This window comes from Hevea brasiliensis, chromosome 14 (assembly GCF_030052815.1).
Source record: "Hevea brasiliensis isolate MT/VB/25A 57/8 chromosome 14, ASM3005281v1, whole genome shotgun sequence".
Lineage (NCBI taxonomy): Eukaryota > Viridiplantae > Streptophyta > Magnoliopsida > Malpighiales > Euphorbiaceae > Hevea > Hevea brasiliensis.
In genome coordinates this window covers 77,925,908-77,997,996 of record NC_079506.1, presented here as the reverse complement: position 1 = coordinate 77,997,996, position 72,089 = coordinate 77,925,908, and positions in this window count along the sequence as shown.

The window sequence follows — 72,089 nt, the reverse complement described above, 5'->3', positions numbered from 1 at the left end:
TTTAAATAATCTAATTTTTTTAATTATTCCACATTTTACCCTTAATTCCTTTTAATTACTCCACACATTTGACTTCAATTTTTTTATGGCATTATTAAATTTTAACACTACTAATTCTTCATGGACATTTAGGTCAAAAGTCAACTCGGGGTTCAATTAACCAAAATGCCCTTATTCAGTTTGTGTTTCGAATTTTTCAGTGCTACCGATTAAATCCTTGACTCGTCGATTTCTAAATTTTCGTTTTTATTTATACTGACTTACTAATTTTTCTGTGACATTTTCTAAGTCAATTATACCTCAATAGATGTTTATTTAGGTCCCAAAAACATTTTCCAGGGTTCCTCGCAGTCCAAGGCTAGTCAACGGTCCTTGCCGTAACTTCCCGGTGCGGTCACCCATCGCTACGGGTTTGGCTCGTTTAACTTACTTTTATTTCGTCTCTTTTATTTTCTCTTAATTTTTCTTGTATTTTCTTTTTATTTATTTCATCATTTTATGCCTTCTCACTATTACTGAAGTGTAGTTCCAGGCATTCTAGCTGTCTGGACAGACACTGATCACCAGAATAGTAGAACGCACTACCGAATGTAGGGGTGTTACAATATTAGTTGGAGCCTATAGAATGTTGGTTAGTACTTGTGGTTGGTACCTACATATATGTTGGTTGGCACCTGTGATATGTAGGTTGGTACCTACAAGTGGTACTTGCGAATGTGTAGGTCAAGACTTGTCAATTGCCTGCATTTGTTAAATATAAGTATTGTATTTAAATTTGCATGTCTACGTTTCTTACTTGACTTTTATTGCTCTGGAATGCTCTTTATATCCCTTATATTTGTAGTTATGGCATTGGACCCTTCTTCTGGTTCACAGGTACTGACTAGTAACTAGGTACCTACCCAGGAACCAGTAGCTCCGTAGGTACCATTGATGGTACCATAGGTTTCTCCCATCAGTAGTGGCATTCCTAGGTTAAGTGCTACCTCTTCTGCCTTGCTAGTATACATTCCACCAGCCTTCCCTATGCCCAATGCCAACTTATTCTCTCGCACTACTAAAGGTAATTTCTAAACTTACTACATATGTGAGCTTCTGCAGGTTGTGTCTGATCATTGAATGTGACCATTTGTTTGTATTTGAAGAATTAACTATCTATTTTATAGAGGAAACTCTACCCAATTTTCATCTCAGTAGGTAGTGACCTTTGCTTTTACAGGTGTTGGTTCGTTAAAACCTGTAGGTACTGATGCCTACGGATCTGTGGGTACCAGTTTTGGTAGGACTCGGACTATTCCATTATTTAGTCCCCTTTCAATAAGTCTTGTGCTTTTCTACTGTTTCACTTAATACAAAATTTTATCTAGGTGCTTGACATCACTTACTTCTTTTTTGTAGGGTCTTGTAGTAGGGGCTGCCACTGTTGATCCTTTTACTTTTTCTCATGACATTCCACTGCCTCTTTTCCCTTTAGGGAACTACCAAGAGTTACTGCTCGATCGTGAACTATAGTCCCTCCCCTATCTAGGTGACATCAAATCTTAGCCAAAGCATTCTTATAGCTGGGAAGCATGGATAGACCGATTCCAGCCCCATTTCTCTCAAACTTGGAAGCTCCTGGGCATATATGACTTCATCAAGTTGTCCAAATGTGGTCCACCTTTCTATCTTGGGTTGCTAGCTGGCTTTTTAAGGTTAAGGTCCAGATCTTGCAACTCTTTCATTTTGCCAATATGACCTATGTCCATCACACTGAAGGATATTAAAGTCTTAATAGCCTTACCTATCATTGGCAATGAGGTTCCTAGTTCCTTTATAGAGTTGCCCTCTAAATATAAGAAGCTGGACAAATTTACCTCCTACAATGCCCTCATTGAGCACAACACAGTTATCAGCTAGTTTGATCATACTTTATTCTTCTAGTGTTTGATCTATAGATTTATCTTCTGTCCCTCTTCTAGGTGCCCTTCTGCTGAGTACTGACCACTAGCCTACTTTCTCGCCTTAGGTTATCCCTGTGCTTAAATTACCATAATGTTGGCTTCTATTTTTTGAGCTTTATTTACCATGGTATCAGACGATGTACTTCTGAGCAAGGTGAATGGCATCTTCTGAATTGTGTAGTTATGGTTACTTTCCTACTTCCCTAAGATGGAAGACACTCTGCTAATCCCTGTCAATAGTGTCTTTGGCAAAAGGATTATTTCTCTTGCTTGTACTTGGGATGAGAACCGAGTTTTGAGTTTCCTAGTTTAGCTATCCACTCTCGACTCCTTTGGTTTCCCCCCTTCTGATGATACTGAGGCCTTTGAGTCTACTAGCCTTCTTGTCTGGCTCATCTGCTCCAAAGCCACCTTTACAGATGATGCTATTAGCCATTAGGCCTCTACCACCATTATCATACCAGTACGATTTTGGGCATTCATTTAGGTATAGTGAAGCCTGGACTAGAGTTATACATGCTTTCCTTTGGTGTAGACAGCTAAGATTTGCTCAGGGTGTTCCTTCTGGCAATTTTATTCGTGCCAACCTAGCCATCGGCAGCGGGATCAGCCTGTCCTCTCCAGCAGATATGGGTCGATATAGGTGCAGACTAAAGCAGCTGCAAGATGTGTGCCAGACCATTCCTATAAAGGCTGTTGATCCTTTTTGTCGTACCTTTCAGAGTTGGTGTGCTTCTAAGTTTCATAATGCTATTGTCAAACCTGTAGCCTCAAGTACCTACTATTTGGTTATTTTTCCTATTATACTTGTCATTTTACTAACCTTTGCTATTTTTCTCTAGGTTCTCTTTCATGCACTCATACTAATTTTTCCACTAGTATAGCCCTAAGAACAGTTCCTTTTCGATCCATTCCTCCTTCCAGGAAGTGGGATAGTACATTTTTCCACTCACAGCTTCCTCCACCCAAAAAGACTAAGGCACTAGCTAAGAGATATAAGCCCAAAATTAGGAAGTCTCTGACTTAGAAGAAGCAGCTCATCTTTTCCTTCTAATAGGCATTCTAGCCATCATGTACCTATATCTAGGAAGCCTCAAGCACAGGTTTCTGACACCAATGGCACTGACTCAGGTATTCTTGTAGGTGCTGACTCATCTTTTAATGGCAATGCTTCTTTTGAGAGATACTATGAGTAGGTACTGAGCCTAGTATCCTCTGAGAGTGACCATGCTACACAGGAGGTAGCAGACATTTGTGATGTTGATGATTCTCTAAGAGATATTCCTTTGCCCACTTCTCCTAAGATATGTATTTATTATTTATTATGTCAACTTCTCTACAATCTGAGCTAGTACTTACCTTTCTTCCTACAGGTACCTACTACCTTAGCTCCAGCCCCTATGACTTCATTTACTCTAAGCTCCTCTACTATTTTAGGCTAGAGAGCCCTCCCCTTGGCTAATACCCCTTGGCTAATATAGTTTATCCTCTTCAGGATCTCGACTTTTCATTTCTAGCTTAGTTTTCTAGTAGCTCTAATGCTTATCTTACAACCAAACCATCTAATACCACAGTCACGATGGCAAAAAACAAGCTATGCCACTTGCTGTCTATAGAGCTTAGGATTAGAGGTCAGTACTACTTTCTACTCTATCCACCCTCATTGCAGTAAGCACACTGCTCCAAGATGCACAGACATAGGTTACTGAGATCCTGCCTACTTATACTGAGAAGATTTAGTCTTTTGCAGCACTCTTTGCTTCTATTACAGACTTCTTGACTAGGCATTGTGAGTTGAGGGAGCTTGTTCAAAAGGCCTAATCTTATATGGTCCATGCCAGGGAGAGGGAAGACAGAGTGAAAGCCATTAAGGGCAAAGTGGATGACCTAGAGGAGTAGCCTGAAGGTAGAGATCAATGAGTTGAAGGCCGAGGAGGCCTTTCTCATGAGACTAGAGGATAATCTACTGGTTGAGCACATGATAGACAAGGGTGTGATCTTGTTTGAGGGTGATGCTTTGAGGGAGCTAGCTATACCTACAGAGGCTAAGATTCAAGAGCACCAGTCTTGTTCAGATTTCCTAGCTTCCTGCCAGAACTGTTGGGTTGTCCTCTGTGAATCTATTTTATCTCATCTATAGATTCCTATTACTTTGATTCCTGGTCTCATGACCTAGTGTCCTGACTATAGTTGTAGTACATTTATTTTATGATATGATTGATTTTGATAGCTATACTGAGAATAATATGCCATGTGTTGGCCTTTTTTTTATTAGTGGCCTAAGAGCCAACCTTGATTACAGAGCTTGTCTTATCTGATTACATTGAATGTCTAGCAATTTATGTTAGCTATAATTACATTGTTTACACAGGAATCCTATACTAGTTGTAGGGTTGGCTTTTAATGAGGCTGTAGGTTGTCCCTACTTATTTTCTTCTGTTTGTTTGTCTTGCATTTTCCACATAGTGGACAATTTTTTCTTTAGGTACCTGCCATTGATAGACTTCTTGTGTTACTCTCTTACAAGGCTTGCTAACTAGTAAGCATTACTTCTAAGTACCTAATGCATCTGGAAAGGACCTTCCCAATTTGGAGACCATTTTCTAAACTGCTTGTCTTTGGCACCAACAGGTAACACAGTCTTCTAGACTAGGTCTCTTTGTTGAAAATTCTACCTCTTTATCCTTTTATTATAAATCCTTGACACTTTCTTCTTTTGTTTAGCCATGTGGTTGAATGCATGCATCCAAACTTCATCCAAGTCTTTCAACTCCATGGCCATAGCTTGAGTGTATTTATCTAAAGTAAGGCCATTTTATAGAGAGACTTTGAGAGAATGAACTAGTACCTCTATTAGGAGTACTGCATGATGCCCATAAGTCAAGGCAAAAGGGCTTGTCTATGTTGCATCTCGCTTAGAAGTCCTATATGCCCACAAGGTCTTTGACAAGATTAGGTTCTAGTCTCTTGGGTTTCGATCGATCATCTTCTCTAGGATACCAATTATAATACCTACCATTTTTTGATGTCAGAATATCTTTCCTTGATGGAATATTCAGGTAAAAAGTAAAACTTCGTTGATGAGGGGGTGGCAGCAAGACATGAAGCATGTTTATGTATGCAGTTTGGAATGTTCAAAATGTTAGTAGTATGCCCTAGAGCATATCATTTAGTATGTATCTTGTACATATTTTTATTAATAAAAGGCATTTCCACTTTTCCGTTTACATAATATATTTATGTGTAATAGAAAAGGTCTATTGATATTTTGTTAGAAATTCTATTCTTAAGTTGTTAAAAATATGAGTGACAGTATTTCTGGCACAAAGTATCATAAATAGGTTCACAATCAAGGATACTTCATAATAAGGACATGACTTATCCAGAAAGATTGTATTCATGTTTGTTCCCAAGTTATTTATATGAGATATAAATAAGATGGAATGGTGATTCTCATGCCATATAACAAACATGATAGGCACTTATACATGATAAGTAGGCCGAACCAGTGACACTTATGACAAGCACATGGAGTTTACTCTTGTCAATACATTGTCATAAATCTTATCAGTGCATATAATCTTTAGACCTGAGATAGCACAGTTATCTTGTATATAGGTGGTTTGAGTTTGATACTGCTTTCATACTTATACTGTGTATGGGTATATGGGCATGTGTTGGCTCCTACTAGTTATATATGGAGGTAGGTGTTGATCAAGAAGGAATCTGTTCCTCTAAGTAAATAGAGATAAAATCCTATGTTCATTTAATTGTTCTTGATGTTTCAAGTTCCTGGCTAGGACAGATAGATTTATTCAGAAAGAGTTTCTGATGAGAAAATCTTTTTAATCCAGAACTGGAATTAAAAGAGAACATAATATTCATAGCAAATGGAGTTTGACATAAACCATGACTCCAGCTTGAGTTAGGATTTTGTAACAGAGAGATTCTAGTGCATGGTAACATATGATTATAGGTTCATTTAAGGTAAACCTTATTACTGATTGGGTGGCCATGGCATGCTATGCTAGGTGTTAAGCATGGTTTATGAGGTGCATAAAATGATTTAGAGAAATCATTTATGGTAAGAAAGAGTTCTGATGATATTAAGAGTTGATATCATATCTCATTGCCAATTAGTGATGAGCCTAGTAAGTCACACACATACACAAGTAATCACCTAATTAAATATGATTTAATTAATTAATTAAAGAGTTTAATTGATTAATTAAATAAGTTTGGTTTGCAATTAGATTGCAAAGTCCCTAGCATGACTTGAAACCAAATCTAGGTTATTGGATGTACAGTATAAGTTAAATTTATATTTAAAGTGTTTAAATATAAATTTAATTAATGAGAAATTAATTAACAAAGATTAATTAATTGATTTATATTTGATATAAATTGATTGGAAGAAGAGAAATAATTATTTTGGATTGAGAACTCAAAATTAAGACACAAGGGCATTTTGGTCATTTTATAGGGTGACATGTGGCACCATGAGATGGTGACAAATGGCACTACACATAAGCTTGCCAAATGTCTTTTAATCATGTAAGATGATTAAAATTAAGATTAAATATAGGTTTGATGTAACACCCCTATTTGTATAGCTAGGTATATTTCACTGTTCCGGTGACCGGTGTCGGTCCGGACAATTAAGAGGATTAGAACCACATCTAAGACAATTAGTTAAGCCTTGAACACAAATAATTAGAAATTTCCAAATAGTTAAGTATAAATAAGAAAAACAGAATACAAGAAGTTAAATGAGCTGAGAGTTACAGCGATGGGTGACCTCCTCGGGAAGGATTGCGAAGTCGATTTAAACTCAAATTTCGAATAGTAAAATGTGACGCTGCGGTCCTTAGGACTATTGCGAACATAGTGAAAAAGAGAAAATCACAAAAAAGAATTATTAAGCCGGTCAAATAATCAGGTCAGGGATCCAAAAGAAATATTGAATTACTTACAAACCGGATCGAACTGGCGAGGGCCAATTTGGTCAATTGACCCCTAGAGCTGATTTCTGACCTAACTGTCAAATAAAATCGGAGAAAAGAAAATTTCATAGTCGGGAATTAAATTAAAGAACTAAAGAAAAATAAATGAAAAAGAAAAAAGAAAAAGAAAAAGTGAAAAAAGTTATTACATCATGCATGACATCATGCATGATGCAATAAACTTAATAATAAAAAAATTTGAAATTTCATTGGATAATTGTGGATTAAAGTGGATTAAAAACACAAAAAAGAAAAAAAAAAGTAAGTCTTCATCTTCTTCCATATGCCGTCTCCCATTTCTCTCTTGGCTCTCTCTCAACAATCCTCCATAACCAAGCTTGCTCAAGCTTTCAAACTCCTAACCTCACCCTAAAATTATATAAATTATCCACTAAACACCTTTAACTAGACTTTGGTGAGAAGATTGGAACAAGAAAGAAGGGAAGAAAGTGAAAGAAATAGAGGATTGGAAATTCAAGAAGATGTTAGTAATCTAAACATTGAATTTCTAGTTTAATTGTTGTGTTTATAGTTGCATTAACCTAGAAATATACTTAAAATTAAAAGAAAATTATCCTTGGGGGACCAAATAGAAATTCGGCAGCAGTAGGTTAGGGCTTGAAATGAGTGAATTTGATGCATTTGAATGGTTGTTTAGGTTGAATTATGTATGTGGACTATGGATAGGTGTTTAGAGTGCGTTAGATTTGAATTTTATGGAAGTTAGGGTTTTAGACCTAGGGTTTGAGAGACAAAATTTTGAGAATTGGTCAAATTGTGTGTTTAACCTTGTTTGAGCTGAAAAATGGTCATATGTGACCAATTGTGGTATGTTGGAAGTGTGGGAATCAAGTGGAGATTCGGATTGGATATGGGCATTCTGCAGGCAACAAGACCAAGGTCCCTTTCAAAGACCAAAACTAAAAATTTACCAACCCAATTGGTGTGAGGCCAATTGGGAATAAAACTAGACACAAAATGACATATTTTTCATTTAGGAATCATGCCCAAAAAGTGACCATAGCATAGTGAACAAATTAGCCAAATCCGGACTTAGGTATTCTGTCCTGTACAAAAATGACCAAATGAATAGGCATAACTTGGGCTAGGTAGGTTCAAATGACCTGAAATTTTACCAGTAGCAAGTTGCGACATATCCCTACAACTTTCATGAAAAACACAAACCCAAATTATGCCCTTAACTAAGTCATTTGGCCACCCAAAATTAGTAACCTAAAACTGCCAGAACCAAGTTTGGTGCCCAGAAAATCTGGGTAAGTCCAATCTGGCAGCCATGTTCAAATGGCTATAACTTGAGCTAAAAAACTCCAAATGGAGTGATTCAAAAAGGAAAATAAAGTTAAGACAATAAGAAACAATTTCTATAAAGGAAACTTAGCCAAATTCTAACAGCAACATGACCAATGGAACAATATAAAATAGGACACTAAAACTGAAAATTTGCAATTTTGCCTAAAAGACTTAAGTTTTGAGAAAATGACCAAAACCAATAAGTTAGATAACCAAAATGTGATATATGGGTATAATTAGATTTCCCATACCTATTAAGCATAAGAAAGTCAATATTTTGATTTGAATAGTGTCGTGAATAGTAACTCCAAAATGAAAATTTTCAAGAACGTTAATTTAAGCATATTTGGGCTAGAATTAAGTATCTACGAATTAATTATTGGATTTATTGTGAAATAAGATACTGAAACACTATAAATTTCGTGTTTCAGCTGAAAAAGACCCATAAGATATAAGGGACTGAGTCAAGGTCTAGAGGCGACTCACGTCAGGTTTGTGCACAATAACTTTAAATTATTGTTTTCCCACTGAAAACTTGATTTGTATGTATTATGTTAATTATGGGTTTTGAGAACTACTGTGTTTCCACTTTGTGGATGGAAATTTGACTTTGAAAATTGATTGTGTTTTGTATAAAATATTTGAATAACTTGATTTAAATTGTTTTTAATTCACACTTGGCATCGCAATATTAATATGTTCCTCCTCCACTTGTGGGGTTGAAATTGATATTTGATCACTTTCCTCCCTCTCTGGCTTTCCAGTCTGAGGGGTGAGTTTGGATGAGTGCTCATTAGCTAGCTAGCCACCTCCCTCATTGATTTCGATTAGTGGGGTGAGTTTGCCTTGTCGTGATGTACACACGGCATGTTCGGAAATTTTGTGTCATGGCCTAAGTTGTGTTATTGATTGGCAACACTGTATTTATTAAATTGTTTGATTAAATTTGTGTTATATTAAGCTTTGAAAATTATGATTTGTTATAAATATGATTTGAAAAATTGTGAAATGCGATTATGAGATTTTTAATTATAATTTGTTCATAAATATTTTATGTTATGCATTTTATACTGTATTGTGCACCATTGAGTATTTTTATACTCAGCGGTAGCTTATTTTGCTATCGCAGATAAGGGCAAGGAAAAAGCAGCAGGGTGAGCTGCTGAATTGACGAGAATTTCACTGAATTTTTGTACGAGTATTATTTTATACCCAATGTAATTTAGTTTGATGTAAACAAATATTGTTCATATGTATTAATGTAAAGTTGAGCAGTTGTATTTATAAATTGTAATAATATTATTTTTGGATTTTATATCTGTAAATTAAACTTGTGAATGTTTATTGAATGCAATATTGATGGAATTATTTTGAAATGGTTTGATTTGAGAATTTTGTGTTGACTGAGTTGATTTGGGTTGGGAGTTGTGAAATGAAATTATTTGGAAGTGGTTTTCACTGGTTTTGAAGAATTGTTTTTTAAAATATAGATGGCACTCTGCCGAAATCTTTATAAAATTTACGGAAAAATAAAATGGGACAAAAATCTTACTAAATTTCAAACTTCAATTAAATGTTTTTAATTCCTACCAAAATGCTCACCACTTCCAAAATGTAAGAAAATGGTTTTAAAATCCATTGTAGTATATTTAATGAGTTACCGGTAGGCGAAGTACGGTAATTCATTAGATGTACTACGGGATCATGTTACATCTTACGGAAGGGTAGGGTGTGACATTTGACACTGGCACAATGTGATTGGGTCAATTAAACCTAGAACCAATCAGAGGGTGACATGTGGTAAGGGTGAGATGTGGCAAGGGTTTTATGTGTTGACTTACCTATATAAGTGTTGTTATGAAAAGAAAACAACACAACCAGCAACTGATATCCTTGGTGTCGCCACCCAAGAGGCTTTCCTTCTCTTCATCTTCTTCTCTCATCCATTCTAAGAGATTAGCAAACAATCTCTTGAATTTAAAATACTAGAAATCGTTTCTAGTGTTCTGTTTACATCTTTAATCTCTTAAAAGGCAGAACTTGATTTTTTAAATAATAGAAAAAGCTTTAGAAGCTGTTCAAGGGTTGCCATAGGTGAACTTGGTGTGGACAAGCTAGAGGAGTAACATCTGGTGTCCTGAAGACACATCCGAAAGGCACAAATACATTGCAGTGCATCAAGAGGTTAGTGTATTTGTTCTTAATCTAATCTAGGGTTCTAAAATTAATCTGATTAATTTTAAAATCTTAAATGGTAAATACAGATCCAAAAACATATTAAAAGTGTTTTGATATATTGTATATCATTGAAATCAAATAGATAAAAATAAATCTTGCATGATGCATGTGACCCTAGGTGAAAATTTTTGAATTCAATGGTATAAACTTTTGTTTTTCATTCTTCCGCTCCTTCAATTGGTATCAGAGCCTCTATATTTGCCATTTAGATTGTTGATTATATGATTTAATTGTGTGTTTTGATTATGAGATGATTTATCCATTGCTGGTTGCAATGGATGTGTGGCGGCATGCTTGAAGAACACCAACATGGTGCGCTTGGTTTTTTCTTCTAATGGTGGCGCAAGGTTTGGCTTTTAATTTACAATTGTTGTATAATCTAAAAGCTCATTCTATGTCTAATTAAATTGTTTAATTAGAGTTTTAATCACACAATTAAATTTTGATTCAAATATGATTTTTTAAAAATTGTTTGAATGTGATTCAAATCTGAATTTTAAAAGTTGTTTGAATGTGATTCAAATATGAATTTTTAAAGTTATTTGAATCATATTCAGATCTGAATTTTTAAAAATTGTTTGAATGTGATTCAAATATAATTTTTTAAAAATTGTTTGAATGTGATTCAAATATGAATTTTTAAGGTTGTTTGAATGTGATTCAAATCTGAATTTTTAAATTTGTTTGAATGAGATTCAAATCTAAATTTTTAAATTTATTTGAATCATATTCAAATTTGGATTTTTAAGTTGAATATGAGATATTCAATTTAATTTAAGTATGTATGTTTTATTTAATTGTTAAATAGTTATATGCATGATGGATGATCATGGATTATAAAAGACCAATGTGATTGGATTTATTTCTTTTATGTTTCTTTGGGATTGTAAATTAATTAATTTATTTTAATTTCTTTTGGGCATGTATTATTAAGGTTGTAATAATTTTTGGATTGTAATTTCATTTATTTTGTTCTTGTAAATTCGCTTTGGTATGCCAAGGATTATTATGTAATTGGATTGCAATAAGTTCAAGGAGGTCAAGAGCATTGGTGGAACCAGTGAGAGGAATTCAAGATCAAGTGTTGATTATGTACTCCTTCAGTAACTCTTGTAAAATGAATAAATGAATGAAATGCACCTAGGAATGCCCTGATTCAATTCTTGGTGGCTCAAAATTGAATCCCTTGGAAAGTCCATGATCATACCATATTTATTTGTTGTCCATGAATGCATGAGATGTATGTGAATGTATGCAGTATATGATATATGCATGCTAAATGGATAATGTGCAAAGTGAGACCTTAATAGTAATTAGGATGACCATAAAATCTTTCAAACAAATGATTAAGTTGGAAATGCTATAATTAAAGTAATTATAACATGGGCCCTCCATTGGGGCAATTATTTTAAGAAATTTTAAATAGTTGCATAAGATGCAATTAATTTAAGAGATTTTCTTAAGAATAATTGTTAAGCATGAGATGTTGTAAACATGTAAATGGTTTGGTGGCCAATATTGGATGTACCTGATGACATTAAAATTATTTGCATAATTACTGGCTCAATGGGATCAACTTAACTAATGCAAGATAAGTCAATAATGGATGTACCTGAGATTTTGAGCACTAGGGGCTAGGTAAAGGATTGAACCTCACATGAGATGTGATGGGCAAGGAGTTGCTCACTTATAGTTTATTGTAATTCCAATAATGGATGTACCTGAGGATGTTCAATAGAATTATAAGAATTCAATCACCCACTAGAAATCCATCCATCTAGGATTTCAGTTTTCTACTTTGGAAGTGTAGGATTCTCTAAGTTAGTGGGAGGACCAATTTGATTAAAAGACCATAATCATTTTGGTTAATTACATGATATATTTACTAATTAATCTAGTTATTTTTGCAGTTAATTTTCTGATAATAATGAGCACAGAACAACCACCACCATCCAATATCCTTGCAAGCATACTTGATCACAATAGGTTGACAGGACCTAATCTCTCTGATTGGCTAAGAAATTTGAAATTTGTCATGAACCTTGAACATATAGGATATGTTCTAAACTCAAATGTTCTTGGACCCTTACCTCCAGAGGCCACTCCAGAGGAACATGAAACTTTGGATAAGTGGAAGGAGCATGATATGAGAGCTAAGTGTTACATGCTTGCTTCCATGAGTAATGAGTTACAGAAGTAGCATGAGAATATACAGAGTGTGAGTGAGATCCTCCTTCACTTACAAGAGTTGTATGGTGAGCACAGCAGGAATGCTAGGTATGCGATATCTAGACAGCTATTCCGCATGAGGATGTCTGAGGGATAGAATATTGGGGATCATGTCCACAAGATGATTCGGTTGATTGAGCAGCTGGAACATTTTGACTTCAACATGAATTTCCAACTACAGACGGATTTGATCATTCAGTCCCTTCTTGAGTCTTTTGGGAATTTTGTGAAAAATTTCCATATGACTAAACAGGAATGCACCTTAGCTGGTTTACTCAATATGCTGGATATTGCCCAAAAGAATATGCCAGGCAATAAAGGAAAAGAGGTTGCTTTGATTACATCTTCTTCTGCTGGAAAGTCCAATAAGAAGAAGGGCAATAAGAAAAAGAAACTTCAGATTCCTGGTCCTTCTAAGAAAATAGCTAAACAGAAAGGGAAGACTAAAGCTGATGGAGGCAAAGGAAAGTGTTTCCATTGCCAGAAGGATGGGCACTGGAAAAGAAACTGCCCAGAGCATCTTGCTTCTCTGAAGGACAAGAAGGATAAACCTTCAGAAGGCATGTCCATATCTTGTTATTTAGATTCTGATGATACTCATAGTTCATTTACAGCTTAGGTTTTAGATACTGGTGCCAGTTCTCACATTTCTAATGATATGCAGGAACTAGCAAATAGTAGCAGCTTGCATTCTCAAGATGTTAGAGTCCGGATTGGCAATGGCTCAACTGTTGAAGCTTTAGCCATAGGATCTAAATCTTTTTTAATGTTTGGACATGTTTTGTTTTTGGATAATATTTTATATGTACCTGATGCTTTTAAGAATATCATTTTTATATCTAGTTTGACTAGAAATGGCTATGAATTTCAATTCACAGATGATGTTTGCAATATTTATTTTGGAAATAAATATGTTGGTTCGAGTTATATGAATGAAGGTCTTTATTATTTAGATAATAATGACAAACACAAAATGAATGCAAGTGATCTAAATGAATGCAATGCCATGGTGAAAACCAACTTAAGTTCAAAATATATTTGACACTTAAGGTTATGTCATGTTGCAGAAGATGGGATTACAAAATTAGAGAAAATAGGGATTCTATCCTCATTGGGCTCTGAGCCTACTCCAACTTGTGAATCTTGCCTTCAGGGCAAAATTACTAGATCACCCTTTGTTGGACAAGGGCTAAGGGCTGAAAATATTTTGGAGCTAATACATAGTGATGTATGTGGTCCATTTAAGGAAATGGCTAGAGGCAGTTTTCATTATTTTATTACATTTACTAATGATAAATCAAGGTTTGGGTATTTGTATTTGATGAAATACAAACATGAATCCTTTGAAAAGTTCAAAGAATTTAAATCTGAAGTAGAAAATCAAACAGGAAAGAGTATTAAAGCTTTTCGATCAGATCATGGAGGTGAATATTTGAGTATTGAATTTGATGAATACTTGAGAGAGCACGGCATTGTTTCCCAGCTGACTCCTCCAGGAATGCCACAGTTGAATGGTGTATCTGAAAGGAGAAATCGTACCCTATTGTACATAGTATGATGAGCTATACTGATATGCTAATCTCCTTTTGGGGATTTGCATTAGAATCAGCTTTGTATATTCTAAATAGGATTCCATCAAAATCAGTTTCTTCCACACCTTATGAGATATGGCATGCAAGAAAACCAAGTCTTAAGCATGTGAAGATTTGGGGTTGTCCAGCTTATGTAAAAAAGCTGAACACTGATAAATTGGAAACCAGATAAAAAAAAGCTTGATTTGTTAGATATCCAAAAGATAGTTTTGGATATTATTTTTATTTTCCTACTTCACAAAGGTTGTGATAAGTAGAGATGTCATATTTCTTAAACAACAGTTTATTCAAAAAGGAGGCAAAGGAAGGCAAATAGAGTTGGAATTGGAGAATTCTGATCAACCAACAAACAGATGGATATAGATCCATCTAGTCAACCTACACCCATTGATGAAACATCTACAGCTATTCCTTATAGAACAACCAGGGTATCTCACCCACCAGTGATATATGGTTTCCTTCATGAAGAAGAACAAAAGTTGTCTACTCATGAAGAAGTAGATCATGGAGATGATCCACTTACCTATGAAGAAGCTATATCAGATATAGACTCTTTAAAATGGATTGATGCTATGAAATCCGAAATTGATTCCATGTATAAGAATCAAGTTTGGGATCTTGTTGACCCACCTGAAGGTATTGTACCTATAGGGAACAAATGGGTTTTCAAGAAGAAAATTGGTTCTGATGGAAAGGTAGAGACCTATAAGGCAAGGCTAGTAGCGAAAGGGTTTCGCCAAAGGTAAGGAATCGACTATGAGGAGACTTTCTCGCCTGTTGCCATGCTTAAATCAATTAGGATTCTATTAGCAATAGCTGTATACTATGATTATGAGATTTGGCAGATGGATGTCAAAGCAGCTTTTCTCAATGGATACATTGAAGAAAACATTTTCATGGAACAACCTAGGGGTTTTGAATCCCAAGATGGTTCCAAGGTATGTAAGCTAAAGCGATCCATTTATGGATTGAAACAAGCTTCGAGGAGTTGGAACATCCATTTAGATGAAGCCATTAAATCATTTGGTTTTATCAAAAATGAGGATGAGCCATGTGTATATAAGAAGGTTAGTGACAGTGCTATCACTTTCCTTGTCTTATATGTGGATGACATACTGTTGATAGGTAATGACACAAGTATGTTGACAATTGTAAAGGTATGGTTGTCAAATACATTCTCCATGAAAGACTTAGGGGAGGCAACCTATATTCTTGGGATTCGTATTTATAGAGATAGAGAAAAAAGAATAATTGGTTTATCCTAAAGTCTATACTTAGAAAAGGTGTTAAAGAGGTTTAACATGCTTGATTCCAAGAGAGGATTGTTACCAGTGAGACATGGTATCCATCTTTCTAAAGAGATGTCTCCAAAGACACCTGAAGAAAGATATAAGATGGCCAGGATTCCATATGCTTCGGCTATTGGAAGTTTAATGTATGCAATATTGTGTACTAGGCCGGATATCGCATATGCTGTTAGTTTGACTAGCAGGTATCAATCTAATCTAGGTTTGGAACACTGGATAGCTGTCAAGAATATCCTTAAGTACTTGAGAAGAACTAAGGATTTATTCTTGATCTATGGAGGTGGAGACTTACAATTGGATGGTTATACTGATTCTAATTTCCAATCAGATATCGATGATAGAAAGTCTACCTCTGGATATGTGTTCATTTGTAATGGAGGTGCAGTCAGTTGGAAGAGTTCCAAATAGAGCACGACTACAGATTCCACTATCGAGGCTGAGTATATTACTGCATCAGATGCTGTAAAGGAAGCTGTTTGGATAAAGAAGTTCGTGAAAGAACTTACAGTAGTTCCTTCCATTGAGTCAGCAGTTCCACTACACTGTAACAATAATGGAGTGGTCATACAGGCTAAGGAACCTAGGTCTCACCAAAAATCCAAACACATAGAAAGGCGCTACCACATTATCAGAGAAATAGTTGGGCGAGGCGATGTAGCCATGCAGAAAATAGCATCAGCTGAAAATCCAGCTGATCCATTCACTAAGCCTATGTCACAGACTAAGCTAGACCGACATCTTGAGAAGATAGGTCTAAGATATTGTAATGAATGGCTCTAGTGCTAGTGGGAGATTGTTAATAGTATGCCCTAGAGCATATCATTTAGTGTGTATCTTATACATTTTTTTTATTAATAAAAGGCATTTCCACTTTTCCATTTACATAATATATTTATGTGTAATAGAAAAGGTCCATTGATATTTTGTTAGAAATTCTATTCTTAAGTTGTTAAGAATATGAGTGACAGTATTTTTAGCACAAAGTATCATAAATAGGTTCATAATCGAGGATACTTCATAATAAGGACATGACTTATCCAGAAAGATTGTATTCATGTTTGTTCCCAAGTTATTTATATGAGATATAAATAAGATAGAATGGTGAGTCTTATGCCATATAACAAACATGATAGGCACTTATACATGATAAGTAGGCTGAACCAGTAACACTTATGACAAGCACATGGAGTTTACTCTTATCAATGCATTGTCATAAATCTTATCAGTGCATATAATCTTTAGACCTGAGATAGCACAATTATCTTGTATATAGGTGGTTTGAGTTTGATACTGCTTTCATACTTGTACTGTGTATGGGTATATGGGCATGCGTTGGCTCCTACTAGTTATATATGGAGGTAGGTGTTGATTAAGAAGGAATCTGTTCCTCTAAGTAAATAGAGATAAAATCCTATGTTCATTTAATTGTTCTTGATGTTTCAAGTTCCTGGTCAGGATAGATAGATTTATTCAGAAAGAGTTTCTGATGAGAAAATCTTTTTAATCCAGAACTGGAATTAAAAGAGAACATAATGTTCATAGCAAATGGAGTTTGACATAAACCATGACTCCAGCTTGAGTTGGGATTTTGTAACAGAGAGATTCTAGTGCATAGTAACATATGATTATAGGTTCATTTAAGGTAAACCTTATTACTAACTGGGTGGTCATGGCATGCTATGCTAGGTGTTAACCATGGTCTATGAGGTGCATAAAATGATTTAGAGAAATCATTTATGGTAAGAAAGAGTTCTGATGATATTAAGAGTTGATATCATGTCTCATTGCCAATTAGTGATGAGCCTAGTAAGTCACACACATACACAAGTAATCACCTAATTAAATATGATTTAATTAATTAATTAAAGAGTTTAACTGATTAATTAAATAGGTTTGGTTTGCAATTAGATTGCAAAGTCCCTAGCATGACTTGAAACCAAATCTAGGTTATTGGATGTACAGTATAAGTTAAATTTATATTTAAAGTGTTTAAATATGAATGTCGCAAGGGTTTTGCGATCGCCTGGACGAACCCTCACCGAAGTGGGAAAGAATGAGGAGTCGCCACTTTAATTTTGAGGGAAATTAAAGGAAACCATTTATGAAAACAAACTAACATAAAACCACTTCGAAAACAGAGATTCTAGGTTTGGGGTCCGCATATGGGTGGGGAAGGTGTTAGGCACCCCACCTCGTCCCTCAATGAGGGTGAACAGATTTAACCTTACGCTTTTATAAATTAAAATCGATAGTTAGGGGGGTGTTCGAATGGAGATGTTAATCCTTTTGATAAAAGGGAATATTTGATTTTTCACTAATTCGGATTACCTAGATACACAAGTAAATGAGACAACCTTAGTGAATTGATGGCGCGTAACGGTTTTTCATTTATAGGATTATTTTGCGTATTTGTTAAAATTCGGTTTGAGAATCGGATAAGAACTCTCCTCCGATCTCTTTTAGATATTTATTAGAATTTTTGATTGAGAATTGGATAAGAACTCTCCTTCGATCTCTTTTAGATATTTACTAAGATTTTTTTTTTTATTGAGAATCGAATAAGAACTCTCCTCCGATCTCTTTTAGATATTTATTAAGATTTTTTTGATTGAGAATCGGATAAGAACTCTCCTCCGATCTCTTTTAGATATTTACTAAGATTTTTTATTGAGAATCGGATAAGAACTCTCCTTCGATCTCTTTTACTTGAATGAGAGTCGGATAAGGACTTTTCCGACCTCTTGAAATTTGATTACAGCTACACATCATAAGAGCCTAAGACTAAGGGTTCTGACATTCGAAGATGCCGGGGACCCGAATAAGGCTTCTTTTAACTCATTGGTACCTTGTGACTAGATAGGGGACACCAGACTGAATTTTACCGACCCCCTATGTGATCGCCTTACCAATACCTTTCGGCAGGTAACATTTGCTCTATTTCATTTGCCAATATGAAATTCAATTTTGCTCCGACCCCCCTCCTTTACCCAGTCATCTTCTCGAGCTAGTCTAGTGGTTTGACTTCATAATTCTCTTATTTATTATCCGAACGTTTATTAAAAAACTCTTATGTAAGATACTGCTACCAACATTTTATCAAACTACCTATACGTTACCCATAACCAGAACACCTACATTAGGAAATAATAAAAGACCAAGAACAAATAAATAACATGAACTGATATATCAAAGATAAACTCAAGAGTAACCACCCACGTGGGACCTTCTAACATAAAACAAACTTTAACGAAAATTACGAGCGTAAAAAGAAAATAAAAGCAAACACTGGATAAGGCAACGATTCAGACACTCACCTGCAGGAAGTTGAACCTATTGAACTAACTATGGAGTCACGAATGTTGTAGAGTTTCCGACTAATAGTCTGGAGACTAATGTTTGCCTTGAAATGACGAATGCCTAGTTAGCATGTAATCAAACCGGAATGATAATGAATGAGATTGAGTTTCAGAAAATAAAAGTGGATATAAAGGTGGTGAAAACAGAACTGAAACTTAAGAAAGGGTATCGCAGAGCAATGAACAAACTGAAAATCAAGAGTTTTAGTGTCCAACACTTCTTCAAAGAAAATACTTTAGAAAAATGGTTTCTAAAGTCTTTCTAGCTTAAAAATAGCAGAGTAGCAAAACTGAATCAATTTTCAGAGCCTTTCCACTATAATCACCACCCTTTTTCTTCGTCCTCCCTCCATCAACAGTTTTCATGCAGGTATTTATAGGGAACGTGTGCTCCCAATGAAGGGTCAGGATTCCCCTTAAAGGAGATGGACTGTTTGGATCTTAAGGGACATGATCTGATGTTTGAGAATCAAAGAGAATCAAAATGAACGACTGAGATGTGACACCCCTTACCCGTCTACAGTATATCCGAGTAAGATATGTCACATAGTATACCGGAATACTCTATTTTATCTCAATCATTTTTATTCTTCCTTAATTTATTTTTATCATAGTTTTGAAAATAATTTATGAAATATAATTCATTTAAGTCATTTATTGAAATTATAATTTATTTAAGTTTCGAAAATTTTATAGAAAATCCAGCAGAGTACCGGCTAAAAATGGAGAAAACAATTCTTCGGAACCTGTGAAAAACACTTCCACTAATCATTTCCAATCATTCTCAAACTCCAATAATCATCAAAATCTCAATATTTTTCAACAACATTTCCATTTCTCAATCATTCATTTCTCATGGTATTCATACATAAGCAATAAATAAATACTCAATTTTCCATTCATAAACACAATTTCCATTTATTTACATTAACATCAAAATACATTACATAAGTCTCAATTACACAAGAGAAAATAAAAGTTAGTTACAAAATACCAAAATGAAACCTAATGTCCTACCAATGCACTGAAGATGGTGAGGTGACACGGACACTATACAGAGCTGCAGGAGGTCTCACCCAGTCTGTGGTCTACTGGGCTCTCGGTTAGTATCTCCAGAACCTACGCGTGACAAAAGCAACGTGCTAAGCAATAATGCTTAGTGGTGCCAATAATAAAATAAAAAAGAAATAACAGGAAGTAAATATGCAATGCATGTTTTGATGTCTTATGCAGACATTTTTTTTTTATCATTATTGGTAATCTTATTTATTATGTACTAGTTCTATTCATTATTTCATTAAATTCATTCACTTTCATTTTTGGTTGCCCAAGTAACCTATACTGGACGACTGGACTGGATAAACGGGTAAACTGGCACTGGGTATCAAGTACCTCCGGCCGTCACACCATCGGTCACATATGTATCTCTCGGTGTGCAACAGAACAGCTAATAAGCTGTAATAACATTAGGCACAAGGCCAAGTATCAACATAATGTCAGAATGGCTAAAAGCCATGAAATCACAGAATGGCATAATGCCATTTGCAGCACTACTAACTGAACCCTATTGGCATGCCAAGCTATCCAAACCAATCTTGTTAGGTATACTAGGACATTTTACACTTTTGAGTTTTACAATTTTTGAATTTCAAGTTTTGGTGTTACTATTCATTTCATTAGTCAACCAAAATGTTGACTTTGGCATAGACAATAGGTACATTGGTTTTAATACTCCCAACATACCACATTTTGCATTCAAAATTTGTTGGTATTCGTTGCCAATACCATTTCTAAGCTTAAAGTTAATTGAGCAGAATTTTCAGTTTTTATACCTTATCTTTACTGTTCCATTAGTCATTTTTGTAGTGGGAATTTGGCAAAATATTCAACATGAAAGTTGTTCGTTATTTTGTCTAGTTAAATTTACTTTTTTGAATCACTCTATTTGGAGTTTTGTAGCTCAAGTTATGGTCCATAAACCACAACTGGCCGGATTGGAATTTTTCTGGACTGACCATATCTACAGTGCAATGAACAGTGACTGCAACTCCCTTGTTGGATAGGTTCTGGTCATAATTTGGGGTAGTTTTCTTCATGAAAGTTGTTGGTCTATATCTTAGCTTATTTTTGATAAAATTTCAGGTCAATTGGACCATTCTACACTGAGTTATAGCCAAATGACTAAACACTGTTCATTTGGTCATTCTGCAGAAACAGACTGCAGGTCACCCGGATTGGGGCAAGCTTTTGGTCCACTTGGTTTGGTCTTATGGACATGGTTTCTTCACCAAAGTTGTGCCATTATGTGTCTAGTTTCATGTCCAATTGGCCTTATACTAATTGAACCTCTACAAGTCAAGTTATGGCTGCCCAAACCTGCTGGACTCATGTCCAATTCTGCAGGTTACCTAGGGCAGCCACACTAAACCTAAATCCCGTCACTAAACACACTTCATTTCTTGTTTACCAATAACCAAATGGTCACTAATTGACCATCAAAATGTTCCTACACCATTATAGGATTAAAACCTTAATTTGGTCAAAACCCTAAATTCTCAATTCCTCTATTCTTCAATTAACTTACAATATAAGGTGCTAAGTGTTAATTTCATATCAAAGGACAGCTTATATACTCTTTTAATCTAAAAAAAATCATCAAAACTCTCATAAGTTCATGGCTGCCAAAAATTGCAAAAATTCATCATGCAACTTTTGTTTAATTTCACTTAATTTTCACACTTAATTCCTACTCTACATATGATATACATAAAATTTCTAGAAGGAATTGGCACTAACCTCTTTGGAACTAAGTTTGGGTCTTGCAAAACTTTAGTTTTTTCTTCAAAATTTTGCTGCCCAAAGCTTCCTCAAGGTGTGGGGTGAATTTTTTGTGAAGACAACTAGGGCTTTTATGGTGTGGAAGCTAGGGAAAATCAAGCTTGAAAAAGCTTGTTCATGGAGGTTAGGGAAGAAATGGTTTACGGCAAGGAAATGAAGAAGGGAGAGAATTCTGATTTTTCTTCCATTTCCAGCCCATTAAGTCTATTTTAAATAAAGTTATGCTATGTGTCCATATGGGATAGGTTGGGAGAACTTTAATGACATCATTATGATGTCATAATGTCATTTTCTTTCCTTTTCTTTTCATTTCTTATTTAATTAATTTCAATTAAATTTTTAACAACATTTATTCATATTTCATGTTATATAAATTATTTATTTAACTGGACAAGTTGGCAAAAAATTATCTCTGAAAACAAAATGACCAAAATGCCCTCCGTTTGGCTTAACTGGCCAAAATTGTCTGTACCGATTGAAAAATTTTTCTAAGTATTTTCTTGGTATTCTAATGCCATAGAAACCTCAATGACTCTTCTCTAGAGTCCCAAAAATTATTTTATGAATTTTTCCCTAGGTCTAGGTCTCCTAGTTGCGAGAACCGCAACTTCTCACTGGGTTACCCATCGCTAGGGCACCGGCTCATTCAACTTAGTTGTATTTTATTTCTAAAATTTTTCCTAAATTTTTCTTATTAATATTTGAGTTAATTATGGTTCCTCACTTTAGTTTAAATATTTTTCCAGACGTTCTAGCTGTCCGGCCCGACACTGATCACCGGAACAGTAGAATGTACTGAGTTGCTACAGGGAGGGTGTTACATGAGATCCTTTTCAGAATATTTGTCCTTTCTCTCTTCTAATCTGACGGCCCAAAATTTCCTTGTCAAGGGCGATCCGAGGGCTAGGAATAAAAGGCGCCGGTCTTGTCGTCTTCTTCTTTGATCCAAGGGCTCTAGACTTGTCCTTACAAGTAAGATCAACGGTAGAGATTGAGATGTACAGGACTGTCATGACATACTCTGGCACCTGTCAGCAATGTGGGCGATTCTGCAAATGAGGGGTGCGGAGGAGATTTGATCTCTTCTGCAATGCTTTAACTACCTCGGCTCTGATTATGACGACAGTCATGGGAAGTTGTCTTATTCTCTTTGCATTCCGATCTCCCCTCCCTTCCGATCTTTCCAATATGCTCTTTTTCCGAACTCTCACGCCGGGCCGCTCACCCGATCTCTCTCATTCCATAGTCTTCTCCTTTGTCCGGGTCGGTTTAGTCAAGGCATTTATTCTTTCAATTTCTGAGGCGTCCGCTTCGTTTTCTGCTAGACATAAATGCTCAGACCTTCTCTATATATATAACCTCGTCAGTAAATTCTCCCGCATTCCATTTTCTCCTCTTTCTCACTTTCCCTATTCTAACTGCTCCGGTAACAATCCCGGCCATGATAGCTGCTTTTGATCTTTTCCCGGCCGTTTACCTTATTCACTGACTGACAATTTTCGACCCTGGTGATCAGAAAATCATTGTGGCCATATTTGATGACAGTGAGAGAACCGGACTAATTCACCGATGCAGATCGAGAATATCGATCGTGTCAACCTCGAGTCGGTCGACCAATATGATCGGCGAACTGATTTCGGGCGAGAAGACTGCTAATTTCCCTCCTATTATTGGTGACCGCCCTTCGAAGCTCTTTTGGCTTCTCATCACACTGGGTGTTTCGACAGCGGCTCGGTTCTGAGCAATAACATTGATGACGACCTCTCTCATCCTCATGAGAGTCATAATCCCCCCCATCTGAGCTGTACATCTGTCCGATGTCGATGGCTGGTCTAACACATCTTTTGATTCAGCCAAGAGACTAGGCTTTGACATAGGTCTTTATTAGATGGGATGTACTGCCGATCTCTAGAGATCGCCCAAATGATGTAATCCGACTTTTAATGTAACCCAATCTCTGGAGATCGCCTAAATGATGTAATTTGACCTTTTGGAAATAAAATTTTATTTTGTCAATTATCATTTTATTATTATTGCATTGGTTATTTTTCGATCTCTAATGTGTTCATCTGATCCGATTCTTAACTGAATAGCCCTTAACCGATCTGTAATTCCAAACAACCACCTTAATCTGTCGGTCTTTTAACCAGCCGATCTCTCCTTACTCAATTATGGAATTTCTGGAATATTCGTGAGACGTGTCAGAAAAAGCTAGCGAATCCTGCTAACCGATACGCCGCTTGGGACACCGTGAGCATTAAATGCTTAGACGGGTATAAATAGGGGATGGGTCAGCCAGTTGCTTCCTTATGTCATTTTCAGCCTCTCGCGAGTGATTCCAAAATCCTCTCATTTTCTTCAAGTTCTTCCGATACCGATCACACTCTGGTAAGGGTTTTGATCCTTTTTTAGTTTAAATTTTCTCTTCTTTTTGAAAATGAGCGGCGCCGAGGGTCAGAGAGTGGCAAGCCCCCCTTCTGTTCAGATCTCGTGGTGGTCAGATGAGGTAGAAGTGGTCGGACTGAGTGAGCGACCTGAACCTCCTAGGACCTCCGTTCCAGCCCGTGGTCAAGCAGCACCCTCGAGGCAAACACATTCTTCAGGGAGAGAAAACCTCCCCATGGACGAGCTGCCATCAATCCTTCAAGAAATCGACCTACAGTCGTTCAGCCAAGAGTATAACATTCAGCCCGATTCATACGAACTCATTAAGTGTCACGACGATCTTTGAGCCGATCACTTCTTCGAAGAGAATGATATGATCATGATATATGAAGAGCAATTAAAAGCCGGGCTGCGGTTCCCTCTCGATGACTTCTTCAAGGAAGTTCTAAAATTTCACCAAGTGTGCATAGCCCAAGTTCACCCAAACTCATGGCGGATCCTAGTAGCCTTCAGAGGCCTTTGCCGAGCCAAAGGACTCAGTCCTACAGCTAAGGTGTTCGCCGAACTACATAGGCTAACTCATCGAAAGGAAGATGAGTATTGGTTCTTCTAGGCGAAGCCACATTGTGGGCTTTTTACCGATCTGCCCTCCTCCCTAAAGAACTGGAAGAATCGCTTCTTTATTCTGAGGAGCAAAATTCCGAATGGCTTTGAGGGTTTCCCACGCAGCTGGCTGCATCAGGACCCGTTAATTCCGAAGCGCATCACTCTGAATAGGGAAGAAGGCCTAATGGTGATGGAACTGAAAGGTCAGGCAGCCCGACAGAAGTTCTCTTGTTTAGATGCAGTGATGTCCGAACTGCATCATTGGACACTGGAGTTGATTACTGGTGAAGAACGCGGGCTTCAACTCTCTGACCTCGGCCTCAGTACTTTCTATATCTCTGATCTTTGGGCCTTAGCGATCTCACTGACCTTTTCTTTGAGCAGGTATGGCGAGCGGCGAGGCTTCCAAGGAGAGCCGGAAGCGAAAAAGAGAGGTCTCCCGGAAAGTGCGGGAGATGAAGCGGGCCGAGGCCCTTCAGACGCCCAGGCATGATCCCGGGGAAATGCAAGGAGGCTCGTCTCAACCTTCGGGACCGCCGATCCCTGACATAGAAGTGGTCCGGTCCCCTCCTCGTCAAGAAGAGCCACCACCACATCCTCCGGTTGCTTCAAGCGTGGAAAGGGGTCCTTCCCAACCACCTGTGAGGACCCTTTCCCGCGGCGCTCAAATCCTGATCCACTCACTGGAGAAGAACTGCACAGTTCGAGAGAATCCGGGCTTTGCTAAGGTCTTGGGGTCCTCCATCTACCTTCGGGAGGATCGGGATATGCTAACCCCGAACAACCTCGATGACATCCTGACCCAAACTATGAGCCTAAGCGTAGAGAGTTTGGTGAACCAACACATTGTTCGGGAGAAGGCTCACCGCTTGAGGCAAGAGGTCGAGAAGGTGGGTCAGGAAGCTGCTTCCCTCCGATCTCAACTTTCGTCCGCTCAAAACTACATATCTGAAATTGAGGGGCGGATGAAATTCTACGAGGATAAGCTGGCCGAGCAGGCTCATGTTCTTGAAGAGGTTCGGGCGCTTCGAGCTGCTGAAGTCGCTCGCCTCACTGAGGAGCTCAAAGCAAAAGAAGAAGAGGCAGTGACAAGGGAGGCCGGTGCTTATGTGAATGCTCATGGGGATCTCTTGGCTGAGCTCAGGAAGCGTTATCCTGAGGAGGACTTCTCCTGGATGGTGGACCTGGCTCCCCAGGACGAAGAGGATAGCAAGGAGGAGGCCGAAAGTGATAGAGGGGCTGAACAAAATGTAGAACAGGCTGGAGGATCACCTCCAACCGAATGACTTGTATATATTTGAAATGAAATGAAATTCCTTTTTTTTGTTCAATGCTTGGATGAGATCGGAAAGTATCTAAGTTGCATAAGCACTTGATTGTCTGAACATATTAGAACAACAGCTAAAGGTGATTATTAATCTAAGTGTAAGAGGTCGGAAAACATTGTAAGCAAGAGATCGGCAAACACCAAATGGGACTTGATTAAAATTGGAAACTTGATTTGAACACTTAAGATCGAAATCATCCTTAAATCGGATTGGAACCTTAACTTTATCAAACGATTATCCCCAAACTTTTAAAAGGGAGATCGACAATAAGACTGGTGGCATGAAGACCTGACGTTGGTTTGATTTCACTAGACAAGAGATCGAAAATGTGATTGACTGGCCAGGAGATTTGACAATTGGTTTGAGAGATCGGTGAGGCTTTGAGCGATATGGAGACTTGGCGTCGGTTTGATCTCTATGAAGAGAGATCGAAAACGAATTACTTGGCGTTGGGGATTGATTTCAAAGTCTATTGATTTTAGGGATCGACTAAAATATGGTGTCGACAGCTGCCCCTCTTTACATAATTTCTAATGAAGAGAAAAATTTTCCCGTGTAGGAATTATGTAAAGATTCAGACCCATATTTTGGACGATTAGGTATTGAAATGTTGAGACTCAAAATCAAGGTTAGGAAACTAAAACCCACTTAGGTTAGTGACCTAGAGATTGGTAATAGGAATTTAAAATGCTAGAAAATTAAAATCAACTTAGATCAAGGAACCAGAGGTTGATAAACAGGGAATTTAATGCTGGAAAATTAAAATCAACTTAGATCAAGGAACCAGAGGTTGATTAACTGGAAATTTAAAATGCTTGAAAATTAAAATCAACTTAGATCAAGGAACCAGAGGTTGATTAACAGGAAATTTAAATGCTGAAAAATTAAAATCAACTTAGATCAAGGAACTAGAGGTTGATTAACAGGAAATTAAAAATGCTTGAAAATTAAAATCAACTTAGAAAGCAAGTCTAATCTCGACACGAGAAGTTCCTCCAAGACAAAGTGTACTTAACAGGATTGCGAAGATAAACGATTAATGGAGGACGAGTTGCAAGACTTAACCCATCATCCTTGGTTACTTACTTACTTCCTACAGTTCCCCTTCTGCCCTTGACTTCCTTATTTTGCTAAAAGTGCCCTTGCGGGTTTTCACTTTCCCTTTTGTCCATCTGACTAGAAGCGCCCTTCCAAATTTTCACTTCTAGTTTTTTTTTTTTTTTTGGGTCATTCCCTGCAATTCTCATAGTAAAGTACATGAGGTTATCAATATTCAAATCCTAATCTTATGGCAAAATTTTAATAGATTAATAGCGCAGAGAAAACAGCATTAGAGTGTGAGTATGAGGGAAAGATAAAACAAAAAGACAAATTAAAATGTGAAGAAGATAGATTGAAGTGAAAGGATGACTTTATTAAAGCTTTAAGAAACAAAGGTACAGTTTCAAAGAAAAAGGGTACAAACATAGATCTTACATATTCCTTGTAGTTAGCTTTGAAGTCTCTTAAATGCCATTATTTCAAGTACTCTATTAATGAGGATTCATGCCGTGACAGTTTATTTCCATCCTCAGTTTCATGCCCCCTTCCTTATTTCTCCTTTTTTTTTGGTTCTTGGGATGCCCTTTCGGGTTTTCACCCCTAGAATTTTATTATTATTATTATTTTTTTTTTTTTAGGCTCGCTCTTTCAGAACGCCCTTTCAGATTTTCATCCCTCACTCATTTTACAGAAAATGCCCTTCCGGGGTTTTCGCTTTCTTTCGCACATTTTGCTAGGAGCGCCCTTTCGGGTTTTCACCCCTACTCTCCCTTTTTTTTTTTTAGGCATAATATCTTTTGATGGTGTCGGCATTCACAGGTCTTGGAAATTCTTCACCGTCCATGTGGGTCAAGATCAAGGCCCCATCGGAAAATGCTTTTTTAACCACATAGGGTCCCTCATAGGTTGGTGACCATTTACCCTGGGGATCGTTTTGATTCGGAAGCACCTTCTTCAGGACTAGGTCCCCTGGTTGAAATTCACGTGGGCGAACACCTTTGTTAAATGCCCTGGCCATTCTTCTTTGGTATAACTGCCCATGACATGCCGCCGCTAGCCTTTTCTCATCTAGCAAATTTAATTGGTCCAACCTTGACTGGATCCATTCTGACTCATCAATCCCTGATTCTTTCAGAATTCTTAGAGAAGGAATTTCTACCTCAATAGGTAGTACAGCTTCCATCCCGTAAACTAGTGAGTATGGGGTTGCCCCAGTTGATGTCCTTACAGAAGTCCTGTATGCGTGAAGGGCGTAGGGAAGCATATCATGCCAATCCTTATAAGTGACTGTCATTTTCCGGATTATTCTCTTGAGATTTTTGTTTGCAGCTTCCACTGCTCCATTCATCTAGGGACGGTATGGTGAGGAATTGAGATGTCCGATTTTGTATTGATCACATAATCTTTGGATCTTCGGACCATTCAAATTCTTGGCATTGTCAGTAACGATCTCACTGGGGAGGCCGTATCGGCAGATAATATTATTTCGGAGGAACTTGAGAAATGTGTTCTGTGTAATGTGAGCATATGATGTCGCTTCGACCCATTTAGAAAAATAATCGATAGCCACCAGGATAAATCTATGCCCATTGGATGCCTTAGGGTTGATAGAACCAATCACATCGATGCCCCATATTGCGAAAGGCCATGGTGAGACGAGGCTGAACAATTGGTGAGGTGGAACATTTATCGGATCTGCGTAGATTTGACACTTATGGCACTTTCGGAAGTACTCGACACAGTCCTTTTCCATGGTAGTCCAAAAATATCCCCGTCTCATGATTTGCTTAGCCATCATATGCCCATTGGCATGGGTTGCACAGTTTCCCCTCATGAGTCTTGAAAAGGATTCTCTTCGCTTCTTTTGCATCCACACATCTCAACAATTCGCCGTTGGAGCTCCTTTTGTATAGAATTTCTCCACTGGGGAAGTATCCCAATGCTAATCTTCGAATCATCCTCTTTTCGTTTTTTCTCGCCCCTGAGGGGAATTCTCTGGTTCTGATGTAAAGTAAGATGTCATGATATCAAGGTTTACCATCAGGTTCTTCCTCGATCATGAAGCAGTATGCCGGCTCACTCCTTGCTTTAATCTTTAATACCTGAGTTGTTTGCCCTTCTTCCATTTGAGCCATAACAGCTAGGGTGGCTAAGGCATCTGCAAATTGATTCTTGTCTCGACTAAGGTGAGTGAAAGAGATTTCTTCAAATTTCTTAATCAGCTCCAGTAAGTACTTCTGATATGGGATTAACTTCGGATCCTTAGTTTGCCATTCTCCCTTGACTTGATAAATGATCAGGGCTGAGTCTCCATATACATCCAACTTCCTGACTTTCATTTCGATGGCAGCCTGTAGACCCATCACACAAGCTTCGTATTCTGCGATGTTGTTGGTGCAGTCAAATCTCAACTTGATAGCTATCGGGAAGTGTTTTCCATTAGGGGATACCAATACAGCTCCGATTCCATTACCAGACAAATTGACAGCTCCGTCGAAATACATTTCCCATACATCAGCTGGCTCTTTTTCTCCTCCGTCTACTTCATTAATATGCTCATCAGGGAACTCAAAATCCAGAGCTTCATAATCCTGGATAGGGTTTTCTGTTAGGAGATCAGCGATCACGCTACCTTTCACTACTTTCCGGGTCATATAGACAATGTCATATTGGGAGAGTATGACCTGCCATTTGGCTATCCTCCCTGGCACAAATGGGCTTTCGAATACATACTTAATAGGATCCATCCTGGAGATGAGCCATGTCTTATGATTCAACATGTAGTGTTTGAGGCGATTTGTCAGTCTGTGCTAACGCAGCAAGTTTTCTCTAGGAAAGAGTACCTTGACTGACAATCATTGAATTTTTTGCTCAGGTAATAAATAGCCCTCTCCTTTCGGCCGGTATCATCATGTTGCCCCAAAACACATCCCATTGAGCTTTGTTGGATTGCCATATACAGAATCAACGGCCTTCCTGCCACCGGCGGAACCAATACTGGTGGGTTTGACAGTTACTGCTTGATTTTCTCGAAAGCCTCTTGACAAACTGAATCTCATTGAGTGGTGTTGTTCTTTCGGAGTAGTCTAAAAATAGGCTCAGCTTTAGCGGTGAGATTGGAAATAAATCTCGATATGTAGTTCAACTTCCCAGGAAACTGCGCACCTCCCTTTCTGTTTTTGGGGATGGCATCTCTTGAATAGCTCGGACTTTGTCTGGATCAACTTCTATTCCCTTCTCACTCACTATGAATCCCAACAATTTCCCAGATCTAGCTCCGAATATGCATTTGGCAGGGTTCAGTTTCAGCTGATATTTCCTTAGTCTCTCGAATACTTTCCTCATCACCTGCACATGGCTTTCTCCTCCCCTGGACTTGATGATCATATCATCCACATATACCTCCACTTCTTTGTGCATCATATCGTGGAATAATGTGACCATAGCACGCTGGTAGGTGGCGCTAGCATTCTTTAGCCCAAAAGGCATGACCCGGTAACAAAATACCCCCCATTGAGTGATAAAAGCAGTTTTTTCCTTGTCTTCCTCATCCATTGGGATTTGGTTGTACCCAGATGCCCCATCGATACACGAACATCTACCCAATCCCGTAGCATTGTCTACTAACACATCTATGTGTGGGAGAGGGAAATCATCTTTCAAGCTTGCTTTATTAAGATCCCTGTAATCAACACACACCCTGACTCTTCCGTCCTTCTTCATTACCGGGACGACGTTAGCTATCCATTGAGGATATTTGACTACTTTTAGAAACCCAGCATCATATTGCTTTTTGACTTCATCCCTAACTTTGAGCAGCGTGTCAGGGTTCATTTTTCTCAGTTTCTGCTTTACTGGGACTGTACCCGGAATTAGGGGAATTTTGTGCGTCACAATCTGGGGGTCTAAACCGGTCATATCATCATAACTCCATGAAAATACATCCAAAAATTCTTTGAGCAAACTGACCATATCTTCAAACTCTCCACTCTCCACAACCTTAAGTTCCCTTTTTATTTCTTCTGTGCCTAAATTCACGGTGTGTGTTTCATCCCCGCGAGGAACTAGGGAAGGTTCATCTCTTTCATCCCTTTCTTCTGTGAGTTCCACCTCAGAATCACTTGAAGTAATGGCAGTTATGGGGATTTCAAAATTAACCAGAGGAATTTCTGAGTCTATTGAATTATTAGGTGTTAATTGATGAATGGTCCTAAAGAAACGAAAATGGAATATATTATAAGAATGGATTTCAAAAAGGAAAGAAAAAGAGAGTTGGATATAAAATGCGCTATTAATTCATTAATATTTATATCATAAGAAAATGGCCCATTTACAGTATTACACTTGCCACCATGGACAAAATGATCAAGTGTAGATAACCAAAGGTACTTTACTCGAAATTGAGTACAGGGATGTCCTCTGCTGTCCAGTTGTCTAGTTCTTGCCCTTCAGCCATTGGCGAGACTAGAGCTTCATACAAGGAATCGAGATGGATGACATCAATGGATGGTTCATCGGGTGATTCTTCGATTTTCACCGGGTTTTCAATAACCGGCTTGGTGAAGACCTCTGTGATTTTCGGGACTACTTTTATTTTCTCGATTTTCTGATCAAACCTTTGATCCCGAAGCATACTCCTCATCCAGAATCATCCATCCATGAGGGCGTCTTCCTCATAACCCAAGCCGCAACGACCAACCTTCTGGATAGCTGGTATAGGTTCAACAATCCCTTGCAATGTGGCGCTAACCCCTTTCCCTTTTCATAATCGCTCTTGAGCATCACCTTGGCGACCATAGCCGTAGCCCCTTCATTTCTCAAGATGGTTTCTTGTAATTCAAGAGCCTGGAAAGAGCTTTCTAACGACTCCTCAGCTACCTCTACATAAGGAAGTGATTGCGGCTTGGTGACCAATATGGCTTCCTCCCCTCTCACAGTGATGATTTTGCCGTCCATAATGTATTTAATCTTCTGGTGTAAAGTTGAAGGAACGGCATTTGCCGAGTGGATCCAAGGCCTCCCCAGCAACATAGTGTATGCGGGCTCAATGTTCATCGCTTGGAACGTGACATTGAAAGTGCATGCGCCGATTTGAAGTGGCAAATCTATGTCTCCCAGCACCTCCCTCCTTGTACCATCAAAAGCTCTTACCACCATAGCACTTTGGCGTGTGTTTAACTGGTCAACCGGCAGCCTAGCCAAGGTGGCATTAGGCAGTACGTTGAGCGCGGATCCATTATCAATAAGGACCTTGGCCACTATGTAACCTTTACATTTCACCGTCACATGCAGAGCCTTAGTGTGCGTTAAGCCTGTAGGGTCTATCTCTTCTTCTAAGAAAGTGACAAAACTAGATGCCTGAATTTGTCCTACTATCTTCTAGAACTGCCCCGGTGTGATGTCGAGGTTCACAAAGGCCTGATCCAGAATTTTCTGCAGGGCTTAACAGTGCACCTCAGAGCTCAGAATTAGCGACAATAGTGAAATTCAAGCAGGTGTCTTTCTTAACTGTTCAACAACGTCGTACTCACTTTGCTTCATTATTTGAAGCAACAGCTCTTCCTCTTCGTTTGATCCGGCAGGTTCTCTTCTCTCCATTTTCTCAACCTCCTCTTCTGTATTTTCTCGTGGCTCTCCCATTTTTACTTTCCCTCTCTTCTTTTCCTTTTCCTCATTCCCATAACACCTCCCACTTCGGGTTATAAACTCAACTTCTTGCTCATGTGGGGAGAACTTTGTGGTAGTGACTGGCTAAGGGTTAGATTGGGGAGTAGCATCGCTAGAAGGTCCAGCGTAAATCATCTTGAAGTGCTCGTAAGGAGCGAAGCACGGTTTAGGGGGTATTGAAGGTGAGGCAAGGCTAGGAGCTGGTGTACTGCTTGATGCTCCTTGGGTGAAAACTTGGAAATTATAGTTCCAAGGTATGGCATGGGTGTTTGTGACGGAGAGCTGAGGTGGGGTTCGGATAATTGTTACTGGTGGTGATGATGCTGGGGCTGAGAAGGTGATTCTGTGTTTAGAGGTGGAGGCATTTTGGCCGAATCGGGTTGTGTTTACTCCTTCCACCATCTTTTACCTCGTTTGACATCTCAAGACTTTGAGGGACAGTAAGTTCTGAACCTCTTGCTTCAACTGTTCGCAATTCTTTAATTCGTGGTCAGCTGCCCTCCCATGATAGGGGCATCCCGCCTTATCTTCAGTTTCTAGTGCTTGAAGATAGAGGTAACCTTCCTTCACTACCATTCTAAAAATTTCCTCAAAGTGAGGAATCAGTTCATCTACCTCTGGTGTCGAGCCTTCTCCTTCTGACTCTATCATGTTCATGCCATTGCCCGTATTATGATTGGGCAATGGGTTTGAGGTAACATTGGGGAGGGAACCATTTCTTTTAATCTTCAACCACCCATTCCTGATTAGGGCGTGTACTCTTCCTCTGAGTGCCCCGCAATTGTCGGTCGAGTGCCCCTGTGCCCCTCCATGATACTCACACCGGGCACTAGCATCATACCACCTGGGGTATGGAGACTGAATTGGGTCAAGGGGAATCGGCACTATTTGGTTTATACCGACAAAGTATTGATATATTTTGCTAAGTGGCAGGGGAAGAGGTGGATCAGGATTTTTTGGTGGTCTCGGATTATTTTGAGGTGGTTTGGGTTGAGTAGGTGGAGGAGGTGGTCTGGGCTGGTAGTTTATCGGTGGTGGGTACTGTGGGCTTGGGTAAAGATAATTTAGGAAAGGGGGTGGAATGTTTGCAATGGTTTGGCCATGAGGGGGAGGGTATGGCCGATAGTTATTCGGGGGTAATGAAGATTGGGTGTTCTGATGGGTGATGGAATGCACATCACCCTCTTTCTTCTTGCCAAAACTGGCAGTCTTCTTTGCAGGATTCTCAGTCAACTCCTGCAGTCGTCCCATCCTTAAATTAGCTTCTATCCTCTCACCAGCTTGGATGATGTCTGAGAATCTGTTGGAGGTATTTTCGATCATCAGATTGAAGTAAGGAGCCTTCAATGTCTCAATGAACAAGGAGCATAGTTCATTGTTAGTCACTGGAGGATACACTTCTGCGGCCTTCTCTCTCCATCTCTGGGCATATTCTTTAAAACTTTCCCTATCTCTCTGCACCAAGTTTTGGAGGTCTCTCTTTGTGGGGGCCACATCGCAGTTGAACTTGTATTGTTTTAGGAAAGCGTTAGCCAAATCTTTCCAGGAGCGCAATTTGCTTCTATCCAACTGAATGCACCACCTCAGGGCTGCCCCGGAGAGACTCTCATGGAAGAAGTGGACTAGAAGTCTGTCGTCTTCCGTCAGGGCTGACATGTTGGCAATATAAGTGGCCAAGTGAATGTGGGGGTCTGAGTTCCCGGTGTACTTGTCGAAGTCCGAGACCTTAAACTTAGGCAGCACTACCACATCAGGCACCAATCTCAGTAACGCCACATCAACTGAACCATACATGTTTAGTCCCTCTATCGCTCTTAATCTCTTTTCTAGAGCAGATAGCTTCTCATTTTCTCTCGTCTTATCTCCCCTCCCTACTGCATGAAATACTCCCCCAGCTGGTAAATGAGGGGCGGAATGAACTGGAGGGATCAGGATTGAAGGGTACGGCTCTACATTTGGGACGGTCGGGTAATGGGAGAAAGGTGGATCATTATTTAGGAGAGCCGGATCGACGGTGATTGTCGGATCTGGGATAGGTGGCTGAAAGGTGAAAGAGGTTGAAGCATGGTGAGAATCAACCATTGTAGGAGGTGGGGGAGGTAATGGTAAGTTAGGCTCTGAAGCAGGCTTATTATGGGACATCTCCCTCATTAGTCTCATGAGCTCTGAGACCTGGTCTTTCAATTCGGACACTTGTCCTTGTAGGTTTTGGACTTGTTCCTGGTCTTCCATTATCTTCTTTGTTCGTGATTGTGTTAAGTACACTGGTCTTGGATGAACCGCTCATTTGGTTAGACTGGCTTTGCTTGAAGCAATGTTGATTTTCTGCAGGAAGTAAAAAAAGGAAAATTTTCAGTGAATTTTGAATTAAAAATTAAAAGGGTCCTGATGTGGACAAAGGATACGGTGGCATCTGAGAGCCAAGACGAAATCTGCAGAAGGATAATTGCGTCACTTTTATCATGGCATCGTTCGATAGTCCGATGGTGAATGACTGAATTGAATGTGCATTTATGGTACCCGTCCATATGGCGCATCAAATTTTTCGCATAACCCTAGTGAGGGAGTTCCTACGGGAGTCATACTATTCATTCACAATTTTGTTAAACGATGGCCCAAAGTTGTTCCATTAATTGAATAATTCATACATGGCATAGTTTACATTGGCCTAGGCTCAGGAATGTTCTTTATAATGTAATGACACTTCCTGAGATATTCATAGAGCCTTTCTTCTTGTCTGGTGGGGTCAAACATTTTCAGGGCATATTCGGATTCAGGTAAGAGTTCTTGTTTCTCATGTGTTATCATTCTCTCCAGCTGGTTAACATTCTCTTTTAGCTCCTGATAGAGAGCGGCTTGTCTTTCTTTTTCCTTTCTTTCTTTAGCACATTCTTTCAGAATATCATTGATAAGCTGTGCCTGCTCCTTCAGTTCAAGCTTCTTCTTTTTGCTTTCTTGTTTATACTCTTCCATGAGTATCTTCTGATATTTCATTTTCTCCTGAAGCTTGCTATTATGTACTTCTGCTTCTCTCACTATAGCTTGGAGAGAGCTCTTTTCCCTTTCCCATCGTATTTCTTGCTCTTCAAACCCTATCTTTTCAGTCTTCGCCTCTTCCCTGAGCCTTCTCACTTTTCTTTTGAGGATCTGCTGTTGGTCCTCTAACTGTTTTATTTGCTCTTGTAATTGCGAGTTTTCGGTATTTGCCTTTTGTAGGGAGTCAGCCAAACGACTACTAGCTTCTTTTGAAAAGAGGTCTTGACGGAGGTCGCTGCCTTCGAATTTGGTTGGATCCGTAGTTAGGTGTCCTTGATCCCTGCCAGCCCTCCATTTAAGATAATCGCTCGTGACACTTGGACCTTTAGGCGACCTTTCCACCATTGTGATACTTTCCCAGGATCTGCGAGCTATTTTTAATTCTTCCTCATTATCGAGTTCATGGTAGAAATGACCATGGTGGTATTCTTCTATTTTGACTCTGGACTGGGTTGAGCCGAACTGCCTCATCACTAATGCTGGAGTGTAACTTGTGTACCTGGTCACTCCAATTAAGGATACTGATTGATTACCCCCCGTGCTGACCAAAATGGGTTGACCTGACGTCCACAATTTCCTCCAACAGTAGTCAGGGCTGTTGAAGCTCAAGATCTGTTCTTGCCACTGCAACTCATCCTTTGGGTTGATTACTAATCTAGTCATCTTCTCGATGAGAGGCTGGTCAAGGTACCAAGTCAATCCCTTTGTCTCTATAGGACACATGTGACTGATGATCCAGAGGTATAATAATTGAGAACAGCACTTAATGGATCCCTTGCCTTGTCATCTACAATAGGTAAGAGTCAACAAAGTTTCTGCAAGAATTGCCGGTACCGGGTTGACTTTCTGTTTTTCTACTGCCCAGAATATTTCTGCAACGCCGCAGGTTATGATTCCCGAAGGTCCAAGGAATAAGATCAGGTCGTATATCCCCAAAGCAAGTGCCAAGGAAGCCTGCTCCCATTGTTCCTTTTGGATGTAATGATCCAACCACTTATTGAGGTAAGTCCAATACCAACCATGAGTGTTTCCCTTGACAGTTTCCCTCGTCTTTGCTTCTTCTGGGGGGATCCCCAACATATGTGCAAATAGTTTCCAGGTTTGTCTATGCTCCAGGTGTAGGTAAATCCGATTCTGCATCGCATAAGGAATTTCTAGCAATGCCTGATATTCTTCCATAGTGGGAGTAGTATCGATATCGTTGAAAGAGAACACCCCATACTTAGGATTCCAAACTGACAGCATGGCCTTTAATGCCGGGACTTGGACTTTGACTCGTATCAAGGTTGCAATCCTCCCATATTTCTCCTCAAATCGTGCCTTGACCTGATCGGGAAATGACTTCTAACCATTAGCCAGACCCTCGAGACTGTTCATTCTGACCTCAACTTTGCTCAGGTCCAATGGAGGTAATAAGCCAGTATATCCTCTGATGACATTGCTTCGTGGGGGCACTGAACTATGAGGTGGTTCGGGCCGCGGTTTAGCATTCTGTTCTGGTCTAAGAACTTCTTCTACCGACTGACTCGAGGATGCCATGTTAAAAATGATGCTTATCCTTTTACAGACCTTAATTTGGTGATGTCTAGAGGAAAAACTTATTAGCAGGGTGAATTTAGGTAATTTTGAATTATACTATCGGCAGAGCAACTCCTACACATTTATCAAAGTAGGAAAGTGTGTAGGTTTTCCTAACAGTATGATTCAAGATTACCCTCAAAAATAAGAACAAAATAAAACAAGCAGAATAGGGTAAGAGTAAGTATGCCCCTTTTGTCCTAAAATAGGAAGAGTCCTGATACCGGATGGGTGCTGCCTAATTGGATAGTTCTATCTTATAAGGTAGCTTGCTACGGCTTCTAGCTATCGTGATAGTTTAGCTCAAGGTCTAATTTTCTAAAAGCCACAGGTTTCCAAATTGCCCCTACTGTAAACAGTAGAGCCCCATTCTTTCACCACGATACTGACGGGAGAATTCCACGGGTATCACAGTGAATAAAACGAGTTTCAATTTGAGCAGAAGCCTTCACAGATACTCACGGGGTAAAACCCATGGGTACCGCTACATAACTCCCTCCTACTTCTTAAAAGGGTAAGAAAGCCCGGGTATAGAGGGCTGGAGTGTGTGAGGACATCGTGTGAGTGTTCAGTGTGTGAAGGGACACCTTTACCTCTTCCCAGTATGGGGAGTTTTTCTTTTTCTCTTTTTTTTAGACGAAAAATGCTGTAGGATATAAAACAAAAATAAACAAAGTGGTTAGCGGAAATAACAATCATCAATAGATTAAAGTTTTTGAATTTCGTAAATTGAACCTATCTAACTATAATTCTAATTTATAGGAGCATAAAATTCAATCTGCTTTTGGACCTCTGGGCTGGGGTTGAAGGAAAAATGATGTCCCCAGTGGAGTCGCCAAGCTGTCGCAAGGGTTTTGTGGTCGCCTGGACGAACCCTCACCGAAGTGGGAAGGAATGAGGAGTCGCCACTTTAATTTTGAGGGAAATTAAAGGAAACCATTTATTAAAACAAACTAACGTAAAACCACTTTGAAAACAGAGATTCTAGGTTCGGGGTCCGTATACGGGTGGGGAAGGTGTTAGGCACCCCACCTCATCCCTCAATGAGGGTGAGCAGATTTAACCTTACGCTTTTATAAATTAAAATCGATAGTTAGGGGGGTGTTCGAATGGAGATGTTAATCCTTTTGATAAAAGGGAATATTTGATTTTTCGCTAATTCGGATTACCCAGATACACAAGTAAATGAGACGACCTTAGTGAATTGATGGCGCGTAACGGTTTTTCATTTATGGGAGTATTTTGCGTATTTGTTAAAATTCAGTTTGAGAATCGGATAAGAACTCTCCTCCGATCTCTTTTAGATATTTATTAGAATTTTTGATTGAGAATTGGATAAGAACTCTCCTCCGATCTCTTTTAGATATTTACTAAGATTTTTTTTTATTGAGAATCGGATAAGAACTCTCCTCCGATCTCTTTTAGATATTTATTAAGATTTTTTTGATTGAGAATCAGATAAGAACTCTCCTCCGATCTCTTTTAGATATCTATTAAGATTTTTTATTGAGAATCGGATAAGAACTCTCCTCTGATCTCTTTTACTTGAATGAGAGTCGGATAAGGACTTTTTCGACCTCTTGAAATTTGATTACAGCTACACATCATAAAAGCCTAAGACTAAGGGTTCTGACATTCGAAGATGCCGGGGACCCGAATAAGGCTTCTTTTAACTCATTGGTACCTTGTGACTAGATAGGGGACACCAGATTGAATTTTACCGACCTCCTATGTGATCGCCTTACCAATACCTTTCGGCAGGTAACATTTGCTCTATTTCATTTGCCAGTCTGAAATTCAATTTTGCTCCGACCCCCCTCCTTTACCCAGTCATCTTCTCGAGCTAGTCTAATGGTTCGACTTCATAATTCTCTGATTTATTATCCGAACGTTTATTAAAAAACTCTTATGTAAGATACTGCTACCAACATTTTATCAAACTACCTATACATTACCCGTAACCAGAACACCTATATTAGGAAACAATAAAAGACCAAGAACAAATAAATAACATGAACTGATATATCAAAGATAAACTCAAGAGTAACCACCCACGTGGGACCTTCTAACATAAAACAAACTTTAACGAAAATTACGAGTGTAAAAAGAAAATAAAAGCGAACACTGGATAAGGCAACGGTTCAGACACTCACCTATAGGAAGTTGAACCTATTGAACTAACTATGAAGTCACGAATGTTGCAGAGTTTTGGGCTAATAGTCTGGAGACTAATGTTTGCCTTGAAATGACGAATGCCTAGTTAGCATGTAATCAAACCGGAATGATAATGAATGAGATTGAGTTTCAGAAAATAAAAGTGGATATAAAGGTGGTGAAAACAGAACTGAAACTTAAGAAAGGGTATCGCAGAGCAATGAACAAACTGAAAATCAAGAGTTTCAGTGTCCAACACTTCTTCAAAGAAAATACTTTAGAAAACTGGTTTCTAAAGTCTTTCTAGCTTAAAAATAGCAGAGTAGCAAAAATGAATCAATTTTCAGAGCCTTTCCACTATAATCACCACCCTTTTTCTTCGTCCTCCCTCCATCAACAGTTTTCATGCAGGTATTTATAGGGAACGTGTGCTCCCAATGAAGGGTCAGGATTCCCCTTAAAGGAGATGGACAGTTTGGATCTTAAGGGACATGATCTGATGTTTGAGAATAAAAGAGAATCAAAATAAATGGCTGAGATCCTTTTCAGAATATTTGTCCTTTCTCTCTTCTAATCTGACGGCCCAAAATTTCCTTGTTAAGGGCGATCCGAGGGCTGGGAATAAAAGGCGCCAGTCTTGTCGTCTTCTTCTTTGATCGAGGGCTCTAGACTTGTCCTTACAAGTAAGATCAACGGTAGAGATTGAGATGTATAGGACTATCATGACATACTCTGGCACCTGTCAGCAATGTGGGCGATTCTGAGAATGAGGCGTGCGGAGGAGATTTGATCTCGTCTACAACGCTTTAACTACCTCGGCTCTGATTATGACGACAGTCATGGGAAGTTGTCTTATTCTCTTTGCATTTCGATCTCCCCTACCTTTCGATCTTTCCAATATGCTTTTTTTCCGAACTCTCACGCCGGGCCGCTCTCCCGATCTCTCTCATTCCATAGTCTTCTCCTTTGTCCGAGTCAGTTTAGTCAAGGCATTTATTCTTTCAATTTCCGAGGCGTCCGCTTCGTTTTCTGCTAGCCATAAATGCTCAGACCTTCTCTATATATATACCCTCGTCAGTAAATTCTCTCCCATTCCATTTTCTCCTCTTTCTCACTTATCCTGTTCTAACTGCTCCGGTAACAATCCCGGCCATGATAGCTGCTTTTGATCTTTTCCTGGCCGTTCACCTTATTCACCGGCTGACAATTTTTGACCTTGGTGATCAGAAAATCATTATGGCCATAATTGATGACAGTGACAGAACCGGACTAATTCACCGATTCAGATAGAGAATATCAATCGTGTCAACCTCGAGTCGGTAGACTAATATGATCGGCGAACTGATTTTGGGCGAGAAGACTGCTAATTTCCCTCCTATTATTGGTGACCGCCCTTCGAAGCTCTTTTGGCTTGTCATCACACTGGGTGTTTTGACAGCGGCTCGGTTCCGAGCGATAACATTGATGACGACCTCTCTCATCCTCATGAGAGTCATAATCCCCCCATCTGAGCTGTACATCTGTCCAATGTCGATGGCTGGTCAAACACATCTTTTGATTCAGCCACGAGACTATGCTTTGACATAGGTCTTTATTAGATGGGATGTACTACCGATCTCTAGAGATCGCCCAAATGATATAATCCGACTTTTAATGTAACCCGATCTCTGGAGATCGCCCAAATGATGTAATTTAACCTTTTGGAAATAAAATTTTATTTTGTCAATTATCATTTTATTATTATTGCATTGGTTATTTTTCGATCTCTGATGTGTTCATCCGATCCGATTCTTAACTGAATAGCCCTTAACCGATCTGTAATTCCAAACAACCACCTTAATCTGCCGGTCTTTTAACCAGCCGATCTCTCCTTATTCAATTATGGAATTTCGGGAATATTTGTGAGACGTGTCGGAAAAAGCTGGCGAATCCCGCTAACCAATGCGCTGCTTGAGACATCGTGAGCATTAAATGCTCAGACGGGTATAAATAGGGGATAGGTTAGCCAGTTGCTTCCTTATGTCATTTTCAGCCTCTCGCGAGTGATTCTAAAATCCTCTCGTTTTCTTCAAGTTCTTCCAACATCGATCACACTCTGGTAAGGGTTTTGATCCTTCTCTAGTTTAAATTTTCTCTTCTTTTTGAAAATGAGCGGCGTCGAGGGTCAGAGAGTGGCAAGCCCCCCTTCCGTTCAGATCTCGTGGTCGTCAGATGAGGTAGAAGTGGCCGGACCGAGCGGGTGACCTGAACCTCCTAGGACCTCCGTTCCAGCCCGTGGTCAAGCAGCACCCTCGAGGCAAACACATTCTTCAGGGAGAGAAAACCTCCCCATGGACGAGCTACCATCAATCCTTTAAGAAACTGACCTGCAGTCGTTCAGCCAAGAGTATAACATTCAGCCCGATTCATATGAACTCATTAAGTGTCACGGCGATCTTCGAGCCGATCACTTCTTTGAAGAGAATGATATGATCATGGTATACGAAGAGCAATTAAAAGCCGGGCTGCGATTCCCTTTCGACGACTTCTTCAAGGAAGTTCTAAAATTTCACCAAGTGTGCATAGCCCAAGTTCACCCAAACTCATGGCAGATCCTAGTAGCCTTCAGAGGCCTTTGCCGAGCCAAAGGACTCAGTCCTACAGCTAAGGTGTTCGCCGAACTACATAGGCTAACTCGTCGAAAGGACGGCGAGTATTGGTTCTTCCAGGCGAAGCCACATTGTGGGCTTTTTACCGATCTTCCCTCCTCCCTGAAGAACTGGAAGAATCGCTTCTTTATTCTGAGGAGCAAAATTTCGAACGGCTTTGAGGGTTTCCCACGCAGCTGGCTGCATCAGGGCCCGTTAATTCCGAAGCGCAGCACTCTGAATAGGGAAGAAGGCCTAATAGTGATGGAACTGAAAGATCAAGCGGCCCGACAGAAGTTCTCTTGTTTAGATGCAGTGACGGCCGAACTGCATCATTGGATAATGGAGTTGATTACTGGCGAAGAACGCTGGCTTCAGCTCTCTGACCTCGGCTTCGGTACTTTCTATATCTCTGATCTTTGGGCCTTAGCGAACTCATTGACCTTTTCTTTTTGCAGGTATAGCGAGCAGCGAGGCTTCCAAGGAGAGCCGAAAGTGGAAAAGAGAGGTCTCCCAGAAAGTGCGGGAGATGAAGCGGGCCGAGGCCCTTCAGACGCCCAGGCATGATCCTGGGGAAATGCAAGGAGGCTCGTCTCAACCCTCGGGACCGCCGATCCCTGACATAGAAGTGGTCCAGTCCCCTCCTCGTCAAGAAGAGCCGCCACCACCTCCTCCGGTTGCTTCAAGCACGAAAGGGGTTCCTTCCCAACCACCTGTGAGGACCCTTTCCCGCGGCGCTCAAATCCTGATCCACTCGCTGGAGAAGAACCGCACGGTTCGAGAGAATCTGAGCTTTGCTAAGGTCTTGGGGTCCTCCATCTGCCTTCGAGAGGATCAGGATAGGCTAACCCTGAACAACCTCGATGACATCCTGACCCAAACTATGAGCCTGAGCGTGGAGAGTTTGGTGAACCAACACATTGTTCGGGAGAAGGCTCACCGCTTGAGGCAGGAGGTCGAGAAGGTGGGTCAGGAAGCTGCTTCCCTCCGATCTCAACTTTCGTCCGCTCAAAACTACATATCTAAAATTGAGGGGCAGATGAAATTCTATGAGGATAAGCTGGCCGAGCAGGCTCATGTTCTTGAATAGGTTCGGGCGCTCCGAGCTGCTGAAGTCGCTCGCCTCACTGAGGAGCTCAAAGCAAAAGAAGAAGAGGCAGTGACAAGGGAAGCCGGTGCTTATGTGAATGCTCATGGGGATCTCTTGGCCAAGCTCAGGAAGCGTTATCCTGAGGAGGACTTCTCCTGGATGGTGGACCTGGCTCCCCAGGACGAAGAGGATAGCGAGGAGGAGGCCGAAGGTGATAGAAGGGGTGAACAAAATGTAGAACATCACCTCCAGCCGAATGACTTATATATATTTGAAATGAAATGAAATTCCTTTTTTTTGTTCAATGCTTGGATGAGATTGGAAAGTATCTAAGTTGCATAAGCACTTGATTGTCTGAACATATTAGAACAACAGCTAAAGGTGATTATTAATCTAAGTGTAAGAGGTCGGAAAACATTGTAAGTAAGAGATCGGCAAACACCAAATGGGACTTGATTAAAATTGGAAACTTGATTTGAACACTTAAGATCGGAATCATCCTTAAACCGGATTGGAACCTTAACTTTATCAGACGATTATCCCCAAACTTTTAAAAGGGAGATCGGCAATAAGACTGGTGGCATGAAGATCTGACGTTGGTTTGGTTTCACTAAACAAGAGATCGGAAATGTGATTGACTGGCCAGCAGATTTGACAATTGGTTTGAGAGATCGGTGAGGCTTTGAGCGATATGGAGACTTGGCGTCAGTTTGATCTCTATGAAGAGAGATCGGAAACGAATTACTTGGCGTTGGGGATCGATTTCAAAGTCTATTGATTTTAGGGATCGACCAAAATATGGTGTCGACAATGAATTTAATTAATGAGAAATTAATTAATAAAGATTAATTAATTGATTTTTATTTGATATAAATTGATTAGAAGAAGAGAAATAATTATTTTGGCTTGAGAACTCAAAATTAAGACACAAAGGCATTTTGGTCATTTCACAGGGTGACATGTGGCACCATGAGATGGTGACACATGGCACTACACATAAGCTTGCCAAATGTCTTTTAATCATATAAGATGATTAAAATTAAGATTAAATATAGGTTTGACACTTGGCACAATGTGATTGGGTCAATTAAACTTAGAACCAATCAGAGGGTGACATATGGTAAGGGTTTTATGTGTTGACCTACCTATATAAGTGTTGTTATGAAAAGAAAACAACACAACCAGCAGCTGATATCCTTGGTGTCGCCACCCAAGAGGCTCTCCTTCTCTTCATCTTCTTCTCTCATCTATTCCAAAAAATTAGCAAACAATCTCTTGAATTAAAAATACTAGAAATCATTTCTAATGTTCTGTTTACATCTTTAATCTCTTAAAAGGCAGAACATGATTTTCTAAATAATAGAAAAAGCTTTAGAAGCTGTTCAAGGGCTGCCATAGGTGAACTTGGTGTAGACAAGCTAGAAGGGCAGCATCTGGTGTCCTAAAGATGCATCCGAAAGGCACAAATACACTGCAGTGCATCAAGAGGTTAGTGTATTTGTTCTTGATCTAATCTAGGGTTCTAAAATTAATCTGATTAATTTTAAAATCTTAAATGGCAAATATAGATCCAAAAACATATTAAAAGTGTTTTAATATGTTGTTTATCATTGAAATGAAATAGATAAAAATAAAAATCTTGCATGATGCATATGACCCTAGGTGAAAATTTTTGAATTCCATGGTATAAACTTGTGTTTTTCATGCTTCCGCTCCTTCACAAAATGTGGTAAGGAATGAAAAAATGTTTTAAGGGTTTTGTTCTTCAAAAGTTTTAAAGTGGTTGTTTTGGACAAAAGGAACTTTGGCAGTCAAAGGACAGAATTTCAGCAACTAAAATCCTTTTTATGGTTTGAATGTCCATTTGTGCATAATCGATTCTAGTAGCTAAAACTGGGAATTTTGGTAGTCAAAAGTCCCTCGACTATTAAGGGTATAAAGGGACCATAGCTCATTTCTTGCCCAAAACACTTGGTCCTTCTTTTCTCAACTTTGGAGCATAGAAGGAGCTCTTTAAAGAGATTTCCTTGGATTTTTTGAAGATCTGGAGGTGGATTCTTCCATTTTAAAGTGTGAAATAGTAGATTCAAGCTTTAAGGCTTTAGTTCTCCCACTTCCAAGCTCCAAGAAAAGAGGCAACTTTCTTTTCTTCTTGATCTAATTGGTAGATCTAAGAAAGTTAATGAAGGATTAGATTTTTATAACTTTAATTTTATGAAAAGTCATTTTAAGTTAAGTCTTCGGGAAGTTTATGGATGTGGGGTTTGGAGAAAACCTAGGATTTGAGTTTTGATTAATATATGTGAGTTTTAAGCATATTTTCTAGTTGTTCTAGGCCTTAGAGATGTGTATATGTGATAAGATTGTGTTTTGGAACTTGGAAATGAGTTTAGGTGTGATGGAAGAAGGAATCTATAAAATTTTTACTTTCGAATTTTGGAAATTCCCAGTTTCGGCCGTTGAAAGCTAGAAATTTGACAATTGAAGCTTATAGTTTCTCAAAGAATCTTAAAATTTTCTAAGTTCAACAGTCGAAGTTCCAGACTTTGATAGTAGCAATGGCTACTGCCCAAAATTGGACACTTAATGGTCCAAGGTTCAGCAGCCAAAGCCTAAGAATTTGATTGTCAAACTTGGTTCTATCTACTTTATTTCTCATTCGATTCCAAGGTTCCACAACCTAATTTCTTGATTCCTATTAGCCTAGATAGGATGTTTATGATATGTATAGATTTTTAGGACCTTGTATAACAGTCTAGGCTCTGATTTTATAAGATTGGGCTTGAGGGACTTAGAAGTGTAAGGATTCGAGGATAGCTCTCATTTGAGTAAGGTGGTTAATAGGCTACAAGAGGTGAGTAACTCTAACCTTAATAAAATGGAAAACCATTTATAGGTAATTAATGAGCATCCTCATGCATAATGTCATCTCTATTTATGATGTATGTATCTAGAATATGAAGATGTTGTATAATCGCATAATTTGTTGTTAGTGCATTGATGGATGTTGGATGACCCATTAACTTCACCCATGTTATGTTTATGTAATGTTACGTATGTTATAGATCCATAAGTAAATCCTAAGGGGAGATCTTTAAGTTGTTGTTCTAGGGAGATTTGTAAGTTATCCCTAAGTACATGACACAGGTCATTTTTTAAAGGAAAGTTTAAGGAGTTAGTGGTGATAATGTCCATCTTACGTGAAATGTTTGTGATGTGAAAATCCATGTGAATGATGCACTACATATGTATGAATGAATGATATAATTAATGTTGGTTAGATTACTCATTGAGCTTGTGTAAGCTTACTCCATTCCCCTAACCCCCCGGTGCAGAATTACAGCACTAAACGAGTGCTTTGAAGACAAAGCATCAAGGGTAGCATTAGCCCTTCCTTCATGTATGGTGTATGGGTAGATGGACATGTAATTTATGAAAGGATAGTATTGTACTAGTGATTAAAGGAAATATGCAATAATTATTGAAGTATAATGATGTATCAGTTGTGTTAGCTCTTTTGAGGGAATGCATCTTGAATCATTACACTTTGGATCTTATGTATGTTAAGGTTAAAATTATGAACTATTATTATGTTATAAATGTTTATGTATGCGTGCTTTTCAGGTTTTAGGCTTGCTACAGGTCTCAATAACATTAAGCTGACTCGATCCCTAGTTTAGGTTGTTACACCAATCAAGGCCCTATTGGATGCTTCCGTTTGCCTATTGGCCTGGGAATAGTATGGAGTCAAGGTAAGTAGTTTTATGCCATAATCCTCTACAAATTCCTTCATAACTTGATCAATAAACACTATTCCCTAGTCAGTTACAATGGTCTGAGGGATTCCAAATCTGTGGATGATGTGCTCTTTGATGAACTGAATCATGTTTCTTTGTTTCGCTTTATTTGCAGGTACTGCTTCCACCCACTTATTGAAGTAGTCTGTTGTAACAATAATAAAAATATGGCCCATTGAAGATGGTGGATGAATTTTACCTATGAGGTCGATAGCCCAACCTCTGAATGGCAATGGTTTCAATAAAGGGTGCATCTCTTCAGCTAGTATCCTCTTCACTGCACCATATCTTTGACATTGTTGGAAACCTTTTACTTATGTTATGCAGTATTTGAGGATCTTCGACCAGTAATACCTGTGTCTCCTAATGAGCCATCTCATCTTCATACCTGCCTGGTGTGCACCACAAATCCTTTAATGCACCTGCTACATCACTCTTATAGCCTCAAGAGAACCAAGGCACTTGAGCAATAAGCTATCAAAGCACTTCCTAAAGAGTTCACCTTCAACCAACAAATAGTTCATAGCTTGGATTTTGATGCGGTGGGGTACTTTAACTGATGGAAACTCCAAGTACCTCTTCAATGAGGATCTCTAATCATCTGTAACATCCAAGTTAGTATTAAATAAATTAATGGGTACACCTCTTTATTCTATGGAAGGATGTTTCCTCTTTCTAACTAGAATCATCCTGTGTGTCAACTCCTAGGACATTTTTAAGTTAGAAGCTAGCTGAGCCAACTCATTAGCTTCCCTATGACACCCTTTACTCGTCTACAGTATAGCCGAGTAAGATACGCCGCACCGTATACCGGAACATCCTATTTTATTTCAATTATTTTTATTTTTCCTTATTTATTTTTTTTCATAATTATGAAGTACAATTTGTGAGATATCATTCATTTAAGTCATTTATTGAAACATAAATTCATTTGAGATTTCGCAAAATTTATAGAAAATCTGGCAGAATACCGGCTAAAAACGGAGAAAACAGTTCTTCGGAACCTGTAAAAAACACTTCCAATATATTTTCAATCATTCCCAAACTTCATTTCATCAACAAAGTCTCAATATTTTTCAACAACAATTCCATTTCTCCTTCATTCATTCCTCATGATATTCATATACAAATCATAAATAAATACTCAATTTTCCATTCATAAACACAATTTTCACTATTTACCTTAATACCAAAATACATTATATAAGTCTCAATTACACATGAGAAAATAAAAGTTAATTACAAAATATCAAAATAAAACCTAGTGACCTACCAATGCACTGATGAAGGTGAGGTGACACGGATACTATGCAGAGTTGCGGATGATCTCACCCAGTCTGTGGTCTACTGGGCTCTCTATCGGTCTCTCCAGAACTTACGCGTGGCAAAAAGCAACGTGCTAAGCAATAATGCTTAGTAGTGTCAATAATAAAATAAAAAGAAATAACAGAAAATAAATATGCAGTGCATGTTTTGATGTCTTATGCAGATAATTTTTCGATCATTATTGGTAATCTTATTTATTTTGTACTTGTTATATTCATAATTTCATTAAATTATTTACTTTCATTTTTGATTGCCCAAGTAACCTATACTGGATGACTAAACTAGATAAACGGGTAAACTGGCACTGGGTATCAAGTACCTCGGGCCGTCACACCATCGGTCACATATTTGTCTCCTGGTGTGCAACAAAACAGCTAATAAGCTGTAATAACATTAGACACAAGGCCAAGTCTCAACACAATGTCAGAATGGCTAAAAGCCATGAAATCACAGAATGGCATAATGCCATGTGCAGTATTGCTAACTAAACCCTATTGGCATACCAACCTATCCAAGCCAATCTTGTTAGGTGTACTAGGGCATGTTACACTTTTAAACTTTACAATTCTTGAAATTTAGGTTTAGGTGTTACTATTCATTTTCGTAGTTAACTAAAATGTTGACTTTTGCATAGACAATAGGTACATTGATTCTAATACTCTCAACATACCACATTTTGCATTCTAAAGTTGTTGGTATTGGTTGCCAATACCATTTCTAAGCTTAGTGTTAATTATTCACAATTTTCAGATTTCAAGCTTTATGTTTACTGTTCCATTGGTCATTTGTACAGTAGGAATTTGGCAAAGTTGTCTTCATGAAAGTTGTTTCTTATTGTGTCTAGTTACATTTCCTTTTTTGAATCACTCTATTTGGAGTTTTTTTAACTCAAGTTATGGCCTAAAAACCATAACTGGCCGGATTGGACAGAATCCAAAATTCTGGGCAAAACTGGTTTTGCCAGATTTGGTAACCTAAGTTTGGTTGGCAATTTGACTAGGTTATAGTCAGAATTTGGATTTGTGTTCTTCATGAAAGTTGTAGTTCTATGTCTCAAATTTCTACTGGTAAAATTTCAGGTCAATTGGACCTTTCTACACTGAGTTATGACCAAATGAATAGACATTATTTATTTGGTCATTTTGCCCAGGCAGAATGCAAGTCACCCGGATTAGAGCAATTTTTAGGCCAAATTGATTTGGTTTTCTGGGCAGATTTTCTTCACCAAAGTGGTGCTATTATGTATCTAGTTTCATATCCAATTAGCCTTGTACCAATTAAGCCTCTACAACTCCATTTATAGCTGCCTAAACCTTTTGGACTCACATCCAGACCTGCAAGGTAGCCAAGGCAGCTTACCCAAATTTAAATACCAAGCCACAACTCACTTCATTTCTTCATCATACATAGCCAAATGGTCACTAATTGACCATTTAAACTTTCATTCACCAACACATAAGCAAACCCTAGGTTTCTCCCAAACCCTAACTCCATAATTTCAATTTGTTCTATTTTCATATTTTCTAGTTTATATTAATGTTGTAACAAAGAATATAAGAGAAAAATAAACAAAAGTGGCACTAACCTTCACTTAGTCACTTTTCAAGACTTAAAAACTTCACTTTCTTCCTTTCAAATTGCTGCCCAAGGCTTGCTCTAGTGGTAGGGATAATTTTTAATGAAGGCAAGTTAGGGTTTTGAGGTAGTTTAAGGTGGGAATTGAAGCTTTGATAAGCTTTCAATGGTGGTTTGGGTGTGGAAGGTGTTTCGGCTGGTTTGGGTGAAGGAGATGAATCTGATTGCTTTTGTTTATTGTTATCTCAATTATCCCTTTTTGATAGGTTAGCTTAATTGTGATTGGTGGGGAAAGGGTTGATGACATCATGTGATGTCAAAATTGTCATTTAATCTCATTTTTTTTCTTTTTTTCTCTACTCATTTTCAATTTAATTTTTAGCAATATTTATTCACATTTTATGTCATAATAATTATTTAATTAACTGGATAAGTCAGCCAAAAATCACCTCTGAAGGCGAAAGGACCAAAATGCCCTCCATTTGGCTTAACAGACTAAAATTATCTGTACCAATTGAAAAATTTTTCTAAGTATTTTCTTGGCATTCTAATGCCATAAGAACCTCAATGACCCTTCTCTGGAGTCCCAAAAATTATTTTATGAATTTTCCCCCTGGTCTAGGGCTCCTAGTTGCGAGAACCGCAACTTCCCACTAGGTTACCCATCGCTAAAGCACCGGCTCATTTAACTTGGTTGTATTTTATTTTTAAAATTTTTCCTAAATTTTTCTTGTTAATATTTGAGTTAATTATAGTTCGTCACTTTAGTTTAAATATTTTTTCTAGACGTTCTAGCTCTCCGGACCGATACTGGTCACCGGAACAGTAGAATGTACGGAGTTGCTACAGGGAGGGTGTTACATTCCCAGTTGGCTTCCCTTAGCACCTGTGTGAAAGAAACTTCCTTAAAGCAATCCAGAATCTATATAATAGCAGTAAAATAAGGAGTAAGGGAGAAGCTGCTGCACTTGTACTCTCTAGTAAGTTATTTAATGACTAGATGTGAGTCTCCCATAATGTGTACCTCCTCTACTCCTAATTCTCTGATGATCTCCAAGCTGATGATTAATGCTTCATACTCAATTTGATTATTGGTACATTGGAATTCTACACTGAAGGAAAGAGTTATCTTAGTACCAACAGGTGACACAATGATGATCCCTGCACTTGCTGAAGCCTCTGTACTGGAGCCATCAAAACATAGGAACCATGTCATACCTTACCCCTCTATAAGGTATAATATGATCCTGTAGTATACTTAATGAATTAATGAATTTCGCTTATCGATAACCCATTCAATATACTACAAGGGATTTAACATATCAAAGTCATTTCTAGGCTTAGCGTGGATCAAAGAATCATCAAAGTGTCTTTTATTCAATTGGTTGTCATAAAATTTATTTAGGAATTAATACGCATTTTTTAAATTTTACGAAAAATCTACGTGATGACGGCTAAAACTATGTAAAACCAGTTCTTCTAAACCTATAAAAAATCACCTGTAACAATTTATATAAATCCTTCTCATCAATTTCCATCATCAACACAGTTTAGAAAGAATTTTAAATATTTGCATTTAATAAAGAAAGTATAATTATTTCCTTTAATCTCAAAAGGAATGTCCATACACAAATTTACAATCCAAAAGATATCAAAATATCATTGCAAATTTTGTTTGTACAACTGCTCATTTGTCTTTATATATATACATACAGGCTAATTTACATCAAAATGAATATACAAAGGGTATAACTAATATACTCGAAATTAAATCAAACACCGCTCCAACACCACTACAAGTAGCTCACTTTGCTGCTTTGCCTTACTCCTTAATTGCGACAGCATAAAGAAGCCATCGCTAAGTATTTCACTCAATGGTTCACAACTAAAATTTTAAAGCAAAATATAAAACTACTTTATCAAATCATAACAAAGGGATTAAAACATATTCAAATTCTCCATAAATCATGAACCCAAGATCATAATCTCAAACACAATTTATCAAAATATTTATAATTCAATTTTGATAAAATATTTAGAAAAATAGGTGTTGCCATCCATCACACAGTTATGGTCATGACAGAAAATTTCTAATCAATGCCGTATTATACACCACGACAAAGCAATCTCACCCCAATAACTGAGGCTAAAGGAGGACATAAAGGCTAACTAGCTATATGAGTACTCATCCGAATCAACCTTAATTGGTAAGCTAGAGAGGGAAACTCAACCCCATAAGTGGAGGAGATCACATCACATATCATCTCACTAGGCAAGCTAATGAGGAACACAAATCACATTGCCATGCTAACTATGATTTCAAAATCAATTCAAATAATTTCTATTTAAAAAATCACATTGCAAATCAAATAAACACATTTCATTCATCAAATTCCTTTTATAAGGTTGGCAACATATAATTTCTCAAAACACTTCTAAAAGCATTCAAAACTGACCCACTCTCATACTACAATAATATAAAAGGGCCAACATCCGTCTTTCCACATTCACAAATTCATTTCATAAATAAAAATTCTCTAATGCAAGAAAAATCTTAACTCATTCATAATAACTCATTCAAATCAATTATAAGGTTAAAACAAAGAAAAAGGTTAGTTGTGCACAAACCTTCAATGAATCTCTTTATTGGTGTCTTAAACTTTCCTTTCCTTAGAAGTCTCTTTGTCTACTGAAATCAAACAATTAAAGTGTCTCATTACCCATCTCAACTATTGCCAAAAATTCATTAAATAAATGTCTAATTGATTCCTAAGTTAACTTTGCAATTTCCATGGATTTTGGGTTCAGGGCAGTTCTGGACCCTGACTATGCAACCCTATTTCAACTTAGTTCCAGTCATAATTTGAGAAGTGACCTTAATGAAAGTTATTCCTCTATGTCTTAGTTTTATTGTCCTTTTTAAATCACTCAATTTGGAGTTCTGGATCTCAAGTTATGGCCAAATAGATAAACATTGTTCCAGGTGCCATATCCTGAAATTCTAGATTTTCCAAATTTGTATCCTAACATTGCATTCTATATCCGGGCATCTTAAGCTCATAATTTGGCCCTAGTCCCTAAAACAATATTTTAGGTCTTTGTCTTAGGTTTCTAAATCATTTTAAAATCACTTTAATTGGAGTTTTTTAGAGAAAGTTATGACTTGATAACCATTCAGAGGTCACAAGGCCAATTAGCTAAGGTGCAGGAATTCCAGATTTGGGATTCTCAAATTTTCCTAATAATTCCCCTGCTTTACCCTAAGAACTGGGTTTTGGTCAAAACATAAAGTTTTTAGTTCTATGTCTTATGAGAATTTTGGCTTTAAAATTACTTCATTTTCAATTTTGTAGCTCAAGTTATAGCAATTTTACCAAAATTGGTTGGATAGCTAATTCTTCACATTTTCCAGGTTCAGTCTGGCACTAAGACAGATTTGCTAGACTAACTTTGTCTAGCAATTTGATTAGGTTAGGGTTATAATTTAGCTCTATGGTCCCCATAATAATTGTTCTCCTATGTCTCAGGTTTCCATTGGTTCAAGAATCACCTAAATTGGAGTTTTCTAGAGTGAGTTATGCTTAATTGAATAAGTACTGTTCATTTGGTCATTTTTGTCAAGTCCAGAATTACAAATTCCAGATTCAAGCTCCAATTGAGGCAACCTATGATCATTTTCTAGGCAAGGTGTCTTCATAAAAATTCTAGCATTATGTCTCCAATTGGTTTCACACCAATTGGAGTTAGATAGCTCAATTTATGAGCAATTATATGCACTAGACTCAGGTGTCCAGCTAGCACAATGACCCCATTTCTATCTCATTTATTATTTCATCAATCCACTTCATTTTTCATCAATATACCATCAAATGGTCATAATTCAACATTAAAGACATCACTTACACTTCATAGTACAAAACCCCCAATTTTCTAAAACCCTAATATCCCATCTTCCACATTTCATGCAACTCATGCAAATTCCAATACACATATTATGTATGCATCATTATCTAAGCTTAAATTCATATTCAATTTCATCAAAACACATCAAACCCTAACCTATACTAAGCTGGCCGAAATTTAGGCTTAGGTTTCATGCATAATTCTCATGATTTTTCATGTTATTTCTTTATATTTCAACTTAATTCCAATAGATATAACACTAATTAAACTTGGAAGATGAATTACCTCAATTGACCAATTTCAAAACTTCAATTTCTTCAAGTTTTCTCCTTCCTCTTGCTTCCAATCTTCCTACCAAGGTGTAATTTACAATTTTCTCTCAAGGAGCTATGGGAAATATGGAAGGGAGACAAGGTTTCAAGAGCTTATGTTAATGAAAATGGTGGTAGAGAGTGAGGGAAGATGGTTCGGCTAGCTTTGGAAGAAGAAGGAAGATGATCACTTTAAACTATGATAATTAAAAATGGGTTGTCTTATGCTAATAGGTTATTAGTTTTAATTGCATCATATTTAGGTCATGCTTATGTCATAAATGTAGTTAAAGCTTGAATTTTCATTTCTTTTCTTTTCACCTTTGCACTTAAATTTTCCTCAAAGTTTCTTCATTTTTTTAATACATTAATTTCGCTTAATTTAATTGACATTTTGGTCAAAAGTTAACTCCTCAGGTGAAATGACCAAAATGCCCCTCATCGAGTTATAGTCCATCTTTTTCTATAGTGGCCGATGACTCCTTAAGTTTTGATTCACTTAATTGTCTCTCTTTCCTTTTTATTTCTTTGATTTTCAAATTCCCAATAATTTCTAATTAATTCCCTCATTAAGGTCTCCATAGGGCCCCACACGAATATAGGATAGCAACTGAAGTTATAATCGCTTCCCATGTTGGTCACCCATCACTGGAACCTGGGCTCATTTAACCTAATTGTGCTTCATTTCTTTTATTTTCCTCCAACCTCATTTAATCTTTATTAGTTTAATTTATGGTTTCTCTTTGTGATTTAAGTTTGGTTCTAGACATTCTAGCTATCTAAATAGGCATTAGCTGTCGGAATAGTAAGATGTATTGAACTACTTAGTATGAGGGTGTTACAAATCAGGGTACCTTTTCTATATTGTAGACATTTAACTCTTGCTCCAGTGAGTCTGTTGTCTCCAGATATGGATGGTTAGCCAAAAAGTCTGCCAATACTTATCCCTTCATAGCTTTTTTGGGAAAATAATTCAAGTAAATTCTAACAAAACTAATAGCCACTTCCTGATCCTTCTAGTAATCAGTGGTCTAGATAACATATATTTCATTAAATCTATTTGTGAAACTACATAAGCTTTTAAACCTATTAAATAATGTCTTAATTTGTATAGGAAAAGTACAAGGTCAAGCAAAGCTTTTTAATTGGAGAATACATGGTCATTGTATTTGTCAGGCTTTGACTTAAGTTCAACACTGCCTGCTCATGTCCCATTTAGCTATCGTGTGCCAGTAGACATCCAACAAAATCCAAAGCAATAGATAGATAAAGCTTTAATGGATCACTATACCTTGGACGAACAAGTATTGGTGGCCTAGTGAGATACTCCTGGATTTTATCAAAGGCTTGCTAGTGCTTATCTTCACATCTAAATTCACTCTCCTGTTTAAGCCTCAACAAGTCAAAGAACTCTTTTCCTTTACTTGCAAGGTTAGAAATGAATCTTCTTAAGTAATTTACCTACTCTAGGAATCTGTACATCTATTTTTTAGTTTGGGGTAGTGTTTCCTCCTAGATAGCTTTAGTTTTATTCTAATCTACTTATCCCTTTAATGTACTAGGAAACCTAAGAAGTTTCCAGCTTTGACACCAAAGGCGCACTCGAGGGGATTTATCATCTATTCGTGCTGCCTCATTCTCTAAAAGCTTCTCCTCAAATGCTTTACATGTTCATTAGATCTCTTGGACTTCATTACTATGTCATCGATATAGACTTCCATGAAATGCCCCCGCATATCAGGAATATTGCATTCATCGCCCTCTAGTATGTTACATATGTGTTCTTTAGATCAAAAGGCATGACCAGCCACTCAAATGTCCCAATGGAACCAGGACACCCAAAGGCAGTCTTTAACACTTCTTTTGGAGCAATGAAGATTTGATTGTAACTTGAGAAGCCATCAAAAAAGGAAGTAGTTCATTCTTGGATGTAGCATCAATTAGCATATCTGCCATTAGCATCACATACATGTCCTTTAGCGTTGCAACATTTAAGTCTATGAAATCAATACAAATCCATAATTTTCTATTCTTGTTAACTAAAGGTATGATGTTAAATAACTATTAACTGTACTTGGATGGTCGGATGAATCCTGCATTTAAGAGTTTTTTTATCTCTTCTTTCACTTTTAGGATTACATCTCTTAACATTCTTCTAGGTGCCTAGCGGTGGTATATGTAATCAAGCTTAATTAATAGCTTGTATTCCACTAAGATCTTTGGAGACCTGTTATCTTATGATAATCCCAAGAAAAACAGTCTTTGTATTCATGAAGCAAAGAAATTTTTTTTTTTTAAGTCTTTCCTTAATAGAGAGCTTATATAAGTTACCCTTAGTTCTACAAGTGAGTCGAGGTTTACCTCTTCTAAAGGATCTTGTATACTAGTCAATATGTCATTTAGTTTTGTAAGTGCTCGATCCAGGTCCTAAAATTGCAGTTCTCCAAGTTCCTCCTCCTCCGGTACTTCTTCATATATAACCCCAGCTCCTTCAACTTTTAGGATATTTTCCATCTTTATTCTATCAAGGAGCTATTGCATCTGAACTCTGAAAATGGTAGGTGTAGCTATTGCCAACTCCTATTGAGTGTCTCTGCTACTCATCCTAGAGCTCCTCAATCAAGGGCTCTTTCATTGGCCAACAATAAAGCATGGTTGCAAGTGTTTCTCCATCTTTCTCTGTTAACTCCTTTAATTCCTCCTCCTGCTTCTATTCTATAAGGGAGGAAGCTATTATGGTCTTAGCATATACCACATGACTTTCTCTAGGGGCATTGTCAGTTGGTTCTCCCTAAGCTTTCTTTTTGAGGAAATGAGTGGTACTAATGTCTGCATCATAGTATTGGGCCTCAATTGCCTCTGAGTTAGTCATAAATGGTTTAGCATCTGCCCATAGTACTTCTACATTGGTCACTTTCCAAAACTGTAAAAATTAATGAAGGGAGGAAGAGACACACCAGTTCACATGTATCCAATCCCTCCCCAATAAAGCTTGATGAGTTGTAGTGGAACGAACAAAAAAAAAATGCAGCATTAGAAAACTTACTTTCCATAGTTACCTCCACTAGTAGGACACTGAGGGTCTTAGATACAGCCCCAGTGAAAGCTGATATCGAGACATCAGCCATGATTAGGTTCTTTTCTATCTTTCCTAAGGTTGACAGCATCCTGAGTGGTATAATGTTAACTACCTACCCATTATCAATCAACACCTTAGAAGTGGGGCAATCGTTGAGATGGGCCATTATATACAAAGGACATAGGTGCCTGGTTATCCTTTTAGATAGTTTATTGATTACAACTTTCTTTGGTTTCCCTGGGTTGGTGCATTGTATGGTAACTCCACTGCACACTTTAGCTTCCAAGGGCTCTGCTGATTTCTTAAGAAGCTCCTCAGGTTCTTCCACCATCACCTTTTAGAAGGCAGTGGGCAACAGCAAACAAGTAACATCATAATCAACAAATAATTTCTTACCTCCCTTTCCTTGGTGTAGTACCTCTTCTGAACTTCCCACTAACTCAGAATCTTTTATCAACTTTTTGTTGAATTTGCTTTTTGGTGGAGGCTTTTCTATTTTAACTTTTGTTCGTCTTCTTTCTACCACCCTCTACCTTTGAAGCCTCCTCTTTTTTGTTTGGCTTAGTGGTTGTGAGAATTTGGGATGGCGCACGACCTACCATATTTTGTTTGATTGTATTAGAGGTGATGCTATGAACCTTGGTTGGTTCTTATGGAATTTCACTGTAAATGCAGCAAGTGTAGTAGGTGTGGGATTTTTTATCATCTAAGGAAAGCAATTTGGCTAGTATTGACTCCTTTGGTACCTCGGTATCTACTATAACTGTGGTACCTGTCACCCAAGTATTATCACTTGGCCACTTCCTGGATGGTGATTCAAATTGGAGGCATTTCTTAGTTGAGGCCCTAGTAACCTTTAGGAAAGTGCCATAGGCTGAATACCTATGAAAGTAACCTCTAGATTTCTGGATTACCTCAGTTTGAATGTGCAGTCTTCTCAGTTCATTGATGATACCCTTAAATCAATAGTGGCTGTGTTGATGAGAGCTATAGGAGGAAATGGGTCTTCATCAATGAGCATTGCTTCTTTCTTCTCAGGGAACTTTAAGAAACCCTTGTTGATACGGTCCTGGATCACTCCCCTGGGAGCCTAATAGCTATTGGTGTTGTGATTCCAAGAGTCATGGTACTTATAGTAATCTCTCCCCTTTATCTCTTCTCTAGTTGGCAGCTTGTGGTCAAGGGGGAGATTAATGAACTTCTCCTTCAGTAGGAAGTCAAATATCTCTTCCATTTTGCTGGTATCGAAGGCATACTGGAGGGGTATATTTAAAGCAGAATGTCTTCCTTTGTGATGTTGGCTTCTTTGAAACACCTAAAGCAAGACATGCATAAGTACCAGTAGTCACCAAATTAGCCACAGCAAGTTTATGGTTATTTACCTCCTGCTAGTAGGTTCCCATAGATGTCCTCTTCTAGTGTGATTCCTCTATCAATAGCTCCTCATACTCAGCTACTTTGGCAGTAAGTTTATAGAAGTCCTTGAACTCCATCCCCTGGAACTTCTTCCTCAGCTTGATGTCTAGTTCCTATTAGGCCATCTTCATATACTTGGTCTCCTACAAGAATACCTTGCACCTATTCCTTATTTTCTTAAATTGAACAATAAAAGCATCAATTGATTCTCCACTTCTTTATGTCATTCTTGACAGTTCAACAACACATATTTCTGGCTCAGCTCTAAAGAACTTAGTGTGAAATAGCCTATTCATCTCCTGTCAGGAATACACAGAGTTTCTAAGATGGACAGAGTATTAAGTAAAAGCAGTACTAGTGAAAGAGTTTCAGAACAGTCTTAGCTTATAACTGGCAAAATTCTCATAATTCACCAGTTCACTTCACTAGATTATGAACCTTGCTATGTGTTCCTAAGTCGACTATTTGTCTTCTCTTGAAAAGACACTGAAGTTTAAGATGCGATACCTTCTTGGGTATAGGTTCTCCTTATCAATAAAGTCTAGATATGGCTTATGGAACTCTGGTTAGCTGATTTATCTTAGGCCAGGCTCATACAACTCCTACACAGCATCTCTAACAGCGTCTATTGTCACCTCGGGTGCAACTAGAATGGCAGGTACTTAGACTGCAGGAGCCAGTACCTGAGGCAAAGGTGCTGGTACTGGTTGAGGTATAACAGTCACTATAGTTCCTCTAAAGTTGTTGCCCTTGAGCCAAAAGAGCCAAAGTTACCTAGGGCACCTGCACCAACTGCTGCTAGAGAGTTGGTACCACCTGAGGGCCTATAATTGCTTCTACATCATAAACACTAAGATGAGTAACTGAGTTAGTGTTACTGATGATTTAGGTGGGAATAACAGTTCTGCCACTGGGGCAGCTAGGTTGGACTGGTATTCTTGTTTGGCTAGCCACCTATTCTTCTCTCCTATAGGGTGGCTAGTATCTTTCCTCGCTACTAGCATGACTTCCTTTAGCACTGCTCTAAGGAGTCATGGACTGCACTTGCCTCTAGAGCTCCCTAGCACCTCTGGGTGCCTCGACACTTTCCTCTGGTCTAGAGACCTAGCCATCAGAAGTAACAAAATAGGCAAATTAAATGTTTTAGCTAATGACTGAATCAATAAAATAATCCTCTCTATATTTGCATTAGTTTTTTTTGAGAGCTATATCCATCCACCTTCCTATGCCTTTCTCCAGGACATCAGCGATGGTTGATGCAAGGTTTCTTTCATTAATAATAAAAATTGAACCACCTTACTCCTGGTTCAAAGCATTAGTTAAGGTATGTACAATTTCTAACACAACTGGATTTTGCACTTCTTCTCTATGAGTAGGTGATCCTTTCTCAAATCGTTCCACCATGAAAGGAACTTAAAGTTTGGGCCAACTGCTATAGGACTCCCCTTCATGTCTTGAGACCCGGTGGTTTCTTTGCCAAGAGCACTTCTGGTTTTTGGAGGCATGATGTTGCCTACAAAAATGAAAATGATAATAGTGATGTCGAATAAAATGAGACTTCTATCCCATTGGGTGTGCCAAAAATTATTTCATTAGAAACAATTTGGTTGGCTAATAGCTTAGGAATTGCGTACGTGCCAGATATCAAGTGTATCAACTGCACACTTTTTTTGAATTTTCTCAAATGGTTGTAGAAACTTGACTACACTAAACATAGTTTTATCAAAATCTTACTCAAAACTGAACAAGTAAAGTACTGAAAATTATATTAATTGCTGGAAATTAAAGTATAAGACTTGAAAAATAAATGTAAGGTTGGAAAAATAAAAAAACAAATAAAATTAAAGATAAATAGATTGCTAAGTCTATTATTGTTGATTAATTGATTGAGTAGTTGGGCCTTTTTCATGTTGCAGTATATCTCTGACTTTTATAGTTCTACTTGCAAGTATCTGAAAGACTCCTGGAGGACTTTGGAACATACTCTGTCATATTTTGTGGTTACCTGTAGTCACCTACCCACTCCTTAAACTGCTTGGAACTACTAAAAACTACTATCAACTTTCTTATCTCATATAATTATCTAATAATCACCATTAATTCATGTATTAATTATCTTAGGCTACAAATTAATTAAATTAATTTCACAAAAAATTAATTTAATTAATTTTTAGATCTAAAAATAATTAATAAATAAAATAATTATTTTTAGTGCAAACAGTTTGTTTGGATGTTTGTTTTCTTACTTTATCTTGTTTTATTTCTCCATAATCTTATTGTAGCTAAAATTAATAGATACTCTGATTTGTTGATTTTCAGCCAAAATAGTTGTTTGGTGTTCTTTTTTTTTTTTTTTTTATTCAGTTTTGTCTTATTTGTGTTATTCATTTGTGCGAATTCTTTGCTAGCTAATTTTTTTGTTTCCTTTATGCTATATGGGCTGATTTTGGGAGAAATGTTTGGCTAGTTTGAGAGGTTAATTTCTTTATTCATTTGGGAAAAGGAGAAAGATGAAAATTTTGTTTGGAAGGGAAATGATAAGATGAAAGGGCAAGATAGGAGTTCTAATCCTAACCCAACCAATGGGAATAAAGACATGAAGTATGATATTTGTTTGGGAAGCGGTCATGTTACTTCTCAATGTTCAAATGAAAGAGCTAAGATCTTTAGTGATAATGAGAACATGGAGAGTGACAGTAATGAAGATGGTAATTCTTTGTTTCCATTAGATGAAGTAAGATGCAGAGGAGAGTGCCTTAGTAACTATGGAAGCATTGGATATGCAAGTAAAGGAAGATATTGGTGAAAAAGAATAAAGACAGAGTAATTACCATGCTATTTGATGCATCCCACATCAATTCTACAGGGAGGTCTTGGGTGTTATATATATGGGTTTGCAAACCTCTCCTTGTGAGCTAGCTTTTAAGGTAGATTTAGGCAAGTTCATATCATTTGGTATCAGAGTGTTACTCTTTATAGGTTGATGGGCCAGGGCCAGGTACAAAGGTTCCTTGATGTTTTTCGAGAGAGGTAGGGTTAACGAGTCATGACTCTAGTTGCTTTATGAGGACATTCAATTTAAAGGGGTCGAGAATGATGCGGTCTATATACAAAGGTAACGAGTCATGACGCCGGTCAATGGTCTATGTATAAAGGTTCCCTGACATTCTTTGGGAGAGATCGGGGTGAACAAGTCATGACCCCGATTGCTTCATGAGGATGTTCAGTTTAAAGGGGTCAGAATGATGCATCCCACATCTATTCTACAAGGAGATCTTGGGTGTTATATATATTGGTTTGCAAATCTCCCTTTATGAGCTAGCTTTTGACGTAGAGTTAGGCAAGTTCATATTACTGGTTTTGAGGATGATTAGCTAAATGAAGTAATGGCAATTGTGATACCTAAGCAAGTGCATGAAAGTCAAGTGAGAATTAAGAGAGATTTTGAGGAGAAAGATGAGATTGGAGAGAAAAATGAAGAGTGGATGAACAAGAGTGTGAGAAGGAAAAAGTTGAAATTGAAATGAAAAAGAAAGATAAGGAAAAGAATATGTGTAACACCCCTCACTCGTTTACAGTGTAGCCGAGCAAGGCATGTCACACTTAGTGCCGGAGCACCCTTTCTTATCTTACCTTATTCCTTTAATAATTTTGAACTCGTTATATTTTAAAATAATTCATATTCTTTGGAGAAACTAACAGAGTTTTCCCTATTTTATTATCGTTTGGCGCATTTTACTATTCACCTGCTTGAAATTTTCAATAATATATTTACAATAATAATCTCATCATTTCATTAATTATCTATATATTTCAATTCTGTTTTCAAACCCATACAATCTCATTCATGCTCAAATCATATAAGCAAAATTTTCAAATTTCATTAATTTATATAATTTACAAAATAATTACATAATCTCATAATTTACATGATGTATAAATTGATTACATATGAAATAGCCAAACTAATGTGAGCCCTATTTACATGCATTGCTAAGAAGGTGACAACCTTGAATACTTCAGACACTTCTGCAGATCCGACTCCAAAAATCCCAGTCTAATATCCACTAGGCTTGATCTTCAGTACCTATGCGAGGAAACAAATCCATCACGCTAAGCATTGCTACTTAGTGGTTTGATAATATAACAAAGAAAATAATATAAAAATAAAGAAAGAAATAGATTATACTTTGGATACTCTAGAATTTAATCTAATTTAATATAATATTTCTAGTATCAACTATCTTTCATTCTAATTTATTCCTCTTAAGAAGCAATTTATTCCTAAATTTACAGTAGTAATATACAATCCTCAAAAATTCTAAGAATAATATTATTCTTAACTTTATATTATTATAAAAAGAAAATAAGTACATTTGTAATGCTTATTTAAGTTATATCTCTTTTGCAAATCTTTTTATCATTTCATTCAATACTTTCTAGGTTATCGCAGATTATTTCATAATAATTAAATTTTAATATTCTTACTCATTTATTTAATTGCTAATATTTTCAGTTGCTAATATTCTTAACTCATTTCAATAAATTTCACTGCCCAAGTAACCTATGAAAGGCTGACTACATTGGATTACAGGTCGTTGGCACTGGATATGGCGGTGCCTCGATCCGTCATACCATGGGACGTGAAATGCGAAACGTCAACCACGTATGCAGTCAGTATGGCTAAAAATCCATGATAATATATCAGTATGGCTAAAGCCATGATAACATATAATAGGGCATAAAAGCCATGAGTGTGGGCATAAAGCCATGAATACAGGCATAAAACCTTACACAGTACTGCTAACACAATACCCTATTGGCATGCCAATTTATCCAATCTGACACACGTGTCTAGGTAATACATGGGCACATAAGTACCATTAAGTGTTAATATGTCTTAGTATATCGTTAATTCGTTATAAGTTTTAATTACAGTTTATATTACTTAATTCTGTTCCTAGTGGGAATATAAATTTTCTGAATCATAATTATACATAATTTCTCATAATTTATACATTCATTTTATCCTTCATTTTGATCACAATTCACAACAATGTTTTTCATGTACCATTGTATTCAAAATATTCTTCTTTTCTTTCCTAATGAGAACTAAAGTCCTATTCACACATTTATGTAATTTATTTATTCATTTTTAAAATTTATATGGATTATCATTTGCAATTCAAGAAATGTTTTTACTTACTAAGTATTTATAATTCCTCTTATTTTCTCTCATGTACCATTAAATATTAATGGGTCTATTATTTTATTATATATTCCATTGTATATATATATATATATATATATATATATGTATATATATGTATATGTATACATATATATATGTATACATATATATATGTATATATGTATATATATACATATACATATGTATACATATACATATATATACATATATATATACATATATATATGTATACATATACATATGTATACATATATATATATATATATATATATATATATATATATATATATTTGTTGTGACACTCTAAATTCTATTTCCTAGTGGAAATACAATATTTAAACTCATCCTCATCTAATGCATATATTTATAAATTTCATTTATACAATTCACAATTTATCAATTATATCATCTATTTTTCATTTATAATTCTTTATCTAATTTATCACATCATTTTACATGTTTTTAGGTTCACCCTTTTCATTTATATTACTTTACAAACCACCTTTCAAAGTATATTAACAATGTCACCTAAGTTCTATTTGTGATAAGAATACAAATCCTTTAAGTGGGATACCATTGACCCCATTAGCAACTTAAGTTTTTGGTAGTTACTATTCACTTAACTATTTCCCTTCAAAGGTTGACCTTTTAATTTATAATAGATTTGTTAAGCCTAAGTTCACCAAGATACCATATTTTGGGTTCTAAATTTGTTGGCATTGATTGTCAATTGCAATTCAAAGCCTCCTAAAAGTATTTTCAAAAATTCAGTTTTTGTGTTCTATGTTTACTGTTCCATTAGTCTAAGCTACAATGAGAATTTAATAAACTTTTCTTCATCAAAGTTGTTCCTTTATGTTTCTTTTTTAATTTTCTTTTTGAATCACTCTATTTGGAGTTTTGTAGCTCAAGTTATAGTCAATTTACCATAACTAGCCGAATTGGTCCTTACCCAAATTTTCTGGGCAAATTTGGTTTTGCTAGATTTGGTGTCCTAACTTGGACTAGCAATTTGAATTGGTTAGGTTCAGAATTTGAGTTTGTGTTCTTCATGAAAGTTGTTCTAAATTGTCTAATCTTTCCATTGATATAAAATTCAGGTCATTTGGATATTTCTACACTGAGTTATGGCCAAATGAACAAATACTATTCATTTGGTCATTTTCCAGGGACAGCTTGTGTGTTACCCAGATTGAGGCAATTTTTAGGGTATTCTAAGTTTGTTTTCTGAGCAAGGTTTCTTCATAAAAAATGTGGCATTGTGTCCCTATTTTCACTTTCAATTAGCCTTATACCAATTGAAGCTACAAAACTCAACTTATGGCTGCCCAAGCTCACTGGACTCAAGGTCCAGAATTTCCAGCACATAGGCAGCATCTCTAATTCCTAATTCAATGCCACATTCAACTTCATTTTATGGTCAAACTATGTCGAATGGTCACTAATTGACCTTAATAACATTAATTCAACAACAATTTAACAAACCCCAATTTTGATTCAAACCCTAACCAAACTTATCAAATTTCCTAATTAAGTGAGGTTCATAGCACTAACCTTTGTGTGCTAGCCTCAATCAACTCCAAGCTACCCCAATTAATCTTCAATTCATTCAAAACACTTTGATCTTCTCCTTGGGCTGCCCACTGAATTTCTTTCCTCTTTTTCTTCCTTCTTTTTCTTGGTTTTTCTTGCTTATTCTTGGAGTTCAAGCCTTGATGCAAGTTTTTCTTTAAATTTCTAAGAATTTTGGTCAAGAAATTTGGATGGTTTGGAAGCTTAAGCAAGCTTCAATGGAGGAAATTTTGTTTTAAGAGAGAAATGGGAAAGTGGGACTGCAAAGTAATGGAGAAGAAGGGAAAAATCTGTTTTCTTTCATTATTATAAGATATTTACATAAATTTAAAAATTAAATAATGTATTTGTCTTATTGGGCAAATTTGCTAATTAATTTTTATTTAAAATATGTAACTAATTTTTCCATTTTCCATCCACTTTCTTTTTATTTATTTTTAATTAATTTATCATCAATATTTATTCATATTTTATGTCATATAATTCACTTACGTAAATGGACAAATTGGTCAAAAATCGTCTCTGAAGGCGAAATGACCAAAATGCCCTCCGTTTGGCTCAAGAAGCCAAAACTGTCTGTACCAATCTTAAAAATTCTCCTAACCTTTTCTTGGCATTCTAATGCTACCTAGGGCACCGTAACTCTTCTTTGGCATCCGAAGAATTATTTCACGGGATTCCCCTCGGGTTTAGGGTTACTAGTTGTGAAGACAGCAACTTCTCATTAGGGTCACCCATCACTGGGGCACCGGCTCATTTAACTTTGTTGTATTTTATTTCTTAAAATTTTCCTTAATTTTTCTTACTATTATTTGGGTTATTTATGACTCCTCACTCTAATTTACATATAGTTCCAGTCATTCTAGCTGTCCGGACAGACATTGATCACTGGAACAGTCGAATGCACAGACTAGCTAAAGTGAGGGTGTTACAATATGAGTGTAAAAGGAGAGTGTTCGGAGCAAAAGAAAAGAAGAGTGAGCCTAATTGAAAAAGAAAGAGAGGTGAAGGAAAATTTTTATACTGACCTATTTATAGCTGATTCTTATTTCTCTTTGCCTAGTTCTATTCCATCTATTCCATAGGAGAATAAAGATGCATGTTTAAGAGAGGTTTTAAAAGATAGTATACTACTTATTGGGAAAGAGAAAGTCAATGATGAAGACATACCTTACACGCAAAAGATAGAGTCTATGAAAGTTGAAACATCATCTAATAAAGAGAGTACTTTTAATCCTATTCTTGAAGCTATATTATTAGGATTTGAGTATGTTGAAAATGTTTATGCACATGATGATGATTTTGTTGGAGTGTTTGTTAAGTTTGAGAAAAAAACATCTAAAGACAATTATATTCATAATGGATTTTTTAGTAGAGAAAATAGAATTTTTGTACCTAAATGTTCCATGTGTGACTTGTTTGTGCATTTTGATGACAAATTGGGACATAACATAAAAGTAGAAGAAGACTTGAATAATTTGATGTATGTTAATGATATGTTTAGCAAAGAAGAATTGTGCTCTAATTTGAAGAATTGTGTGTCTTGTATAGAAAAGAGCATATTCATTAGACATGGTCTAAGTGATAAAGATTGGTCAAATCCTAAACTTGTGTCTAATATAAGTAATACCATGGATTGGCTAATTACTATAGGAAGTTTGTGGAAGATTTTTGTGCTAAATTTGTATGTTTGAATATGAAGCTTAAGAAGCATGATGAATTTGTGTGGGGACAAGAACAGGATTATGTTATTTATGTGTTTAAAGAAAAACCTTGTCTTATTTCATTAATAAGTATGCTTGATAAACTTATTAATCATAAATGTAATGTTTTTAGGTGTGGATATAATTCCATCATTGATTTCTAATCCACTTCTTTTCTATGATGAAGGAGAAAATTCGAGAATGAATTTCTTTAAAAAAGGAGGGAACGATGCGATTATGGGAGCACCAAATTATAAGGAAATTCTACAAGAAGTAATTCAAGTAGAGACCAACAAGTTGAGTATACTCAAGGAGATTAAGTGGATCATTTTAATTCAATTATGCATTAATGGAGTCCATGTGTTTACAAGAGCTAAGAAATTCTTCCAAGTCATTACAATACCAATTGGGGTAGAATATCTTACAATTAAGTGTGAGATAACACCAGCACTTGTGGGAATGACCTCAGACGTGCATGGTAGATTGTAAGCACACATGGGCATGATTTGGCATGGTTCCAACACATTTGGCATGATTGGCATTGTTCTAGCATACTTGCGCATGATTTGGCATGGTCCCCTACCTTGGCATGTGTTTAACAACCTTGCTTTATGAAGGACAGCCAGCTTGCTCTTTTATTTGATGGTCTCCACACCACCTTTTGCACTCACAGCTACTTTTGGGCTCTGATAGAAAATTCTTTTTTGTTCTTTCCTTATTTGTCCTTAGATGTTTTTGGTAAATTATGTCACTTTAGTCTTTTAGTACATTAATTCATGATCTAAGGAATTCAAGTCAAGAACTAATCGCAAGTTTTGATTATCATTATCTATATTTCAATCGGTTGAGGATCTCCTCTCCATCCATTTATTTTTCTTTGTTCTTTAGTTGGCTGAGGATCTCCTCTTCATCCATTTATTTTTTTTTCTTTATTCTTCAATTAGCTGAGGATCTCTCTCCATCTAGTTGTTTTTCTTTAATCTTCTGCTGGTTGAGGATCTCCTCTCCTCCATTGATTGTGGGTTTTTTATCAAGTGATTGGAGGCTTACATCAAATTTTTGTATTAGAGCTAGGACCCACATCAAATTTGAAAATACACATCAAATTTTGGTATGAGAGCTAAAACCCACATCACATTTCAAAATTTGATGTGAATTTTAGCTATGATACCAAAACTTGATATGAGTCTCCAACAACTAATCAATCAATAGAGGAGATGAGATCCTCAACCAGCCAAAAAACAAAGTAAAACAAATGGATGGAGAGGATATCCTCAGCCAATCGAAGAACAAAAAAATAATAATAATAAATGGATGGAAAGGAGATCCTCAGCCAATCGAAGAACAAAGAAAAATAAATAAATAGAGAGGAGATCCTCAACTAACATAAATGTAAATAATGATAATAAAGACTCAAACAATTAGTTTTTTACCTGAATTCATTAGATCATGAATTAAACAAAGAAAATGCGAGAATCCATTATCATAACTTGGACATCCAAGCAAAACTGATAAGTAGTTTAAAGAACCAAGGTGAGAATAATCTCTCAAGACAAAAAAAATGTCTGCAAATGACTAATGTTCTTGTTGGCTGTGGCTAAAAGAAAAGAAACACTGACATAGGTTAACAGGAGAAAAAACACTTATATATTATCTCCTAAAACCCTAAAAGGCTAAAAGACAAAAATGACATAATGTACTAAAAATATCTAAGGACAAATAAGGAAAGAACAAAAAAGAATCTTCTACTGGAGCCCAAAAGTAGTTGTTGGTGCAAAAGGTAGTGTGAGGACCATCAAATAAAGGAGCAAGCTGGTTGTCCTTCATAAAGCAAGGTTGGGGACCACGCCAAATCATGCCCAAGTGTGCTGGAACCATGCCAAATCACGCCCATGTGTGCTCACAATCCACCATGCATGTCCAAGGTAATTCCCATAAGTACTGGTGTTATTCTCACACTAAGTTGTGAGATATTTTGCCCAAATGGTGTTGTAATGACTTGGAAGAATTTCTAGACTCTTGTAAACACATGGACTCCATTAATGCATTAAAGTGATCCACTTAATCTCCTTAAGTATACCCAACTTGTTAATCTCCACTTGAATTACTTCTTATAGAATTTCCTCCACTTGAATTACTTCTTGTGGAATTTCCTTATAATTTGGTGTTCCCATAATGTCATCACTATCAAACGTTTTTGTTAAATATAGATTATTGTTGGATGGCTTTATTTAGTCTTGGTTATTCAATAAAAATAATAGTTCTTTTTAGTTTATAGACCATATGTTGACCCCGTGTAGCTCAAAATGAGCATTGATTTTGATGATAATAAAACTCAAATAGAATCTATCTAACTCAATCTTAAGTGATGTGTAGATTCTTTCTCTTATTCATGAAGTATCTTTGAGGTTGCATCTAAGGAGGAAGAGCACTCAATGGCATCTCAAGATGAATCAAAGTTGAGAAAGAACAAGATTATGAAAGCTAAAACTCAAAGTAAAGGTATGAAAGTCATAGAGTTAGAAATTGAGTCTTAGGACTTGTGTAAAAAGAATAGATGAAAGTTTTAGTCAAATAGAGCTCAAAATTAAATTTTTCTTTCAATTCCTTTATAAAATTTTCTCTCATCATGACCTTGGATATTGCTATTGAAATATATTTTTTTAAGGTCTAAATTAGATTTTTAAAGATTACAATTTGAAATAGGCATCTGGTAAATTAGTTTTCTAACTTGTTTGCTAAAATATTAGTTTGCTAATGTATTTGCTAAAATATTAGTTTGCTAACTAGTTTACTACTGTCGCCAAAAATTTCATTAGTTTGCTAAATGATCAGAGTTGCTCAACTTCTCACAAAAAGACAAAATAACGGCTATTTTGCCTAGAACAGAGTGTATAACGTTCCAAAAAGGGTTCAAACATTTTAAAATGATTTGGGACTATAAATACACCTTCTTTACTTCATTCAACACTTGATGAAAGCTTACAATTGCACTCCAATCTTGATTTTTCATTTATTGCTTTTATTCAAGAGCTTTGAAGTGTTTGAGCTACCATTGGAAAATCAACCCATCTATTCTTTATAGTTTGATTTGTATTGAGTGAGAGTGAGTGTTAAAATATTAAATTGCATTTAAGAGAGATTGTACAAGCACCTATTGAAGCTTGAGAGTGTGAGTGCCTGAGATAGCACTTGTCAAGGGTTCAAGCTACCTTGGTAAAAGCTTGGTGTTGAAAAAGTTGTAAAGGACTTTTGGTCTCTTGCCTTTAAAAGAGTAAATAGTGGAGAGAAGACTCAAAGAGGGTTCTTTGAGAGTGGATGTAGGCTAGTCAAGCCGAATCACTATAAAAATCATTGTGTTTGATTTCTCTAACCTTAATCTCTTTATTTTTGTGTAATTTAATTTCTATGCATGATATTGAATGTTGATTGAATAGATTGAGTTGATATACTTGAGGATATATTAAGTAGGTTGAGAAACTAGTTGAATATTTTATGATGCGTGTTATGTTAAAAATTGCTATAAATATTTATTGAAGCTTGAATTGCAATTTAAGGACACATTATTGAAATACATATCACTTTCACTATATATAAAGGAGCACCTAGTTGAACAAAGCCATAATTTTTCATTAGGCTGCAAGCAAGGGCCGAAAAATTGTAAAGTCCAATTCACCCACCCTCTTAAACTATTTTGGGACAACAAATTGGTATCAAAGCCTGTCTCTCTTGCTTAAGGTGTCAAAACCTTAGAGTGATCCCCAATGGCTGGTTCATCTAGCAACACTGCCAGTATACCCGCACCACTAGCTGAAGGCTACTCAATTACTAGACCACCACTCTTCAATGGCACTAATTACTCATTTTGGAAAGTGAGAATGAGAAATTTCATACAATCTGTAGATATTGATGCATTGAGAATTATTAAAAATGGTCCACATGTTCCTCAAAAGAATGGTTAAGGAAATACTAAAGTTCCTAAAAATGAAGATGAATATGATGACAATGATTGGAAGAAAATTTCTGTAAATGCTAAAGCTATTAATATTTTGCATTGCTTATTTGACCTTAATGAATACAATCATTTTTCAGGATGTCAATCTGCTAAGGAAATTTGGGAAAAGCTTGAGGTCACTTATGAAGGAACGGATGTCATCAAGGAGTCCAAAGCAAACCTCCTTATCCGAGATTATGAGCTATTCGAAATGAAGCCAGGAGTATCAATTGCAGATATGAGTACAAGGTTTACCAATCTTGTTAATCTTCTCAAAGCACTTGGTAAAAGATTTGAGGAAGCTGAACTTGTGAAGAAAATTCTTAGATCACTTCCAAAATCTTGGGAAGCAAAGATTACAGTTATCCAAGATACCAAGGATTTTAAAACATTCACCTATGATGAACTCATTAGATCTCTCATTGCACATGAGATGGTATATAAGAAAGATGAAGTTGAAAATGAGCAAAAGAAGAAGAAAAGCATTGCTCTCAAGTCAAATAAGGATAAAGATAAGAAGAAAGGAGTTATACTTAAAGTTGACTCAAGTGACAACTCAAGTGCTTCAAGTGATGATGATGATGAAATGGCTATGCTTGCAAGGAAATTCAAAAGAGCTTTCAAGAAGGGAGGAAGTAAATACAAGAAATTCCTGAAAAAAATATACTCCCAAGGATAAACGCTTCAAGGATCCAAAAGAAGAAGTTGTATGTTATGAGTGTCACAAACCAAGATATATCAAGCCCAAATGTCCATTGCTCAAAAAGAAGAAAGGAAAAGAAGACAGGAGCAAGAAAGCTATGAAAGTAGTTTGGACCAACAGTGAAGAATCTTCAAATGATGAATCAAGTGACAAGGAGACTGCTCACCTT